At 31.5% G+C, this 72,089-nt stretch overlaps 1 protein-coding gene and 1 long non-coding RNA gene across 2 annotated transcripts; one reads left to right on the top strand and one right to left on the bottom strand.

Annotated features, from left to right (window-relative positions):
• The first annotated feature begins 40,495 nt into the window (after positions 1 to 40,495).
• LOC111885907 (uncharacterized) lies at positions 40,496 to 41,481 on the top strand. Its single transcript, XR_002848266.3, has 2 exons — positions 40,496 to 40,724; positions 40,874 to 41,481. It is a non-coding gene; the product is annotated as an uncharacterized LOC111885907 (long non-coding RNA).
• A 6,579-nt stretch (positions 41,482 to 48,060) lies between these two features.
• LOC111885899 (dehydrin ERD14) lies at positions 48,061 to 49,248 on the bottom strand. Its single transcript, XM_023882140.3, has 2 exons — positions 48,871 to 49,248; positions 48,061 to 48,742 (listed from the first exon to the last, which is right to left on the bottom strand). Exons 1-2 carry the CDS (start codon positions 49,135 to 49,137, stop codon positions 48,347 to 48,349), a joined length of 663 nt encoding a protein of 220 aa, XP_023737908.1. The 5' UTR covers positions 49,138 to 49,248; the 3' UTR covers positions 48,061 to 48,346.
• Positions 49,249 to 72,089: the final 22,841 nt, after the last annotated feature.

The following is a 72,089-nucleotide window of genomic DNA, read 5'->3' as shown; positions in this document are numbered from 1 at the left end:
GTTTTGTTATAATTATGTATTGTTTTAATGATTCTGACTTTTTTTCATTTTAATATTTGGTTTACGTGCCCAACGCTTTATAGCTTTTTTACATTTTTATTAAACATGTTGATTTTTATTATGTTTTCCTATTTTTGTTAGAATATTCATTTTAAAGAGTCTATACCTGTTAGTCATCACTTTGTTTATTTGGTTGGGAGAACTACAAGATGGCGAGGGTAATCAGTTTCTGAATTGAGCTTAACAAACCAAAACATGATGACTATAACGGCTAAGACTTTGTTTTCTTTATTTTGCAGTTAGTCTTTTATAATTTTAAAATCTTTTGTTTTTCGATTTTGAGATTTTTTTAATATTTGGTTTGTTAGCCCAAGGCTTAAATTCTTTTTTTTTTTTAAGTTTTATTATTTGGATTAATATTTACATTTTAACAAGTTTAAACCCGTTTGTCATTAGTTTGTTCTTTTGGTTGCCAAAATATAAGAGGGTGGGGGCAATAAGTTCCAGCGTTGAGCTTAACAAACAAGAACATGATGATTCTAACGGTTAAAACTTTGTATCTTATAATTATTTATTCTTATATTGATTCTGAACTTCTTGTGTTTTAATATTTGGTTTGCATGACCGACGCTTTATAGCTTTTTTTCATTTTGATTAAACATGTTGATTTTTACCATGTTTTCCTATTTTTGTTAGAATTTTCATTTTAAAGAGTCTATACCTATTAGTCATCACTTTGTTTAATTGGTTGGGAGAACTACAAGATGGCGAGGGTAATCAGTTTCAGAATTGAGCTTAACAAACCAAAACATGATGACTATAACGGCTAAGACTTTGTTTTCTTTATTTTGCAGTTAGTCTTTTATAATTTTAAAATCTTTTGTTTTTCGATTTTGAGAGTTTTTTAATATTTGGTTTGTTAGCAATATTTACATTTTAACAAGTCTAAACCCGTTTGTCATTAGTTTATTCTTTTGGTTGCCAAAATGTAAGAGGGCGGGGGTAATAATTTCCAGAATTGAGCTTAACAAACAAGAACATGATGATTCTAACGGTTAAGACTTTGTATCTTATAATTATTTTTTCTTATATTGATTCTGAGCTTTTTGTGTTTTAATATTTGGTTTGCATGACCGACGCTTTATAGCTTTTTTTCATTTTGATTAAACATGTTGATTTTTACCATGTTTTCCTATTTTTGTTAGAATTTTCATTTTAAAGAGTCTAAAACTGTTAGTCTTCACTTTGTTTTTTTAGTTGCGAAAATACAAGAGGGCGAGGTTGACCAGATTCAAAATTGAGCTTAAGAAACAAAAACATGATGACCATAACATCTAAGGCTTTGTTTTCTTTATTTTGTACTTAGTTTCTTATACTTTTGAAATATTTTACTTTTCCATTTTGAGATGTTTTTTAATATTTGGTTTGTTAGCCCCAAGCTTAAATGTTTTTTTAACATGTCTAAACCCGTTAGTCATTAGTTTGTTCTTTTGGTTGCTAAAATATAATAGGGTTAGGGTAATAAGTTCCAGAAGTGAACTTAACAAGCAAGAACATGATGATTCTAACGGTTAAGACTTTGTTTCGTTATAATTATGTATTATTTTAATGATTCTGAGCTTTTTTTGTTTTAATATTTGGTTTACCTGCCCAACGCTTTATACCTTTTTTTCATTTTAATTAAACATGTTGATTTTTAGCATGGTTTCCTATTTTTTTTAGAATTTTCATTTTAAAGAGTCTAAACCTGTTAGTCATCACTTTGTTTTTTTGGTTGCGAAAAATATAAGAGGGCGAGGGTTATCAGATTCTGAACTGAGCTTAACAAACAAAAACATGATGACTATAACGGCTAAGACTTTGTTTTTTTTATTTTGTAGTTGGTCTTTTATAATTTTAAAATCTTTTGTTTTTCGATTTTTCGATTTTTGTTTTTTTTAAATATTATTATTTTGATTAATATTTTAATTTTAACAAGTCTAAACATGTTAATCATTAGTTTGTTCTTTTGGTTGCTAAAATATAAGCGGGTGGGGGTAATAAGTTCTAGAATTGAGCTTAACAAACATGAACATGATGATTCTAACGCTTTATAGCTTTTTTTCATTTTGATTAAACATGTTGATTTTTACCATGTTTCTCTATTTTTGTTAGAATTTTAATTTTAAAGAGTCTAAACCTATTAGTCATCACTTTGTTTTTTTGGTTGGGAAAAATACAAGAGGGCGAGGGTAATCAGATTCAAAATTGAGCTTAACAAACAAAAAACATGATGACTATAACGGCGAAGACTTTGTTTTCTTTATTTTGTAAATAGTTTTTTATAATTTCCAATTTTTCGGTTTTTTGATTTTGAGATTCTTTAATATTTGGTTAGTTAGCCCTAGGCTTCAATGCATTTTTTTTTGTAAGTTTTATTATTTTGATTAATATTTTCATTTTAATAAGTCTAAACCCGTTAGTCATTAGATTGTTCTTTTGGTTTCTAAAATATAAGACGGTGGGGGTAATAAATTCCAAAATTGAGCTTAACTAGCAAGAACATGATGACTCTAATGGTTAAGGTTTTGTTTCTTATAATTATGTATAAAAATATTGATTCTGATCTTTTTTTTTTAATATTTGGTTTACATGCCAAATGCTTTATAGCTTTTTTTTTTTCATTTTGATTAAACATGTTGATTTTTACCATGTTTTCCTATTTTTGTTAGTTTTTTCATTTTAAAGAGTCTAAACCTGTTCGTCATCGCTTTGTTTTTTTGGTTGCAAAAATACAAGAGGGCGAAGGTAATCAGTTTTAGAATCGAGCTTAACAAACAAAAACATGATGATTACAACGGCTAAGACTTTGTTTTCTTTATTTTATAGTTAGTCTTTTATAATTTTGAATTTTTATGTTTTCGATTTTGAGATTTTTTTAATATTTGGTTTGTTAGCCCAAAGCTTAAATGCTTTTTATTAAAGTTATTATTTTGATTAATATTTTCATTTTAACAAGTCTAAACCCGTTAGTCATTAGTTTGTTCTTTTGGTTGCTAAAATATAAGACAGTGGGGTAATAATTTCCAAAATTGAGCTTAAAAGGCAAGAACATGATGATTCTAACGGTTAAAATTTCGTTTCATATTATTATGTATTATTTTAATGATTTTGAGCTTTTTTGTTTTAATATTTGGTTTACATGCCCAACGCTTTCTAGCTTTTTTTTATTTTGTTTAATCTTGTTGATTTTTACCATGTTTTTCTATTTTTGTTAGAATTTTCATTTTAAAGAGTCTAAACCTGTTAGTCATCACTTTGTTTAATTGGTTGGGAAAACTACAAGAAGGCGAGGGTAATCAGTTTCAGAATTGAGCTTAACAAACAAAAACATGATGACTATAACGGCGAAGACTTTGTTTTCTTTATTTTGTAAATAGGTTTTTATAATTTTGAATTTTTCTGTTTTTCGATTTTGAGATTCTTTAATATTTGGTTAGTTAGCCCTAGGCTTCAATGCAATTTTTTTTGTAAGTTTTATTATTTTGATTAATATTTTCATTTTAATAAGTCTAAACCCGTTAGTCATTAGTTTGTTCTTTTGGTTGCTAAAATATAAGACGGTGGGGGTAATAAGTTCCAGAATTGACCTTAACAAGCAAGAACATGATGATTCTATCGGTTAAGACTTTGTTTTGTTATAATTATGTATTGTTTTAATGATTCTGACTTTTTTTCATTTTAATATTTGGTTTACGTGCCCAACGCTTTATAGCTTTTTTACATTTTTATTAAACATGTTGATTTTTATTATGTTTTCCTATTTTTGTTAGAATATTCATTTTAAAGAGTCTATACCTGTTAGTCATCACTTTGTTTATTTGGTTGGGAGAACTACAAGATGGCGAGGGTAATCAGTTTCTGAATTGAGCTTAACAAACCAAAACATGATGACTATAACGGCTAAGACTTTGTTTTCTTTATTTTGCAGTTAGTCTTTTATAATTTTAAAATCTTTTGTTTTTCGATTTTGAGAGTTTTTTAATATTTGGTTTGTTAGCAATATTTACATTTTAACAAGTCTAAACCCGTTTGTCATTAGTTTATTCTTTTGGTTGCCAAAATGTAAGAGGGCGGGGGTAATAATTTCCAGAATTGAGCTTAACAAACAAGAACATGATGATTCTAACGGTTAAGACTTTGTATCTTATAATTATTTTTTCTTATATTGATTCTGAGCTTTTTGTGTTTTAATATTTGGTTTGCATGACCGACGCTTTATAGCTTTTTTTCATTTTGATTAAACATGTTGATTTTTACCATGTTTTCCTATTTTTGTTAGAATTTTCATTTTAAAGAGTCTAAAACTGTTAGTCTTCACTTTGTTTTTTTAGTTGCGAAAATACAAGAGGGCGAGGTTGACCAGATTCAAAATTGAGCTTAAGAAACAAAAACATGATGACCATAACATCTAAGGCTTTGTTTTCTTTATTTTGTACTTAGTTTCTTATACTTTTGAAATATTTTACTTTTCCATTTTGAGATGTTTTTTAATATTTGGTTTGTTAGCCCCAAGCTTAAATGTTTTTTTAACATGTCTAAACCCGTTAGTCATTAGTTTGTTCTTTTGGTTGCTAAAATATAATAGGGTTAGGGTAATAAGTTCCAGAAGTGAACTTAACAAGCAAGAACATGATGATTCTAACGGTTAAGACTTTGTTTCGTTATAATTATGTATTATTTTAATGATTCTGAGCTTTTTTTGTTTTAATATTTGGTTTACCTGCCCAACGCTTTATACCTTTTTTTCATTTTAATTAAACATGTTGATTTTTAGCATGGTTTCCTATTTTTTTTAGAATTTTCATTTTAAAGAGTCTAAACCTGTTAGTCATCACTTTGTTTTTTTGGTTGCGAAAAATATAAGAGGGCGAGGGTTATCAGATTCTGAACTGAGCTTAACAAACAAAAACATGATGACTATAACGGCTAAGACTTTGTTTTTTTTATTTTGTAGTTGGTCTTTTATAATTTTAAAATCTTTTGTTTTTCGATTTTTCGATTTTTGTTTTTTTTAAATATTATTATTTTGATTAATATTTTAATTTTAACAAGTCTAAACATGTTAATCATTAGTTTGTTCTTTTGGTTGCTAAAATATAAGCGGGTGGGGGTAATAAGTTCTAGAATTGAGCTTAACAAACATGAACATGATGATTCTAACGCTTTATAGCTTTTTTTCATTTTGATTAAACATGTTGATTTTTACCATGTTTCTCTATTTTTGTTAGAATTTTAATTTTAAAGAGTCTAAACCTATTAGTCATCACTTTGTTTTTTTGGTTGGGAAAAATACAAGAGGGCGAGGGTAATCAGATTCAAAATTGAGCTTAACAAACAAAAAACATGATGACTATAACGGCGAAGACTTTGTTTTCTTTATTTTGTAAATAGTTTTTTATAATTTCCAATTTTTCGGTTTTTTGATTTTGAGATTCTTTAATATTTGGTTAGTTAGCCCTAGGCTTCAATGCATTTTTTTTTGTAAGTTTTATTATTTTGATTAATATTTTCATTTTAATAAGTCTAAACCCGTTAGTCATTAGATTGTTCTTTTGGTTTCTAAAATATAAGACGGTGGGGGTAATAAATTCCAAAATTGAGCTTAACTAGCAAGAACATGATGACTCTAATGGTTAAGGTTTTGTTTCTTATAATTATGTATAAAAATATTGATTCTGATCTTTTTTTTTTAATATTTGGTTTACATGCCAAATGCTTTATAGCTTTTTTTTTTTCATTTTGATTAAACATGTTGATTTTTACCATGTTTTCCTATTTTTGTTAGTTTTTTCATTTTAAAGAGTCTAAACCTGTTCGTCATCGCTTTGTTTTTTTGGTTGCAAAAATACAAGAGGGCGAAGGTAATCAGTTTTAGAATCGAGCTTAACAAACAAAAACATGATGATTACAACGGCTAAGACTTTGTTTTCTTTATTTTATAGTTAGTCTTTTATAATTTTGAATTTTTATGTTTTCGATTTTGAGATTTTTTTAATATTTGGTTTGTTAGCCCAAAGCTTAAATGCTTTTTTTTAAAGTTATTATTTTGATTAATATTTTCATTTTAACAAGTCTAAACTCGTTAGTCATTAGTTTGTTCTTTTGGTTGCTAAAATATAAGACAGTGGGGTAATAATTTCCAAAATTGAGCTTAAAAGGCAAGAACATGATGATTCTAACGGTTAAAACTTCGTTTCATATTATTATGTATTATTTTAATGATTTTGAGCTTTTTTGTTTTAATATTTGGTTTACATGCCCAACGCTTTCTAGCTTTTTTTTATTTTGTTTAATCTTGTTGATTTTTACCATGTTTTTCTATTTTTGTTAGAATTTTCATTTTAAAGAGTCTAAACCTGTTAGTCATCACTTTGTTTAATTGGTTGGGAAAACTACAAGAAGGCGAGGGTAATCAGTTTCAGAATTGAGCTTAACAAACAAAAACATGATGACTATAACGGCGAAGACTTTGTTTTCTTTATTTTGTAAATAGGTTTTTATAATTTTGAATTTTTCTGTTTTTCGATTTTGAGATTCTTTAATATTTGGTTAGTTAGCCCTAGGCTTCAATGCAATTTTTTTTGTAAGTTTTATTATTTTGATTAATATTTTCATTTTAATAAGTCTAAACCCGTTAGTCATTAGTTTGTTCTTTTGGTTGCTAAAATATAAGACGGTGGGGGTAATAAGTTCCAGAATTGACCTTAACAAGCAAGAACATGATGATTCTATCGGTTAAGACTTTGTTTTGTTATAATTATGTATTGTTTTAATGATTCTGACTTTTTTTCATTTTAATATTTGGTTTACGTGCCCAACGCTTTATAGCTTTTTTACATTTTTATTAAACATGTTGATTTTTATTATGTTTTCCTATTTTTGTTAGAATATTCATTTTAAAGAGTCTATACCTGTTAGTCATCACTTTGTTTATTTGGTTGGGAGAACTACAAGATGGCGAGGGTAATCAGTTTCTGAATTGAGCTTAACAAACCAAAACATGATGACTATAACGGCTAAGACTTTGTTTTCTTTATTTTGCAGTTAGTCTTTTATAATTTTAAAATCTTTTGTTTTTCGATTTTGAGATTTTTTTAATATTTGGTTTGTTAGCCCAAGGCTTAAATTCTTTTTTTTTTTTAAGTTTTATTATTTGGATTAATATTTACATTTTAACAAGTTTAAACCCGTTTGTCATTAGTTTGTTCTTTTGGTTGCCAAAATATAAGAGGGTGGGGGCAATAAGTTCCAGCGTTGAGCTTAACAAACAAGAACATGATGATTCTAACGGTTAAAACTTTGTATCTTATAATTATTTATTCTTATATTGATTCTGAACTTCTTGTGTTTTAATATTTGGTTTGCATGACCGACGCTTTATAGCTTTTTTTCATTTTGATTAAACATGTTGATTTTTACCATGTTTTCCTATTTTTGTTAGAATTTTCATTTTAAAGAGTCTATACCTATTAGTCATCACTTTGTTTAATTGGTTGGGAGAACTACAAGATGGCGAGGGTAATCAGTTTCAGAATTGAGCTTAACAAACCAAAACATGATGACTATAACGGCTAAGACTTTGTTTTCTTTATTTTGCAGTTAGTCTTTTATAATTTTAAAATCTTTTGTTTTTCGATTTTGAGAGTTTTTTAATATTTGGTTTGTTAGCAATATTTACATTTTAACAAGTCTAAACCCGTTTGTCATTAGTTTATTCTTTTGGTTGCCAAAATGTAAGAGGGCGGGGGTAATAATTTCCAGAATTGAGCTTAACAAACAAGAACATGATGATTCTAACGGTTAAGACTTTGTATCTTATAATTATTTTTTCTTATATTGATTCTGAGCTTTTTGTGTTTTAATATTTGGTTTGCATGACCGACGCTTTATAGCTTTTTTTCATTTTGATTAAACATGTTGATTTTTACCATGTTTCTCTATTTTTGTTAGAATTTTAATTTTAAAGAGTCTAAACCTATTAGTCATCACTTTGTTTTTTTGGTTGGGAAAAATACAAGAGGGCGAGGGTAATCAGATTCAAAATTGAGCTTAACAAACAAAAAACATGATGACTATAACGGCGAAGACTTTGTTTTCTTTATTTTGTAAATAGTTTTTTATAATTTCCAATTTTTCGGTTTTTTGATTTTGAGATTCTTTAATATTTGGTTAGTTAGCCCTAGGCTTCAATGCATTTTTTTTTGTAAGTTTTATTATTTTGATTAATATTTTCATTTTAATAAGTCTAAACCCGTTAGTCATTAGATTGTTCTTTTGGTTTCTAAAATATAAGACGGTGGGGGTAATAAATTCCAAAATTGAGCTTAACTAGCAAGAACATGATGACTCTAATGGTTAAGGTTTTGTTTCTTATAATTATGTATAAAAATATTGATTCTGATCTTTTTTTTTTAATATTTGGTTTACATGCCAAATGCTTTATAGCTTTTTTTTTTCATTTTGATTAAACATGTTGATTTTTACCATGTTTTCCTATTTTTGTTAGTTTTTTCATTTTAAAGAGTCTAAACCTGTTCGTCATCGCTTTGTTTTTTTGGTTGCAAAAATACAAGAGGGCGAAGGTAATCAGTTTTAGAATCGAGCTTAACAAACAAAAACATGATGATTACAACGGCTAAGACTTTGTTTTCTTTATTTTATAGTTAGTCTTTTATAATTTTGAATTTATATGTTTTCGATTTTGAGATTTTTTTAATATTTGGTTTGTTAGCCCAAAGCTTAAATGCTTTTTTTTAAAGTTATTATTTTGATTAATATTTTTGATTTTAACAAGTCTAAACCCGTTAGTCATTAGTTTGTTCTTTTGGTTGCTAAAATATAAGATAGTGGGGTAATAATTTCCAAAATTGAGCTTAAAAGGCAAGAACATGATGATTCTAACGGTTAAAACTTCGTTTCATATTATTATGTATTATTTTAATGATTTTGAGCTTTTTTGTTTTAATATTTGGTTTACATGCCCAACGCTTTCTAGCTTTTTTTTATTTTGTTTAATCTTGTTGATTTTTACCATGTTTTTCTATTTTTGTTAGAATTTTCATTTTAAAGAGTCTAAACCTGTTAGTCATCACTTTGTTTAATTGGTTGGGAAAACTACAAGAAGGCGAGGGTAATCAGTTTCAGAATTGAGCTTAACAAACAAAAACATGATGACTATAACGGCGAAGACTTTGTTTTCTTTATTTTGTAAATAGGTTTTTATAATTTTGAATTTTTCTGTTTTTCGATTTTGAGATTCTTTAATATTTGGTTAGTTAGCCCTAGGCTTCAATGCAATTTTTTTTGTAAGTTTTATTATTTTGATTAATATTTTCATTTTAATAAGTCTAAACCCGTTAGTCATTAGTTTGTTCTTTTGGTTGCTAAAATATAAGACGGTGGGGGTAATAAGTTCCAGAATTGACCTTAACAAGCAAGAACATGATGATTCTATCGGTTAAGACTTTGTTTTGTTATAATTATGTATTGTTTTAATGATTCTGACTTTTTTTCATTTTAATATTTGGTTTACGTGCCCAACGCTTTATAGCTTTTTTACATTTTTATTAAACATGTTGATTTTTATTATGTTTTCCTATTTTTGTTAGAATATTCATTTTAAAGAGTCTATACCTGTTAGTCATCACTTTGTTTATTTGGTTGGGAGAACTACAAGATGGCGAGGGTAATCAGTTTCTGAATTGAGCTTAACAAACCAAAACATGATGACTATAACGGCTAAGACTTTGTTTTCTTTATTTTGCAGTTAGTCTTTTATAATTTTAAAATCTTTTGTTTTTCGATTTTGAGAGTTTTTTAATATTTGGTTTGTTAGCAATATTTACATTTTAACAAGTCTAAACCCGTTTGTCATTAGTTTATTCTTTTGGTTGCCAAAATGTAAGAGGGCGGGGGTAATAATTTCCAGAATTGAGCTTAACAAACAAGAACATGATGATTCTAACGGTTAAGACTTTGTATCTTATAATTATTTTTTCTTATATTGATTCTGAGCTTTTTGTGTTTTAATATTTGGTTTGCATGACCGACGCTTTATAGCTTTTTTTCATTTTGATTAAACATGTTGATTTTTACCATGTTTTCCTATTTTTGTTAGAATTTTCATTTTAAAGAGTCTAAAACTGTTAGTCTTCACTTTGTTTTTTTAGTTGCGAAAATACAAGAGGGCGAGGTTGACCAGATTCAAAATTGAGCTTAAGAAACAAAAACATGATGACCATAACATCTAAGGCTTTGTTTTCTTTATTTTGTACTTAGTTTCTTATACTTTTGAAATATTTTACTTTTCCATTTTGAGATGTTTTTTAATATTTGGTTTGTTAGCCCCAAGCTTAAATGTTTTTTTAACATGTCTAAACCCGTTAGTCATTAGTTTGTTCTTTTGGTTGCTAAAATATAATAGGGTTAGGGTAATAAGTTCCAGAAGTGAACTTAACAAGCAAGAACATGATGATTCTAACGGTTAAGACTTTGTTTCGTTATAATTATGTATTATTTTAATGATTCTGAGCTTTTTTTGTTTTAATATTTGGTTTACCTGCCCAACGCTTTATACCTTTTTTTCATTTTAATTAAACATGTTGATTTTTAGCATGGTTTCCTATTTTTTTTTAGAATTTTCATTTTAAAGAGTCTAAACCTGTTAGTCATCACTTTGTTTTTTTGGTTGCGAAAAATATAAGAGGGCGAGGGTTATCAGATTCTGAACTGAGCTTAACAAACAAAAACATGATGACTATAACGGCTAAGACTTTGTTTTTTTTATTTTGTAGTTGGTCTTTTATAATTTTAAAATCTTTTGTTTTTCGATTTTTCGATTTTTGTTTTTTTTAAATATTATTATTTTGATTAATATTTTAATTTTAACAAGTCTAAACATGTTAATCATTAGTTTGTTCTTTTGGTTGCTAAAATATAAGCGGGTGGGGGTAATAAGTTCTAGAATTGAGCTTAACAAACATGAACATGATGATTCTAACGCTTTATAGCTTTTTTTCATTTTGATTAAACATGTTGATTTTTACCATGTTTCTCTATTTTTGTTAGAATTTTAATTTTAAAGAGTCTAAACCTATTAGTCATCACTTTGTTTTTTTGGTTGGGAAAAATACAAGAGGGCGAGGGTAATCAGATTCAAAATTGAGCTTAACAAACAAAAAACATGATGACTATAACGGCGAAGACTTTGTTTTCTTTATTTTGTAAATAGTTTTTTATAATTTCCAATTTTTCGGTTTTTTGATTTTGAGATTCTTTAATATTTGGTTAGTTAGCCCTAGGCTTCAATGCATTTTTTTTTGTAAGTTTTATTATTTTGATTAATATTTTCATTTTAATAAGTCTAAACCCGTTAGTCATTAGATTGTTCTTTTGGTATCTAAAATATAAGACGGTGGGGGTAATAAATTCCAAAATTGAGCTTAACTAGCAAGAACATGATGACTCTAATGGTTAAGGTTTTGTTTCTTATAATTATGTATAAAAATATTGATTCTGATCTTTTTTTTTTAATATTTGGTTTACATGCCAAATGCTTTATAGCTTTTTTTTTTCATTTTGATTAAACATGTTGATTTTTACCATGTTTTCCTATTTTTGTTAGTTTTTTCATTTTAAAGAGTCTAAACCTGTTCGTCATCGCTTTGTTTTTTTGGTTGCAAAAATACAAGAGGGCGAAGGTAATCAGTTTTAGAATCGAGCTTAACAAACAAAAACATGATGATTACAACGGCTAAGACTTTGTTTTCTTTATTTTATAGTTAGTCTTTTATAATTTTGAATTTTTATGTTTTCGATTTTGAGATTTTTTTAATATTTGGTTTGTTAGCCCAAAGCTTAAATGCTTTTTTTTAAAGTTATTATTTTGATTAATATTTTCATTTTAACAAGTCTAAACCCGTTAGTCATTAGTTTGTTTCTTTTGGTTGCTAAAATATAAGACAGTGGGGTAATAATTTCCAAAATTGAGCTTAAAAGGCAAGAACATGATGATTCTAACGGTTAAAACTTCGTTTCATATTATTATGTATTATTTTAATGATTTTGAGCTTTTTTGTTTTAATATTTGGTTTACATGCCCAACGCTTTCTAGCTTTTTTTTATTTTGTTTAATCTTGTTGATTTTTACCATGTTTTTCTATTTTTGTTAGAATTTTCATTTTAAAGAGTCTAAACCTGTTAGTCATCACTTTGTTTAATTGGTTGGGAAAACTACAAGAAGGCGAGGGTAATCAGTTTCAGAATTGAGCTTAACAAACAAAAACATGATGACTATAACGGCGAAGACTTTGTTTTCTTTATTTTGTAAATAGGTTTTTATAATTTTGAATTTTTCTGTTTTTCGATTTTGAGATTCTTTAATATTTGGTTAGTTAGCCCTAGGCTTCAATGCAATTTTTTTTGTAAGTTTTATTATTTTGATTAATATTTTCATTTTAATAAGTCTAAACCCGTTAGTCATTAGTTTGTTCTTTTGGTTGCTAAAATATAAGACGGTGGGGGTAATAAGTTCCAGAATTGACCTTAACAAGCAAGAACATGATGATTCTATCGGTTAAGACTTTGTTTTGTTATAATTATGTATTGTTTTAATGATTCTGACTTTTTTTCATTTTAATATTTGGTTTACGTGCCCAACGCTTTATAGCTTTTTTACATTTTTATTAAACATGTTGATTTTTATTATGTTTTCCTATTTTTGTTAGAATATTCATTTTAAAGAGTCTATACCTGTTAGTCATCACTTTGTTTATTTGGTTGGGAGAACTACAAGATGGCGAGGGTAATCAGTTTCTGAATTGAGCTTAACAAACCAAAACATGATGACTATAACGGCTAAGACTTTGTTTTCTTTATTTTGCAGTTAGTCTTTTATAATTTTAAAATCTTTTGTTTTTCGATTTTGAGATTTTTTTAATATTTGGTTTGTTAGCCCAAGGCTTAAATTCTTTTTTTTTTTTAAGTTTTATTATTTGGATTAATATTTACATTTTAACAAGTTTAAACCCGTTTGTCATTAGTTTGTTCTTTTGGTTGCCAAAATATAAGAGGGTGGGGGCAATAAGTTCCAGCGTTGAGCTTAACAAACAAGAACATGATGATTCTAACGGTTAAAACTTTGTATCTTATAATTATTTATTCTTATATTGATTCTGAACTTCTTGTGTTTTAATATTTGGTTTGCATGACCGACGCTTTATAGCTTTTTTTCATTTTGATTAAACATGTTGATATTTACCATGTTTTCCTATTTTTGTTAGAATTTTCATTTTAAAGAGTCTATACCTATTAGTCATCACTTTGTTTAATTGGTTGGGAGAACTACAAGATGGCGAGGGTAATCAGTTTCAGAATTGAGCTTAACAAACCAAAACATGATGACTATAACGGCTAAGACTTTGTTTTCTTTATTTTGCAGTTAGTCTTTTATAATTTTAAAATCTTTTGTTTTTCGATTTTGAGAGTTTTTTAATATTTGGTTTGTTAGCAATATTTACATTTTAACAAGTCTAAACCCGTTTGTCATTAGTTTATTCTTTTGGTTGCCAAAATGTAAGAGGGCGGGGGTAATAATTTCCAGAATTGAGCTTAACAAACAAGAACATGATGATTCTAACGGTTAAGACTTTGTATCTTATAATTATTTTTTCTTATATTGATTCTGAGCTTTTTGTGTTTTAATATTTGGTTTGCATGACCGACGCTTTATAGCTTTTTTTCATTTTGATTAAACATGTTGATTTTTACCATGTTTCTCTATTTTTGTTAGAATTTTAATTTTAAAGAGTCTAAACCTATTAGTCATCACTTTGTTTTTTTGGTTGGGAAAAATACAAGAGGGCGAGGGTAATCAGATTCAAAATTGAGCTTAACAAACAAAAAACATGATGACTATAACGGCGAAGACTTTGTTTTCTTTATTTTGTAAATAGTTTTTTATAATTTCCAATTTTTCGGTTTTTTGATTTTGAGATTCTTTAATATTTGGTTAGTTAGCCCTAGGCTTCAATGCATTTTTTTTTGTAAGTTTTATTATTTTGATTAATATTTTCATTTTAATAAGTCTAAACCCGTTAGTCATTAGATTGTTCTTTTGGTTTCTAAAATATAAGACGGTGGGGGTAATAAATTCCAAAATTGAGCTTAACTAGCAAGAACATGATGACTCTAATGGTTAAGGTTTTGTTTCTTATAATTATGTATAAAAATATTGATTCTGATCTTTTTTTTTTAATATTTGGTTTACATGCCAAATGCTTTATAGCTTTTTTTTTCATTTTGATTAAACATGTTGATTTTTACCATGTTTTCCTATTTTTGTTAGTTTTTTCATTTTAAAGAGTCTAAACCTGTTCGTCATCGCTTTGTTTTTTTGGTTGCAAAAATACAAGAGGGCGAAGGTAATCAGTTTTAGAATCGAGCTTAACAAACAAAAACATGATGATTACAACGGCTAAGACTTTGTTTTCTTTATTTTATAGTTAGTCTTTTATAATTTTGAATTTATATGTTTTCGATTTTGAGATTTTTTTAATATTTGGTTTGTTAGCCCAAAGCTTAAATGCTTTTTTTTAAAGTTATTATTTTGATTAATATTTTTGATTTTAACAAGTCTAAACCCGTTAGTCATTAGTTTGTTCTTTTGGTTGCTAAAATATAAGATAGTGGGGTAATAATTTCCAAAATTGAGCTTAAAAGGCAAGAACATGATGATTCTAACGGTTAAAACTTCGTTTCATATTATTATGTATTATTTTAATGATTTTGAGCTTTTTTGTTTTAATATTTGGTTTACATGCCCAACGCTTTCTAGCTTTTTTTTATTTTGTTTAATCTTGTTGATTTTTACCATGTTTTTCTATTTTTGTTAGAATTTTCATTTTAAAGAGTCTAAACCTGTTAGTCATCACTTTGTTTAATTGGTTGGGAAAACTACAAGAAGGCGAGGGTAATCAGTTTCAGAATTGAGCTTAACAAACAAAAACATGATGACTATAACGGCGAAGACTTTGTTTTCTTTATTTTGTAAATAGGTTTTTATAATTTTGAATTTTTCTGTTTTTCGATTTTGAGATTCTTTAATATTTGGTTAGTTAGCCCTAGGCTTCAATGCAATTTTTTTTGTAAGTTTTATTATTTTGATTAATATTTTCATTTTAATAAGTCTAAACCCGTTAGTCATTAGTTTGTTCTTTTGGTTGCTAAAATATAAGACGGTGGGGGTAATAAGTTCCAGAATTGACCTTAACAAGCAAGAACATGATGATTCTATCGGTTAAGACTTTGTTTTGTTATAATTATGTATTGTTTTAATGATTCTGACTTTTTTTCATTTTAATATTTGGTTTACGTGCCCAACGCTTTATAGCTTTTTTACATTTTTATTAAACATGTTGATTTTTATTATGTTTTCCTATTTTTGTTAGAATATTCATTTTAAAGAGTCTATACCTGTTAGTCATCACTTTGTTTATTTGGTTGGGAGAACTACAAGATGGCGAGGGTAATCAGTTTCTGAATTGAGCTTAACAAACCAAAACATGATGACTATAACGGCTAAGACTTTGTTTTCTTTATTTTGCAGTTAGTCTTTTATAATTTTAAAATCTTTTGTTTTTCGATTTTAAGAGTTTTTTAATATTTGGTTTGTTAGCAATATTTACATTTTAACAAGTCTAAACCCGTTTGTCATTAGTTTATTCTTTTGGTTGCCAAAATGTAAGAGGGCGGGGGTAATAATTTCCAGAATTGAGCTTAACAAACAAGAACATGATGATTCTAACGGTTAAGACTTTGTATCTTATAATTATTTTTTCTTATATTGATTCTGAGCTTTTTGTGTTTTAATATTTGGTTTGCATGACCGACGCTTTATAGCTTTTTTTCATTTTGATTAAACATGTTGATTTTTACCATGTTTTCCTATTTTTGTTAGAATTTTCATTTTAAAGAGTCTAAAACTGTTAGTCTTCACTTTGTTTTTTTAGTTGCGAAAATACAAGAGGGCGAGGTTGACCAGATTCAAAATTGAGCTTAAGAAACAAAAACATGATGACCATAACATCTAAGGCTTTGTTTTCTTTATTTTGTACTTAGTTTCTTATACTTTTGAAATATTTTACTTTTCCATTTTGAGATGTTTTTTAATATTTGGTTTGTTAGCCCCAAGCTTAAATGTTTTTTTAACATGTCTAAACCCGTTAGTCATTAGTTTGTTCTTTTGGTTGCTAAAATATAATAGGGTTAGGGTAATAAGTTCCAGAAGTGAACTTAACAAGCAAGAACATGATGATTCTAACGGTTAAGACTTTGTTTCGTTATAATTATGTATTATTTTAATGATTCTGAGCTTTTTTTGTTTTAATATTTGGTTTACCTGCCCAACGCTTTATACCTTTTTTTCATTTTAATTAAACATGTTGATTTTTAGCATGGTTTCCTATTTTTTTTAGAATTTTCATTTTAAAGAGTCTAAACCTGTTAGTCATCACTTTGTTTTTTTGGTTGCGAAAAATATAAGAGGGCGAGGGTTATCAGATTCTGAACTGAGCTTAACAAACAAAAACATGATGACTATAACGGCTAAGACTTTGTTTTTTTTATTTTGTAGTTGGTCTTTTATAATTTTAAAATCTTTTGTTTTTCGATTTTTCGATTTTTGTTTTTTTTAAATATTATTATTTTGATTAATATTTTAATTTTAACAAGTCTAAACATGTTAATCATTAGTTTGTTCTTTTGGTTGCTAAAATATAAGCGGGTGGGGGTAATAAGTTCTAGAATTGAGCTTAACAAACATGAACATGATGATTCTAACGCTTTATAGCTTTTTTTCATTTTGATTAAACATGTTGATTTTTACCATGTTTCTCTATTTTTGTTAGAATTTTAATTTTAAAGAGTCTAAACCTATTAGTCATCACTTTGTTTTTTTGGTTGGGAAAAATACAAGAGGGCGAGGGTAATCAGATTCAAAATTGAGCTTAACAAACAAAAAACATGATGACTATAACGGCGAAGACTTTGTTTTCTTTATTTTGTAAATAGTTTTTTATAATTTCCAATTTTTCGGTTTTTTGATTTTGAGATTCTTTAATATTTGGTTAGTTAGCCCTAGGCTTCAATGCATTTTTTTTTGTAAGTTTTATTATTTTGATTAATATTTTCATTTTAATAAGTCTAAACCCGTTAGTCATTAGATTGTTCTTTTGGTTTCTAAAATATAAGACGGTGGGGGTAATAAATTCCAAAATTGAGCTTAACTAGCAAGAACATGATGACTCTAATGGTTAAGGTTTTGTTTCTTATAATTATGTATAAAAATATTGATTCTGATCTTTTTTTTTTAATATTTGGTTTACATGCCAAATGCTTTATAGCTTTTTTTTTTTCATTTTGATTAAACATGTTGATTTTTACCATGTTTTCCTATTTTTGTTAGTTTTTTCATTTTAAAGAGTCTAAACCTGTTCGTCATCGCTTTGTTTTTTTGGTTGCAAAAATACAAGAGGGCGAAGGTAATCAGTTTTAGAATCGAGCTTAACAAACAAAAACATGATGATTACAACGGCTAAGACTTTGTTTTCTTTATTTTATAGTTAGTCTTTTATAATTTTGAATTTTTATGTTTTCGATTTTGAGATTTTTTTAATATTTGGTTTGTTAGCCCAAAGCTTAAATGCTTTTTTTTAAAGTTATTATTTTGATTAATATTTTCATTTTAACAAGTCTAAACCCGTTAGTCATTAGTTTGTTCTTTTGGTTGCTAAAATATAAGACAGTGGGGTAATAATTTCCAAAATTGAGCTTAAAAGGCAAGAACATGATGATTCTAACGGTTAAAACTTCGTTTCATATTATTATGTATTATTTTAATGATTTTGAGCTTTTTTTGTTTTAATATTTGGTTTACATGCCCAACGCTTTCTAGCTTTTTTTTATTTTGTTTAATCTTGTTGATTTTTACCATGTTTTTCTATTTTTGTTAGAATTTTCATTTTAAAGAGTCTAAACCTGTTAGTCATCACTTTGTTTAATTGGTTGGGAAAACTACAAGAAGGCGAGGGTAATCAGTTTCAGAATTGAGCTTAACAAACAAAAACATGATGACTATAACGGCGAAGACTTTGTTTTCTTTATTTTGTAAATAGGTTTTTATAATTTTGAATTTTTCTGTTTTTCGATTTTGAGATTCTTTAATATTTGGTTAGTTAGCCCTAGGCTTCAATGCAATTTTTTTTGTAAGTTTTATTATTTTGATTAATATTTTCATTTTAATAAGTCTAAACCCGTTAGTCATTAGTTTGTTCTTTTGGTTGCTAAAATATAAGACGGTGGGGGTAATAAGTTCCAGAATTGACCTTAACAAGCAAGAACATGATGATTCTATCGGTTAAGACTTTGTTTTGTTATAATTATGTATTGTTTTAATGATTCTGACTTTTTTTCATTTTAATATTTGGTTTACGTGCCCAACGCTTTATAGCTTTTTTACATTTTTATTAAACATGTTGATTTTTATTATGTTTTCCTATTTTTGTTAGAATATTCATTTTAAAGAGTCTATACCTGTTAGTCATCACTTTGTTTATTTGGTTGGGAGAACTACAAGATGGCGAGGGTAATCAGTTTCTGAATTGAGCTTAACAAACCAAAACATGATGACTATAACGGCTAAGACTTTGTTTTCTTTATTTTGCAGTTAGTCTTTTATAATTTTAAAATCTTTTGTTTTTCGATTTTGAGATTTTTTTAATATTTGGTTTGTTAGCCCAAGGCTTAAATTCTTTTTTTTTTTTAAGTTTTATTATTTGGATTAGTATTTACATTTTAACAAGTTTAAACCCGTTTGTCATTAGTTTGTTCTTTTGGTTGCCAAAATATAAGAGGGTGGGGGCAATAAGTTCCAGCGTTGAGCTTAACAAACAAGAACATGATGATTCTAACGGTTAAAACTTTGTATCTTATAATTATTTATTCTTATATTGATTCTGAACTTCTTGTGTTTTAATATTTGGTTTGCATGACCGACGCTTTATAGCTTTTTTTCATTTTGATTAAACATGTTGATTTTTACCATGTTTTCCTATTTTTGTTAGAATTTTCATTTTAAAGAGTCTATACCTATTAGTCATCACTTTGTTTAATTGGTTGGGAGAACTACAAGATGGCGAGGGTAATCAGTTTCAGAATTGAGCTTAACAAACCAAAACATGATGACTATAACGGCTAAGACTTTGTTTTCTTTATTTTGCAGTTAGTCTTTTATAATTTTAAAATCTTTTGTTTTTCGATTTTGAGATTTTTTTTAATATTTGGTTTGTTAGCAATATTTACATTTTAACAAGTCTAAACCCGTTTGTCATTAGTTTATTCTTTTGGTTTCCAAAATGTAAGAGGGCGGGGGTAATAATTTCCAGAATTGAGCTTAACAAACAAGAACATGATGATTCTAACGGTTAAGACTTTGTATCTTATAATTATTTTTTCTTATATTGATTCTGAGCTTTTTGTGTTTTAATATTTGGTTTGCATGACCGACGCTTTATAGTTTTTTTTCATTTTGATTAAACATGTTGATTTTTACCATGTTTTCCTATTTTTGTTAGAATTTTCATTTTAAAGAGTCTAAAACTGTTAGTCTTCACTTTGTTTTTTTAGTTGCGAAAATACAAGAGGGCGAGGTTGACCAGATTCAAAATTGAGCTTAAGAAACAAAAACATGATGACCATAACATCTAAGACTTTGTTTTCTTTATTTTGTACTTAGTTTCTTATACTTTTGAAATATTTTACTTTTCCATTTTGAGATGTTTTTTAATATTTGGTTTGTTAGCCCCAAGCTTAAATGTTTTTTTAACATGTCTAAACCCGTTAGTCATTAGTTTGTTCTTTTGGTTGCTAAAATATAATAGGGTTAGGGTAATAAGTTCCAGAAGTGAACTTAACAAGCAAGAACATGATGATTCTAACGGTTAAGACTTTGTTTCGTTATAATTATGTATTATTTTAATGATTCTGAGCTTTTTTTGTTTTAATATTTGGTTTACCTGCCCAACGCTTTATACCTTTTTTTCATTTTAATTAAACATGTTGATTTTTAGCATGGTTTCCTATTTTTTTTAGAATTTTCATTTTAAAGAGTCTAAACCTGTTAGTCATCACTTTGTTTTTTTGGTTGCGAAAAATATAAGAGGGCGAGGGTTATCAGATTCTGAACTGAGCTTAACAAACAAAAACATGATGACTATAACGGCTAAGACTTTGTTTTTTTTATTTTGTAGTTGGTCTTTTATAATTTTAAAATCTTTTGTTTTTCGATTTTTCGATTTTTGTTTTTTTTAAATATTATTATTTTGATTAATATTTTAATTTTAACAAGTCTAAACATGTTAATCATTAGTTTGTTCTTTTGGTTGCTAAAATATAAGCGGGTGGGGGTAATAAGTTCTAGAATTGAGCTTAACAAACATGAACATGATGATTCTAACGCTTTATAGCTTTTTTTCATTTTGATTAAACATGTTGATTTTTACCATGTTTCTCTATTTTTGTTAGAATTTTAATTTTAAAGAGTCTAAACCTATTAGTCATCACTTTGTTTTTTTGGTTGGGAAAAATACAAGAGGGCGAGGGTAATCAGATTCAAAATTGAGCTTAACAAACAAAAAACATGATGACTATAACGGCGAAGACTTTGTTTTCTTTATTTTGTAAATAGTTTTTTATAATTTCCAATTTTTCGGTTTTTTGATTTTGAGATTCTTTAATATTTGGTTAGTTAGCCCTAGGCTTCAATGCATTTTTTTTTTGTAAGTTTTATTATTTTGATTAATATTTTCATTTTAATAAGTCTAAACCCGTTAGTCATTAGATTGTTCTTTTGGTTTCTAAAATATAAGACGGTGGGGGTAATAAATTCCAAAATTGAGCTTAACTAGCAAGAACATGATGACTCTAATGGTTAAGGTTTTGTTTCTTATAATTATGTATAAAAATATTGATTCTGATCTTTTTTTTTTAATATTTGGTTTACATGCCAAATGCTTTATAGCTTTTTTTTTTTCATTTTGATTAAACATGTTGATTTTTACCATGTTTTCCTATTTTTGTTAGTTTTTTCATTTTAAAGAGTCTAAACCTGTTCGTCATCGCTTTGTTTTTTTGGTTGCAAAAATACAAGAGGGCGAAGGTAATCAGTTTTAGAATCGAGCTTAACAAACAAAAACATGATGATTACAACGGCTAAGACTTTGTTTTCTTTATTTTGTAGTTAGTCTTTTATAATTTTGAATTTTTATGTTTTCGATTTTGAGATTTTTTTAATATTTGGTTTGTTAGCCCAAAGCTTAAATGCTTTTTTTTAAAGTTATTATTTTGATTAATATTTTCATTTTAACAAGTTTAAACCCGTTAGTCATTAGTTTGTTCTTTTGGTTGCTAAAATATAAGACAGTGGGGTAATAATTTCCAAAATTGAGCTTAAAAGGCAAGAACATGATGATTCTAACGGTTAAAACTTCGTTTCATATTATTATGTATTATTTTAATGATTTTGAGCTTTTTTTGTTTTAATATTTGGTTTACATGCCCAACGCTTTCTAGCTTTTTTTTATTTTGATTAATCTTGTTGATTTTTACCATGTTTTTCTATTTTTGTTAGAATTTTCATTTTAAAGAGTCTAAACCTATTAGTCATCACTTTGTTTAATTGGTTGGGAAAACTACAAGAAGGCGAGGGTAATCAGTTTCAGAATTGAGCTTAACAAACAAAAACATGATGACTATAACGGCGAAGACTTTGTTTTCTTTATTTTGTAAATAGGTTTTTATAATTTTGAATTTTTCTGTTTTTCGATTTTGAGATTCTTTAATATTTGGTTAGTTAGCCCTAGGCTTCAATGCAATTTTTTTTGTAAGTTTTATTATTTTGATTAATATTTTCATTTTAATAAGTCTAAACCCGTTAGTCATTAGTTTGTTCTTTTGGTTGCTAAAATATAAGACGGTGGGGGTAATAAGTTCCAGAATTGACCTTAACAAGCAAGAACATGATGATTCTATCGGTTAAGACTTTGTTTTGTTATAATTATGTATTGTTTTAATGATTCTGACTTTTTTTCATTTTAATATTTGGTTTACGTGCCCAACGCTTTATAACTTTTTTACATTTTTATTAAACATGTTGATTTTTATTATGTTTTCCTATTTTTGTTAGAATTTTCATTTTAAAGAGTCTATACCTGTTAGTCATCACTTTGTTTATTTGGTTGGGAGAACTACAAGATGGCGAGGGTAATCAGTTTCTGAATTGAGCTTAACAAACCAAAACATGATGACTATAACGGCTAAGACTTTGTTTTCTTTATTTTGCAGTTAGTCTTTTATAATTTTAAAATCTTTTGTTTTTCGATTTTGAGATTTTTTTAATATTTGGTTTGTTAGCCCAAGGCTTAAATTCTTTTTTTTTTTAAGTTTTATTATTTGGATTAATATTTACATTTTAACAAGTTTAAACCCGTTTGTCATTAGTTTGTTCTTTTGGTTGCCAAAATATAAGAGGGTGGGGGCAATAAGTTCCAGCGTTGAGCTTAACAAACAAGAACATGATGATTCTAACGGTTAAAACTTTGTATCTTATAATTATTTATTCTTATATTGATTCTGAACTTCTTGTGTTTTAATATTTGGTTTGCATGACCGACGCTTTATAGCTTTTTTTCATTTTGATTAAACATGTTGATTTTTACCATGTTTTCCTATTTTTGTTAGAATTTTCATTTTAAAGAGTCTATACCTATTAGTCATCACTTTGTTTAATTGGTTGGGAGAACTACAAGATGGCGAGGGTAATCAGTTTCAGAATTGAGCTTAACAAACCAAAACATGATGACTATAACGGCTAAGACTTTGTTTTCTTTATTTTGCAGTTAGTCTTTTATAATTTTAAAATCTTTTGTTTTTCGATTTTGAGATTTTTTTAATATTTGGTTTGTTAGCAATATTTACATTTTAACAAGTCTAAACCCGTTTGTCATTAGTTTATTCTTTTGGTTGCCAAAATGTAAGAGGGCGGGGGTAATAATTTCCAGAATTGAGCTTAACAAACAAGAACATGATGATTCTAACGGTTAAGACTTTGTATCTTATAATTATTTTTTCTTATATTGATTCTGAGCTTTTTGTGTTTTAATATTTGGTTTGCATGACCGACGCTTTATAGCTTTTTTTCATTTTGATTAAACATGTTGATTTTTACCATGTTTTCCTATTTTTGTTAGAATTTTCATTTTAAAAAGTCTAAAACTGTTAGTCTTCACTTTGTTTTTTTAGTTGCGAAAATACAAGAGGGCGAGGTTGACCAGATTCAAAATTGAGCTTAAGAAACAAAAACATGATGACCATAACATCTAAGGCTTTGTTTTCTTTATTTTGTACTTAGTTTCTTATACTTTTGAAATATTTTACTTTTCCATTTTGAGATGTTTTTTAATATTTGGTTTGTTAGCCCCAAGCTTAAATGTTTTTTTTAACATGTCTAAACCCGTTAGTCATTAGTTTGTTCTTTTGGTTGCTAAAATATAATAGGGTTAGGGTAATAAGTTCCAGAAGTGAACTTAACAAGCAAGAACATGATGATTCTAACGGTTAAGACTTTGTTTCGTTATAATTATGTATTATTTTAATGATTCTGAGCTTTTTTTGTTTTAATATTTGGTTTACCTGCCCAACGCTTTATACCTTTTTTTCTTTTTAATTAAACATGTTGATTTTTAGCATGGTTTCCTATTTTTTTTTAGAATTTTCATTTTAAAGAGTCTAAACCTGTTACTCATCACTTTGTTTTTTTGGTTGCGAAAAATATAAGAGGGCGAGGGTTATCAGATTCTGAACTGAGCTTAACAAACAAAAACATGATGACTATAACGGCTAAGACTTTGTTTTTTTTATTTTGTAGTTGGTCTTTTATAATTTTAAAATCTTTTGTTTTTCGATTATTCGATTTTTGTTTTTTTTAAATATTATTATTTTGATTAATATTTTAATTTTAACAAGTCTAAACATGTTAATCATTAGTTTGTTCTTTTGGTTGCTAAAATATAAGCGGGTGGGGGTAATAAGTTCTAGAATTGAGCTTAACAAACATGAACATGATGATTCTAACGCTTTATAGCTTTTTTTCATTTTGATTAAACATGTTGATTTTTACCATGTTTCTCTATTTTTGTTAGAATTTTAATTTTAAAGAGTCTAAACCTATTAGTCATCACTTTGTTTTTTTGGTTGGGAAAAATACAAGAGGGCGAGGGTAATCAGATTCAAAATTGAGCTTAACAAACAAAAAACATGATGACTATAACGGCGAAGACTTTGTTTTCTTTATTTTGTAAATAGTTTTTTATAATTTCCAATTTTTCGGTTTTTTGATTTTGAGATTCTTTAATATTTGGTTAGTTAGCCCTAGGCTTCAATGCATTTTTTTTGTAAGTTTTATTATTTTGATTAATATTTTCATTTTAATAAGTCTAAACCCGTTAGTCATTAGTTTGTTCTTTTGGTTTCTAAAATATAAGACGGTGGGGGTAATAAGTTCCAGAATTGAGCTTAACTAGCAAGAACATGATGACTCTAAGGGTTAAGATTTTGTTTCTTATAATTATGTATAAAAAATATTGATTCCGAGCTTTTTTTTTTAATATTTGGTTTACATGCCAAATGCTTTATAGCTTTTTTTTTCATTTTGATTAAACATGTTGATTTTTACCATCTTTTCCTATTTTTGTTAGTTTTTTCATTTTAAGGAGTCTAAACCTGTTCGTCATCGCTTTGTTTTTTTGGTTGCAAAAATACAAGAGGGCGAAGGTAATCAGTTTTAGAATCGAGCTTAACAAACAAAAACATGATGATTACAACGGCTAAGACTTTGTTTTCTTTATTTTGTAGTTAGTCTTTTATAATTTTGAATTTTTATGTTTTCGATTTTGAGATTTTTTTAATATTTGGTTTGTTAGCCCAAAGCTTAAATGCTTTTTTTTAAAGTTATTATTTTGATTAATATTTTCATTTTAACAAGTCTAAACCCGTTAGTCATTAGTTTGTTCTTTTGGTTGCTAAAATATAAGACAGTGGGGTAATAATTTCCAAAATTGAGCTTAAAAGGCAAGAACATGATGATTCTAACGGTTAAAACTTCGTTTCATATTATTATGTATTATTTTAATGATTTTGAGCTTTTTTTGTTTTAATATTTGGTTTACATGCCCAACGCTTTCTAGCTTTTTTTTATTTTGATTAATCTTGTTGATTTTTACCATGTTTTTCTATTTTTGTTAGAATTTTCATTTTAAAGAGTCTAAACCTGTTAGTCATCACTTTGTTTAATTGGTTGGGAAAACTACAAGAAGGCGAGGGTAATCAGTTTCAGAATTGAGCTTAACAAACAAAAACATGATGACTATAACGGCGAAGACTTTGTTTTCTTTATTTTGTAAATAGGTTTTTATAATTTTGAATTTTTCTGTTTTTCGATTTTGAGATTCTTTAATATTTGGTTAGTTAGCCCTAGGCTTCAATGCAATTTTTTTTGTAAGTTTTATTATTTTGATTAATATTTTCATTTTAATAAGTCTAAACCCGTTAGTCATTAGTTTGTTCTTTTGGTTGCTAAAATATAAGACGGTGGGGGTAATAAGTTCCAGAATTGACCTTAACAAGCAAGAACATGATGATTCTATCGGTTAAGACTTTGTTTTGTTATAATTATGTATTGTTTTAATGATTCTGACTTTTTTTCATTTTAATATTTGGTTTACGTGCCCAACGCTTTATAGCTTTTTTACATTTTTATTAAACATGTTGATTTTTATTATGTTTTCCTATTTTTGTTAGAATTTTCATTTTAAAGAGTCTATACCTGTTAGTCATCACTTTGTTTATTTGGTTGGGAGAACTACAAGATGGCGAGGGTAATCAGTTTCTGAATTGAGCTTAACAAACCAAAACATGATGACTATAACGGCTAAGACTTTGTTTTCTTTATTTTGCAGTTAGTCTTTTATAATTTTAAAATCTTTTGTTTTTCGATTTTGAGATTTTTTTAATATTTGGTTTGTTAGCCCAAGGCTTAAATTCTTTTTTTTTTTTAAGTTTTATTATTTGGATTAATATTTACATTTTAACAAGTTTAAACCCGTTTGTCATTAGTTTGTTCTTTTGGTTGCCAAAATATAAGAGGGTGGGGGCAATAAGTTCCAGCGTTGAGCTTAACAAACAAGAACATGATGATTCTAACGGTTAAAACTTTGTATCTTATAATTATTTATTCTTATATTGATTCTGAACTTCTTGTGTTTTAATATTTGGTTTGCATGACCGACGCTTTATAGCTTTTTTTCATTTTGATTAAACATGTTGATTTTTACCATGTTTTCCTATTTTTGTTAGAATTTTCATTTTAAAGAGTCTATACCTATTAGTCATCACTTTGTTTAATTGGTTGGGAGAACTACAAGATGGCGAGGGTAATCAGTTTCAGAATTGAGCTTAACAAACCAAAACATGATGACTATAACGGCTAAGACTTTGTTTTCTTTATTTTGCAGTTAGTCTTTTATAATTTTAAAATCTTTTGTTTTTCGATTTTGAGATTTTTTTAATATTTGGTTTGTTAGCAATATTTACATTTTAACAAGTCTAAACCCGTTTGTCATTAGTTTATTCTTTTGGTTGCCAAAATGTAAGAGGGCGGGGGTAATAATTTCCAGAATTGAGCTTAACAAACAAGAACATGATGATTCTAACGGTTAAGACTTTGTATCTTATAATTATTTTTTCTTATATTGATTCTGAGCTTTTTGTGTTTTAATATTTGGTTTGCATGACCGACGCTTTATTGCTTTTTTTCATTTTGATTAAACATGTTGATTTTTACCATGTTTTCCTATTTTTGTTAGAATTTTCATTTTAAAGAGTCTAAAACTGTTAGTCTTCACTTTGTTTTTTTAGTTGCGAAAATACAAGAGGGCGAGGTTGACCAAATTCAAAATTGAGCTTAAGAAACAAAAACATGATGACCATAACATCTAAGGCTTTGTTTTCTTTATTTTGTACTTAGTTTCTTATACTTTTGAAATATTTTACTTTTCCATTTTGAGATGTTTTTTAATATTTGGTTTGTTAGCCCCAAGCTTAAATGTTTTTTTAACATGTCTAAACCCGTTAGTCATTAGTTTGTTCTTTTGGTTGCTAAAATATAATAGGGTTAGGGTAATAAGTTCCAGAAGTGAACTTAACAAGCAAGAACATGATGATTCTAACGGTTAAGACTTTGTTTCGTTATAATTATGTATTATTTTAATGATTCTGAGCTTTTTTTGTTTTAATATTTGGTTTACCTGCCCAACGCTTTATACCTTTTTTTCATTTTAATTAAACATGTTGATTTTTAGCATGGTTTCCTATTTTTTTTAGAATTTTCATTTTAAAGAGTCTAAACCTGTTAGTCATCACTTTGTTTTTTTGGTTGCGAAAAATATAAGAGGGCGAGGGTTATCAGATTCTGAACTGAGCTTAACAAACAAAAACATGATGACTATAACGGCTAAGACTTTGTTTTTTTTATTTTGTAGTTGGTCTTTTATAATTTTAAAATCTTTTGTTTTTCGATTTTTCGATTTTTGTTTTTTTTAAATATTATTATTTTGATTAATATTTTAATTTTAACAAGTCTAAACATGTTAATCATTAGTTTGTTCTTTTGGTTGCTAAAATATAAGCGGGTGGGGGTAATAAGTTCTAGAATTGAGCTTAACAAACATGAACATGATGATTCTAACGCTTTATAGCTTTTTTTCATTTTGATTAAACATGTTGATTTTTACCATGTTTCTCTATTTTTGTTAGAATTTTAATTTTAAAGAGTCTAAACCTATTAGTCATCACTTTGTTTTTTTGGTTGGGAAAAATACAAGAGGGCGAGGGTAATCAGATTCAAAATTGAGCTTAACAAACAAAAAACATGATGACTATAACGGCGAAGACTTTGTTTTCTTTATTTTGTAAATAGTTTTTTATAATTTCCAATTTTTCGGTTTTTTGATTTTGAGATTCTTTAATATTTGGTTAGTTAGCCCTAGGCTTCAATGCATTTTTTTTTGAAAGTTTTATTATTTTGATTAATATTTTCATTTTAATAAGTCTAAACCCGTTAGTCATTAGATTGTTCTTTTGGTTTCTAAAATATAAGACGGTGGGGGTAATAAATTCCAAAATTGAGCTTAACTAGCAAGAACATGATGATTCTAATGGTTAAGGTTTTGTTTCTTATAATTATGTATAAAAATATTGATTCTGATCTTTTTTTTTTAATATTTGGTTTACATGCCAAATGCTTTATAGCTTTTTTTTTCATTTTGATTAAACATGTTGATTTTTACCATCTTTTCCTATTTTTGTTAGTTTTTTCATTTTAAGGAGTCTAAACCTGTTCGTCATCGCTTTGTTTTTTTGGTTGCAAAAATACAAGAGGGCGAAGGTAATCAGTTTTAGAATCGAGCTTAACAAACAAAAACATGATGATTACAACGGCTAAGACTTTGTTTTCTTTATTTTGTAGTTAGTCTTTTATAATTTTGAATTTTTATGTTTTCGATTTTGAGATTTTTTTAATATTTGGTTTGTTAGCCCAAAGCTTAAATGCTTTTTTTTAAAGTTATTATTTTGATTAATATTTTCATTTTAACAAGTCTAAACCCGTTAGTCATTAGTTTGTTCTTTTGGTTGCTAAAATATAAGACAGTGGGGTAATAATTTCCAAAATTGAGCTTAAAAGGCAAGAACATGATGATTCTAACGGTTAAAACTTCGTTTCATATTATTATGTATTATTTTAATGATTTTGAGATTTTTTTGTTTTAATATTTGGTTTACATGCCCAACGCTTTCTAGCTTTTTTTTATTTTGATTAATCTTGTTGATTTTTACCATGTTTTTCTATTTTTGTTAGAATTTTCATTTTAAAGAGTCTAAACCTGTTAGTCATCACTTTGTTTAATTGGTTGGGAAAACTACAAGAAGGCGAGGGTAATCAGTTTCAGAATTGAGCTTAACAAACAAAAACATGATGACTATAACGGCGAAGACTTTGTTTTCTTTATTTTGTAAATAGGTTTTTATAATTTTGAATTTTTCTGTTTTTCGATTTTAAGATTCTTTAATATTTGGTTAGTTAGCCCTAGGCTTCAATGCAATTTTTTTTGTAAGTTTTATTATTTTGATTAATATTTTCATTTTAATAAGTCTAAACCCGTTAGTCATTAGTTTGTTCTTTTGGTTGCTAAAATATAAGACGGTGGGGGTAATAAGTTCCAGAATTGACCTTAACAAGCAAGAACATGATGATTCTATCGGTTAAGACTTTGTTTTGTTATAATTATGTATTGTTTTAATGATTCTGACTTTTTTATTCATTTTAATATTTGGTTTACGTGCCCAACGCTTTATAGCTTTTTTACATTTTTATTAAACATGTTGATTTTTATTATGTTTTCCTATTTTTGTTAGAATTTTCATTTTAAAGAGTCTATACCTGTTAGTCATCACTTTGTTTATTTGGTTGGGAGAACTACAAGATGGCGAGGGTAATCAGTTTCTGAATTGAGCTTAACAAACCAAAACATGATGACTATAACGGCTAAGACTTTGTTTTCTTTATTTTGCAGTTAGTCTTTTATAATTTTAAAATCTTTTGTTTTTCGATTTTGAGATTTTTTTAATATTTGGTTTGTTAGCCCAAGGCTTAAATGATTTTTTTTTTAAGTTTTATTATTTGGATTAATATTTACATTTTAACAAGTCTAAACCCGTTTGTTATTAGTTTATTCTTTTGGTTGCCAAAATGTAAGAGGGCGGGGGTAATAATTTCCAGAATTGAGCTTAACAAACAAGAACATGATGATTCTAACGGTTAAGACTTTGTATCTTATAATTATTTTTTCTTATATTGATTCTGAGCTTTTTGTGTTTTAGTATTTGGTTTGCATGACCGACGCTTTATAACTTTTTTTCATTTTGATTAAACATGTTGATTTTTACCATGTTTTCCTATTTTTGTTAGAATTTTCATTTTAAAGAGTCTAAAACTGTTAGTCTTCACTTTGTTTTTTTAGTTGCGAAAATACAAGAGGGCGAGGTTGACCAGATTCAAAATTGAGCTTAAGAAACAAAAACATGATGACCATAACATCTAAGGCTTTGTTTTCTTTATTTTGTACTTAGTTTCTTATACTTTTGAAATATTTTACTTTTCCATTTTGAGATGTTTTTTAATATTTGGTTTGTTAGCCCCAAGCTTAAATGTTTTTTTAACATGTCTAAACCCGTTAGTCATTAGTTTGTTCTTTTGGTTGCTAAAATATAATAGGGTTAGGGTAATAAGTTCCAGAAGTGAACTTAACAAGCAAGAACATGATGATTCTAACGGTTAAGACTTTGTTTCGTTATAATTATGTATTATTTTAATGATTCTGAGCTTTTTTTGTTTTAATATTTGGTTTACCTGCCCAACGCTTTATACCTTTTTTTCATTTTAATTAAACATGTTGATTTTTAGCATGGTTTCCTATTTTTTTTAGAATTTTCATTTTAAAGAGTCTAAACCTGTTAGTCATCACTTTGTTTTTTTGGTTGCGAAAAATATAAGAGGGCGAGGGTTATCAGATTCTGAACTGAGCTTAACAAACAAAAACATGATGACTATAACGGCTAAGACTTTGTTTTTTTTATTTTGTAGTTGGTCTTTTATAATTTTAAAATCTTTTGTTTTTCGATTTTTCGATTTTTGTTTTTTTTAAATATTATTATTTTGATTAATATTTTAATTTTAACAAGTCTAAACATGTTAATCATTAGTTTGTTCTTTTGGTTGCTAAAATATAAGCGGGTGGGGGTAATAAGTTCTAGAATTGAGCTTAACAAACATGAACATGATGATTCTAACGCTTTATAGCTTTTTTTCATTTTGATTAAACATGTTGATTTTTACCATGTTTCTCTATTTTTGTTAGAATTTTAATTTTAAAGAGTCTAAACCTATTAGTCATCACTTTGTTTTTTTGGTTGGGAAAAATACAAGAGGGCGAGGGTAATCAGATTCAAAATTGAGCTTAACAAACAAAAAACATGATGACTATAACGGCGAAGACTTTGTTTTCTTTATTTTGTAAATAGTTTTTTATAATTTCCAATTTTTCGGTTTTTTGATTTTGAGATTCTTTAATATTTGGTTAGTTAGCCCTAGGCTTCAATGCATTTTTTTTGTAAGTTTTATTATTTTGATTAATATTTTCATTTTAATAAGTCTAAACCCGTTAGTCATTAGTTTGTTCTTTTGGTTTCTAAAATATAAGACGGTGGGGGTAATAAGTTCCAGAATTGAGCTTAACTAGCAAGAACATGATGACTCTAAGGGTTAAGATTTTGTTTCTAATAATTATGTATAAAAAATATTGATTCCGAGCTTTTTTTTTAATATTTGGTTTACATGCCAAATGCTTTATAGCTTTTTTTCATTTTGATTAAACATGTTGATTTTTACCATGTTTTCCTATTTTTTTTAGTTTTTTCATTTTAAAGAGTCTAAGCCTGTTAGTCATCGCTTTGTTTTTTGGGTTGCGAAAATACAAGAGGGCGAAGGTAATCAGATTTAGAATCGAGCTCAACAAACAAAAACATGATGATTATAACGGCTAAGACTTTGTTTTCTTTATTTTGTAGTTAGTCTTTTATAATTTTGAATTTTTATATTTTTTGATTTTTCGATTTTTTTAATATTTGGTTTGTTAGCCCAAGCTTAAATGCTTTTTTTTTTTAAGTTTTATTATTTTGATTAATATTTACATTTTAACAAGTCTAAACTCGTTTGTCATTAGTTTGTTCTTTTAATAAGTTCCAGAATTGAGATTAACAAACAAGAACATGATGATTCTAACAGTTAAGACTTTGTTTCTTATAATTATTTATTCTTATATTGATTCTGAGCTTTTTGTGTTTTAATATTTGGTTTGCATGACCGACGCTTTATAGCTATTTTTCATTTTGATTAAACATGTTGATTTTTACCATGTTTTCCTATTTTTGTTAGAATTTTCATTTTAAAGAGTCTAAAACTGTTAGTCATCACTTTGTTTTATTAGTTTCGAAAATACAAGAGGACGACGAGGGTAGCCAGATTCAAAATTTAACTTAAGGAACAAAAACATGATGACCATAACGTCTAAGGCTTTGTTTTCTTTATTTTGTAGTTAGTTTGTTATAATTTTCAAATCTTTTGCTTTTCCATTTTGAGATTTTTTTTAATATTTGGTTTGTTATCCCCAGGCTTAAATGTTTTTTTTAACATGTCTAAACCCGTTAGTCATTAGTTTGTTCTTTTGTTTGCTAAAATATAATAGGGTGGGGGTAATAAGTTCGAGAATTGAGCTTAACAAGCGAGAACATGATGATTCTAACGGTTAAGACTTTGTTTTGTTATAATTATGTATTATTTTAATGATTCTGAGTTTTTTTTGTTTTAATATTTGGTTTACCTGCCCAACGCTTTATACCTTTTTTTCATTTTGATTAAACATGTTGATTTTTACCATGTTTTCCTATTTTTGTTAGAATTTTCATTTTAAAGAGTCTAAACCTGTTAGTCATCACTTTGTTTTTTTGGTTGCGAAAATTATAATAGGGCGAGGGTAATCAGATTCTGAACTGAGCTTAACAAACAAAAACATGATGACTATAACGGCTAAGACTTTGTTTTTTTTATTTTGTAGTTGGTCTTTTTTAATTTTAAAATCTTTTGTTTTTCGATTTTTCGATTTTTGTTTTTTTTTTTAAGTATTATTATTTTGATTAATATTTTCATTTTAACAAGTCTAAACATGTTAATCATTAGTTCGTTCTTTTGGTTGCTAAAATATAAGAGGGTGGGGGTAATAAGTTCTAGAATTGAACTTAACAAACAAGAACATGATGATTCTAACGCTTTATAGCTTTTTTATATTTATTAAACATGTTGATTTTTACCATGTTTTTCTTTTTTTGTTAGAAAATAAACAAAATATACAGTTGAATACCAACACTGCAACAACCGATGAAATAAAAGAATTGACAACTCAAACATCAACCCCCGAAACTCCTAAGTTCCCATGACTATCGTCAGGTAACTGCCAAGCTAGGGGTATAGCGTCAAACTAGGGTTAGGATTTCAAGGGAGGATGTTGAACGGGTGGAGGCTAAGAATGGAATGGGTTTGGGAAAGTTAAGGAGCTTAAATAGGGCTCAAACCATGAAAATGGGGTTTGGGTTTTAATCGTGTACTCCCAGTGTACCAAGGATGCCTAGTACGCCCAATGTACGCGTCTAACCCAAAATCGTCGTAACTTCAAACAATCATAACTTCTTCGTTCCAACTCTGTTTTCAACGTTCTTTATATCCACGAAAAGGTGTTGAAGAGCCCCACAATATTATCTAGATATCTTTAACTAACAACTTCTCGTAAAAAAATCCATATTTCATGCAAGAACCCGATCTATGACTTTTCCCTTTCTACCCTTCGGCCCAAAACACAAATCAAGGGTAAAATATCTTAACTATCATTACCTCCTTCCACAAGGACTAAACTTTGCCTCCTTGAGGCCCATAGCCTTACACAATCGACTTCCGACCCATGATTCAGAAATGACAGGAAACAGGATGTTACGATTCTCCCCCACTTAAATTAGATTTCGTCCTCGAGATCAGCTTTCGCTTCCGTTTCACGATGGAACCCCTAAACGAAAACCCACAAATTTGATAAGATCTAAACCTCATCTTGCCAATTGTCGTCATGCTAATCCTGAACATAAGTTCAACATAGCAACGAGAACCAACTTGTCACATACCAAACTACGCCACGCTCCTACTCGGCTTCGAGAACCATCCTTAGCTATCTACTGAAAACATTCAGGCTTACCCCTGATCTACTAATAGAAAACAGCACTCGGGCTTACCCACGATCCACTAACCGATGACAACACTCAGGCTTACCCCTTGATCTACTAACCGATGAAAACACTCGGTCTTACCCCCGATCCACTAACCGATGACAACAATTGATCCCAACAAGACTTAACTGACCATACCAGGTCTTCGGGTTGTGATCAGACCTCCAAGCCCCAATCAAACAAGAACATACAAGGAAGTCGTCATGACATCCCTCAACCTGGGCTCCTAACATCCTAGAATCTAAAGCACAAGCATATCCTATAAATGCTATCACAACTAAAATTAATACGACTCGAAGGGAAATCCAACAGTTGACGATGATCTTGATGTGAAACTAAAAGATTCAACAGTTATGCAGAAGTCTTGAGCTTGGAGAAATTCGACTGAGAACTAAACATTCGCAAAAGGTCTTCTTGCTGTGAGATTCCACTCTCCCTCACTTGAAATATGCTAGAATCTAAAAAATTCACAATCCTTTGATACCCAGACCCACTTGAACTCTACTATTTGATCCTAACCACTGATATCCACATATACCGGAGAATCTGAACCCACACAACATTCACAAATTCCAACACGCATACAATCGAGGACAAAGATACTTAATCCATTCATAATAAGAATTTAATTAGAATAGAGCTAATCAGGCAATTCTATTCGATTGATCATCCAAGGTTACAATTAAACTTCGAAACATAAATAGAATATACAGATGAATACCAACACTGCAACAACCGATGAAATAGAAAAACTGACAACTCAAACATCAACCCCCGAAACTCCTAAGGTCCCATGACTATCGTCGGGTAACTGCCAAGCTAGGGGTATAGGGTCCAGCACTTTACTAAAAACGAGAAAGGGACAATGAGCTTTGATGTGGCCATCCTGGCCGCAATGGAAACAAACCCACACACTCCACCTGCAATCTCTACCAAAATGACGCTCCTCGCCACACCTGTGACATGGAAAAGATCTGCACCTCCCTTTAGTTGATCCCGAACTTCGGCCGGCAGACTTTAACCGCTTTGCTATAGGCTGGGACTAAATCGAAGCCTGACGTTCCTCCCTCGTCTAGGTCTCTATCTCAATCTCTCACCTCCTCGCAGCATCTTGAAGCTCAATGAGGGTATTGTATCACTGGGTAGACATAAACTGTCGAATATCCGTCTTGAGCATGCTCAACTATCAAGTCATCTGAGCCTGCTCTGAAGTAGTAAACTCATGACAAAACAAATCCCTGTAAGTGAACATCTTAGTGATCTCCATCACCAAATCGGTCGTCTGTCTCAGATCCAAGTACTCCTATCGCTCCCACTTCACAAGAGGAATATACTCCGCTCAAAACATGTCCAGAAACTGCTCCCAAGTCACTGTGGCTTAATCAGCCTATGAAAATCCCGGGATCACAAACTCCCACCAATCCTTCTCTCCCCAACAAAGAAGATTCAACGCAAACTTCACCTCTTGCCCCTAGGACATGAACACGTGAAGAAACATCCCTCTATGTCATAAATACACCTTGAAACCATGATCGGGTCCCTGTTGCTTCTGAACTATGGAGGCTTCATATAGCTGAACTCTCGGTATTGCATCACCTCGATTCTCTGAGATCTTGTAATGGTGACTGATGTGGTTGTGGAAGCACCTATCTGCGTGATGGCAGCATAGCGTCAGTCAAACTTATCGATCAACACGGTCTTGACCGACCCAAACAACTCTGGAATTGCCTCCATGAATGCCTCGACCACTTTGGCAACAAGGATCCCAATGATCTCCTCCTCACCCAGACCATCTCTCTTAGTGCCACCAGTTCTTCTGATCTTAAACCTTCAAAAGCCACCATATTTAAAAATATACCAAAGAAAGATCAGACATCAAAACACAGTGCTCAACACCCCATGCCACACTCCTATTAGTTCCTTAGTAACCTCAAGATTCCTCTTGAACCTTATACGGATCCTGTGCTTTCAGTAGTATGAGCCCATACTACCTTCCACACCTATCTATAATTAATTCAAAATTCATCCCAAGGTCCTAAGTTACTGCACCAGACCACTCCTAGGTGTGCTAACACCCACTTCTCTTACGAGCCCACAACTAACTTCCTAGACACTCTTCTTAGGATTATCCTCTTTCCCGCACCACCATTTGCTTTTGTGCATGCTTGTTGTACTCAATATGAGATCAGTCGAATAATCGACTCTACCCTAAGTTCACAACCAAACAAGGAAAAGGAAGTAAGGCTAAGTCGACCATTCTAAGGCTATTCAATCCCGATCATATACAACTAATAAGGATACTAACAATCACAAAATCAAGTAACATACAACAAGCAATTCCTTATATCATAAAGTAATAACAAACTCAGACAAATCTATCCAACAGTTTCTAAAAGAACCTAATCCACTAGCATGCTTTTCTAACAATCCATATACCAGCAAAATCAAAACTCAGCAAACATAACAAGTATGGATATTTTAAGAACCACTTTCCTGTTCGGGCTCTGGCTGACTGTACACACTGCATCTTCCTGTAAATCCAAAGGTAACGCAAGGTCCATGTTCCTGATCCCAAGCCAATAATCAAAAAAGAACATGACAAGAGACCGAGCCTATGTTCCTAACCCAACCTTTTATTATAAATTATTTTTTTTAAATGTTTTGTGAAAACTCTCGGATCCTAGTTTGAGACTAGATTCACACAAGTGTTCCTCCAATTCGCTCAAATAAGAACTTTGAGAACAACTTGTAACGTCCCATTTTTACAACCATTTTTTTTCATTTTATTAAAGTAAAGCTTCCCAATTATACATCCATTATGAAGAAAATCTTTTATTCCTAAGACATTTATTGAAAATCAAAGTAATATTAAAGATCAGAATCTTCATTGTTGTTGATGAATATGTACAGTCACGCCTTCGCCTTCTCATAAAGACCGATGATACCTAAAAGTAAACACATAGATTAGTTTTTATATAACTTAACGAATTTTACAAAGTTCAAAGCCGAGGGGTGAAAATCACATTTTACAAAGTCGAGATGTGATAACTGTAGGACAATCAGATTATGTTTACTATGGGGTAAACATGAAAGTTTAAAAAATAAAGGGGGTGAAAGTGACATATGTATACCTTTCGAAGGGACATTTTAAAAAGTAGAAATTAGAAAATGAATAAAAGAAAATGATATTTTAAAAGTTTCAATTAAGAAGACAAAAACATATTTTAAAAAGTAGAATGATTGAAAACGTTATTTTCAGGCCCGGATCAAACGGTGGGCAACCCGGACGGTCGTTCAGGGTATATATATATATATATATATATATATATATATATATATATATATATATATATATATATATATATATATATATATATATATATATATATATATATATATATAGAGAGAGAGAGAGAGAGAGAGAGAGAGAGAAAATCAACTTATCTAAAAATGGTAGGAAAAATATTTTTTTTAAATTAGTTGTTTTTGTAATGTTATGCTCATATATTTCTTTTTTAATATTAATAATGAATTTTATAACGATTTATCTATGTTCTTTTTAGGGGCTCATTTTCTCTTTTTGCCCTGGACCCATTAGGACCGATTATTTTCTAATGGTCCAGGGTGAAACTGAAAAATATAGGAGGATACTAAGAGGGGTGAAGCAAAGGTGGTGATAACTTCCTTGGTACTTAGAATATATATATATATATATATATATATATATATATATATATATATATATATATATATATATATATATATATATATATATATATATATATATATATATATATATATATATATATATATTTCTTTTTTTTTTTTTCTCGGTGGATGAGTTTAATGAGGAAAATTGTTAAAATTATCCTTTTTAATCCCTTATAAATCTTTCATTTTTTTCCCTAAAAGAACTTCAAAAACACGTTTATCTCTCCTAATTATTTGATTTCTTTTCATAGTTTAAAAAAAATGCTTGGGTTTTCTTTGCATATTGGATTGTGCCCAGCCGCCCCAGTGCTCTTGCCTTCTTATTTAAGAGTTAAGACCCAAAATGATGCTGTTAAAATAAGAGATAAGACCCAAAATGATGATTTTTCTTAGTGGTAAAATTGTCATGATTTAAACAAAAATATTTATACTTGGATATTTATTAAAAATCTAAAATATTCATTCCATACACATTAGAGGTGCACACAAAAACCGGATCCTCGAAATGAGACCGATCCGATCCGAAAACCGGTTTCGGTCAAACCGGTTTTGCCCAAACCGGATAGGATTAAACCGGTGACCGGATTCAAACCGCTTTGACTTTTCGGACTCGAAATCGGATTTACCCCCGGATCACAAACCGGATTCTATAAATACTGGTTCCTAAACCGTCGAAAAATATGGTAAAACCTAAAAAAATCCGGATCAAATCGGATTCGAATTGTTGACCAAATTCGGATCAGATTTTGACCGGATCCGGATCGGGTTGTTTACCGGATCGGATCGGATCCTAGGTTTGTGCATCTATATTCTCTAGTATTACACATATCAAGGATAATCACTAAAATCAAGAATGAAAGAAAATATAAAAAACAGAATGAATATCTTTTTAGGGGTATCATAAAATAGTCACTAATTTTGTAAAATGAATTTTGTCAAATTACTTTAATTTATAAAATTATTTTATAATCTGTGGCGTAATGTTTCAAAGTTTGTTGTGTTTTTGATAATTTTTATTGTAAAATTCTTGTTATACGAAATTTATTTATTTTTTCAAAAAAAAAGAAAAAAAGTTTATTACTTTTTACGGTATTCTTTTTTGTGGAAAGGGTTTATAGTGATGATTATTCATAAAACAATTATGGTTTCGTATTTTCCCAGTAATCAATTCTAAATTTCTAATATATATGTTTGGGTACAAGATTGTTTTTCCAAAAAATCTAACTTTTATGAAAAAAAATAATAAATAAAGACTCCAATATATATAGAGTTATTTATATGACCATATTGCACTAATTGGGATATATATAGTAGCATTCCCTCTAAGAGGCGGGATTAGCAATGGAGTTTCGATGAGGATGGATAAGGAGATATTAAGCATCGTGGATGCAAACACACACTCTAATATAGAGATGGTAAAAATCGATCCAACCTGCCAACCCAAACAAAACCCAAAATTAATGGGTTGGGTTGAGATTTTCAACCCATTTAACATAAATTGGTCGACCCAATCCATTTAATTAAATAGGTTGGGTTGGATAAAAATTATCAACCCGTTTTCAACCCGTCAACCTATTTAAATTTAAATTTAATATATATATATATATATATATATATATATATATATATATATATATATATATATATATATATATATATATATATATATATAGAGAGAGAGAGAGAGAGAGAGAGTCAAGATCAAATAAAACAACGTGCGTTTAATCTTTTTTAGATGTAATAAAACAACTATAGCAATGAACTTATAATGTTTTAACCACAACAACAATGTACTTCTATTTTACGATGTATATCAAAGTTATCAAATTGACCTCTTTAACAAATTCATCTTCATCAACTGAAAAATGATGTTCATAACATAGCAGGCGCAATCAATCATCCCCAAACTCAAACTATATATATATATATATATATATATATATATATATATATATATATATATATATATATATATATATATATATATATATATATATAGGAAAAGTACACAAACGTAAAGACATACTTACTTAACAAAAAAAGATAATGACATAAAAACCTTTAAGTTTGATAGGAATATGTAGGTTTAATAAATATAATTTTAAGTGGTAGTAAAACATAGTTGACAATATAATGCATCTCAAAAATAAATCATAGCTAAATAATAACAACGTACTTTTAATCTTTTTTCACCCATAATAAAACAAATATAGCAATGTACTTATAATATTTTATCCGCAACAACAATGTAATTCAATTTTGTATATCAGAGTTATCAAATTTACCTTTTTAACAAATTCATCGTCATCAACTGAAAAATGATGTTCATAACATAGCAGGCGCAATCAATCATCCCCAAACTCAAACTATATATATATATATATATATATATATATATATATATATATATATATATATATATATATATATATATATATATATATATATCAAATGAGAACACCTAAAAGGTTGAGAACGCGAGAAGAGATCTAGACCATTTAAATATTCAAATCTAAGACTATTCTCAGACGGATTATTTACGTAAATTCTGAAATTTATTTGTATTAAAGTGTAACTTTGAGTCGGATTATTTACGTAAATTCTGAAATTTATTTGTATTAAAGTGTAACTTTGAAATGGTTAAAAGGATATAACAGTAATTGAAAGTTTATTTAATTTGTATAACTTCCCATCACAGTGATATCTTTCCTTTTAATTTGCCTCATCGCCTCCCTCATCTATACACCACCAGAGCACCATGTGCTCTATGATCATCTAAAAAAGCGAAATAGATGAGAGAGTACACGAGTGAGATCGAGAAGGAGGGTGATGTAGTGGTGTTGGAGATCTGTTGGCGGCGATATAGGTGATGCTACGGCGGTATTAGGACTGCACACCGATTGTGACCCGGTGGTCTGAAGGTGTGATTATTATTCTTTTTTATATTTTTTTCTTCTAGTTCATGTTTCGAAAAAAGATCGATAGTGCTAATGGTACGTTTTTGATTATGTATACATGAGATTTGATTTTCATATGCCAATTTTGTTGAAACGATTCTGTTTGAATGAAGATTAAATTGGTTCTGTGGAAATGGAGAACGATGAAGAGATTGATGAGGAAGAGGTGATTTGCAGAATATATTTGGTATTTATTTGAATCCCAAAAATTTCGTATAACATATCTCATGTGAGATCTTCATCTTTATCGACACACCGCCAGAAATTGAGAATCAGTATCTCTGATTAATTTGGATCCTAGTAATTCCATATATTGTATATCTTGATACCATCATCATAAGTGTCGCTCACAACCAGAAGGGAGTTGAATTAGCATCTCGACGTTATAGCTGGAAGACATTTATCTTGTTTTAGAAACATAGTTTACTGGGTTATATAAAATCATGGATTCAGGTTGCAGGTGAAGCAGTTGAAGTGGAAAATTGATAATGAAGAACATCAAGGATAATAACTTTAATTCATCTACAAATTTTAATTTTCATCCGGTACATCATGAGGATTTGGTCGATTTTATCCCCATATTTCATCTTCTTCTTCCTTGCTAATTTTTCCCTAATTTTCGAGGTTTTCCCTTGTAACTAGAAAGTGGAATGTTTATGCTTGGAATGTTTGAGTCCCTAGTTTTTGAGTAATAATAAATGATTAAATGTGTAGTTTTCTAGTTTTTTTGCCCTAATTTTTTAGTGACTATAAATGATTCGGTTGTTAGTTTTCCGTAATACACTTACATAACCTTAAATGATTATGTAAATAGTTTTCAAGTTTCTTTCTGTAATTTTCGATTTAACTTCATACACTTACTTAAATCATAAATGATTAAGTATGTATACATTTATACAACTTCCATTACCATCACATAACGGGTTACATAAACATAAAGCTTGATATTTTTGAGTTTTCCCCAAGTGACTTTTCTGTAATCATAATTGATTACGCCTGTAAACAACATAAAGGTATTATGACAGCTGGATTTGCGAGGTAGCATATTTGGATATTTGAAAAATCAAAGTCGGTATTGGTTGGGACTTTTTAAGCATTGTTACAGCCATTACCAATATAAGAAATATATTTACCTTTTTTATGAGTAAATTGCTGAAAACAACAATGAAATTTACATTTATACCAAATTAGGCAACATAAACATGAACATCTTCGCATTAATTTATTTTCTTAGTTTCAAATTTATCTGCAGTTTGATTTTTTAATGGAAAATTGTGAACATTTGAAACCTTTTAGTTGGAAGTGTTTTGGAACTGTAAGATATTGATTGCTATTATGATCAAAGCTTCTGACCATATTAAGAATTGGGGATTCAACTTGTAATTGGCCTAATAGTTATATAATTTAGTTATTCTTCACTTATGATTATTAAAACAACAGCCGTATATTCAATCATGATTCCTTTTTCAACTGTGTTATTATATAAAATATATTAATCACCATTTTAATCATTTATTAATAAATAAATGGGAACTATCAATCATTCTTTTATTTCTATATATCTATCAAATTACTGTAAAATATATTTTTTTTTCTGGTGAAATATGTAATATCCAATTACAAATTTATTGCTAATTCGTTTATGATTAATATCACGATGAAAGAAACACTAAAAACGCTAGCTAGTTATGATTGGAAGCAAGCATTATGTTAGAAATAAACGCCTTCGTGATTGTTGGCTGTGAAAATTTCAAATTTTGATTAGATACACAGACAATTTAATGTTGTAAGGTTCAGCTACTAAATTGTAATCTTTACCTACTACATAACATCCATGTAAAAATCAAAACAATTACAAAAATACTTTATAATTATAAATGAATAGCTAATAAAAAAAACCCAACTAATGTAATAAGAAATATACCACCCACATTATTCTTATCAGTAATGTGTGTACATTCATGTTTATTCTTAAAAATCTTAAACATTTGCATCTAAACCAATTATTATAACTTACATTCCTTCTACATTATTTTTTCATTCATGATCATAAATAAGAAGTTGGTTTTCCATCAAAATACCCATCAATTTTAATAACTCATTCACATTGGGTATTCATTTGTTATTAAACATGTTAATCGATTTTATAGATAATAAACCATTTGGCTGATAAATTTTTGTATTACGACTATTTGCCGATGATTATTGGTTGATTAAATTAACATAATGAATGATAAATGCTGATGAAAACTGTAAATACTTAAGCACGGATACCATTTGATTGATCATCCCATTCATCAATTGTAAAAGAATTAAGAAATTGAAATTAAGGATTACTTTGTCTATCGTTCGTTTTCGTATTTGCACGGCTACTATTCGATTGCGATTAAGAAGTCTACTTCAGAAAGAAAACACTATTTACTTTCAACATTAATCAATTGGAAATGGTGATTTCTTCTTTGAAAAGTGAAATCGATAAAGAAAATGGTGTGTGGAATCGTGATATCTATAATCATGGAAACTGGGATTATATCCCATGATTATAGCAACAATTTAATTATCCCGTGCTAATTCATAATTAACTAGATTGTAAAAAAATTTCCCATGATTTTCGGAATTAATTATTTACTTTCCAATTGTCCATATTTAATTAAATTGAAAAATACCTTTAATACCCTTATAAAACAATTGGCCTACGACTGTTCTCGCGTTCTCAACCTTTTAAGTGTTCTCATTTGATCATTTCCATATATATATATATATATATATATATATATATATATATATATATATATATATATATATATATATATATATATATATATATATATATATATATATATAGGAAAAGTACACAAACGTAAAGACATACTTACTTAACAAAAAAAGATAATGACATAAAAACCTTTAAGTTTGATAGGAATATGTAGGTTTAATAAATGTAATTTTAAGTGGTAGTAAAACATAGTTGACAATATAATGCATCTCAAAAATAAATCATAGCTAAAAAATAACAACGTATTTTTAATCTTTTTTCACCCATAATAAAACAAATATAGCAATGTACTTATAATATTTTATCCGCAACAACAATGTAATTCAATTTTGTATATCAGAGTTATCAAATTTACCTTTTTAACAAATTCATCGTCATCAACTAAAAAATGATGTTCATAACAAGGACAATCTATCACCCTAAACTAAAACTAGACAAAAGAAAAAAGATAGGAAAAAAATAAACATAGAGTGATAAAGACATGTTTACATAACAAAAAGGGGTAATGATATAAAAGCCTTTAAGTTTGATAGAAAATGTACAGATTTACCTTTTTTGTGGATTTTAGCTTCACTAAAATTAGATGGTTGCAACTTTTTTTTTTTCAATTTTACCATTTTGTATATTTTTGGTTCATTAAATCCCTTATGTTTGGCAGAAATATATTTTTAATTAACTACATGTAATACATGTATTTTCAAGTGATAGTAAAACATAGTTGAAAATATAATGTATCTCAAAAATTAATCATAGCTAAAAAATACCAACGTGCTTTTAATCTTTTTCACACATAATAAAAAATATATATAGCAATGAACTTATAATATTTTGGACGTGTTTGACACGGAGTTTCTGGAAGCGTTTGAAAGCTTCTAGCTTTTACCTTGTGATAAAATGCTCTAGTTTAAACAAAAAGCTTCGTTTGGCAGTACAAGTGTTTAACTTTTAATTTTAACAAAACGTTTTAATTCTAAAAGCTACTTCATGCAGTGTTTAACAAAACGCTCTTGAGCTTTTGAAATCAATTTCCATAATTATCCTTAAAAATATTTATATATTTATTTATTTTTAATCAATTGTCCTTTTATGTAATTTTATATATTTTAAAAGCTTCCAGCTATTTTTGCCAAACATTCATATAATAAATAAAAGTTACAGTTTCCCGCTACCAACTACCTATTACACGCTACCAGCTAACTGCTACTCGCTTCCAGCTAACAACTACTTTTGTCAAACACGCAATTTACCCACAACAACAGTGTAATTCAATTTTGTATATTAGATTTATCAAATTGACCTCTTTAACAAATTTATTTTCATCAATAAAAAAATGAACACAAGGGCAATCCATCACCCTAAACTCAAACTAGAAAGAAAAAAAAAACAAAACAAGAAGATTGGAAAAAATACAAACATAAAGACATGTTTACATAACAAAAGAGATAATGATATAAAAGCCCTTAAGTTTGATATAAATATGCAGATTTATCTTTTTGTGGATTTTAGCTTTACTAAAATTGGATGTTTGCAACTTCTTTATTTTAAATTTTACCTTTTTGTATATTTCTGGTTCATTAAAGCCCTTATGTATAACAAAAGTGTCCGGTTTTATCATTTTTTTCGATTTATAAAAGCCCTTAAGTTTGGTTTTCTAATTTATTAAAGACGTTAAGTATGACATAAATGTTCAATTTTATATAGGGAATTCTAATTGCAACCTAAATTGCCTAAAAGTCAAAATAGGCAAGACTCTTTTTTTCACAAAAACCGAAGCTTTTTCAATTGTGGACGTCTAAAATCAAAATTGATTATTCTATTTACGTGCTTACTTGCCCCTTAAAGTATATCAAACTTTTAATTTAAACCTTTATATTTTATAGTTTCTATGATTAAACTTTACCATTACTATATTGATTTTATTTATTAAAAGTTTAACAATTAACAATTTTGTATTATCCAAATGATTTATATTTAATTAAAAATAAAATACTTTGTAGAATCTAACAAAGTTTTGATTAATATATCATTTAATAGTTCTATTTTTAAATTCAAAAGTTATTCGCCAAAATGTAAAATAAACAAAACCAACACATACCCAACTAAGTTATATTATTATAATATAATGAATATTTTCTTCCGCACCATGTCAAATCTGAAAACATGACGATGTACCAAATCACATATTCATCTTAATTTTGGAGACTAAGTTGACTGTCAGAGTGTAGTTCCGAGACACCCTCATAGAGCACGACCGACAATTAGTTTTTAATACATTTTTGAAGTTAATTGTTGTTTTTCGTTTTTGTTTTATTCGTTTTTTAACTTTTAAACTGAATAGTAGTTTGATTTTTAACTTTTATAAAAACTTGGATTCTTTTAAATAAACTGTAGGTACCTAAACAACAACAATTTTAATTTATTTTTCACAAACTCATTAAAATAGTAAAATGAAAAAGTCATTCATTTGTTTTATTTTTGTAATTTGGATGAAAAAAATATTCCTTATATTTTATAACTTTATAAAAAGTAATATAAAATTTAAATAAAAAAACTTCAAAAACTTATTTTAAAAAATTTATGCATATAAAGTCACTAATATAACGAATACAAGTGTTCTTTTTGTTTTTATGATTTTTGGATTAAATGTTCAGATTTTTTTTCTTACAAGAAAAAATTATGACCGAAATACGAATGTTTTAATTTATTTAATTATAAGCTACTAAAAAAACTATATAAAACAAAGGATTGTAAATGAAATATTTTAAAATTAAAAAGGATTAATACAGAGAATTAAATACCATTAATAATGGGTTCAACATTATTGGAAATTTATTGCCATGTTTCAAGGATTTTTACGTTATTAATAATGGTTTATTATTTATAGTTTTGACCATGTCAGTGATTTTGACCTATAATGAAGTGTCATTAACAATACCCAGTTTTATAGGGTAAATCTAAAAATGGTAAAATTAAAGGAAAAAAATGTTACATACATCAGGTCTTAATGAACTTAAATCTGCACATTTTTTTTTTCAAAATTAAGAGCTTTTATATCATTATCCCAAAAAAATATTCAAATTATCTTTATCCAAGATGCCATAAGATTATTACAAAAAGGTTATGAATCACATACCACTTACCAATAGTGAATACTGATTTGCTTCTTTCACTTCCGATTACCAATTGCAATAATGATTACAAAAGTGAAACATCCCACATATATTGAAAAATAATAATAGCTAGTTGTGAGACTCATATCATATACGGGTTGATTAAAACAAAATGTTAAATACGAATGATGAAACGGGAAATTCCTTTGATTTTGAAATTTGAAATATATAAAAATTATGAGAAAAAAACATGCAAAAAAAATAAATTAAAATTATGTGTTTAGTTGTCAGACCCGTATACTAAAAGTGTTAATTATAACAAAATTTTAAATACAAAGGTTTAACTGTAAATTTATTTAAAATATAAATTAAAGTTTGAAATTGAAATTTGAAATTAATATAAGTTATTATGGTATGTTTAATTTATGAAACTAAATTAAGGATACATTGAAAAATAAAAAATCAAGTAAATGACAAGTGAAAAATAAATATTTCAAAATTATGACAAAATGACATATGATATAATGAATGAGAGAATGACACATGACAAAATTATTTTTATTTATTAAAGAAGATAATAATAATAAGTTAATAACTAACATACCAAAGTTGTAAGATTTGGGGGTTGGCAATTGAATATTCCGTTGAAACAAAAAATGAAACTCAAAAGAAATAATAAACTAATTGAAAGAAAATAAGGAAAGAGAATTACATTTTCTCGACGACTTTAACATCATTAAGATATTGTTAATATTTACTTTATAATAATCTTCAGAAGTTATTGATGATATTGATTTCGTTGAGCAACCATCTCAGTTAAGAAATTGATAACATAACCAGCATATAAAAGTAAAACAATATCACATGTTTATTAAAACCCTATTTCAAAGCATGCTGATTTGAAACCAAGAGACTGAAGACCTTAGACTTTTTTTGTTTCTTGAAAAATAAAGCTTCAGATAGTCGAACTTCAGTAAGGTGCCTTTTGATTTTTGAATTGCACACAAAAAAGAGACATTCACATTTGGGCTTGAAACAACTAAAATTAAAAATATCAATCTAAATGGGGCCTTATGACATTGGGGCCCGGTCCATAGCGTATAACTTTAACAAAAAAGACAAATAATATAATGTGATCAACTTATGTTCTATTATGTAATACAAAATGATAAAGATGCATATAATGTCGATTAATCATGCTAGGTTGCTTATGAGCAAACTAAAGAAGCCAATCTTGGCCGTTGATTAAACTCATCTTGTAGTCAATTAATAGAAGCTATGACTTTTATAACCTAGGAAACTTTCAAATATTCTGAAGATATTGAATCAAAGATAAAGTATAACCATATAATCCAACTTAATCAAATAACTGAAGTGTACAAACGAACAAGATTATATATGATACAACTCATCATAATTAACAATATATAAACTTTATATATCTCAAATCAAATATGATACAAATCATCATAATTAACAATATATATATAAACTTTATATCTCAAATCAAATAAACACCACCAAACTATAAATTTCAAACAAATTACATGAAAAATCAAAAACCACTTATTCAAAGATACCAAAAACCAAAAGCCAAAAGCAAGAAAACATTATAGACCCACCACCCACTCTTAATAATAGATATCAAAGCAAGCCAACCCATAAACCCATTTCGCTTTTGCTTTTGTAAACTATAATGTTTAATCACACTCCTTCACCTTTTCTTTTTCCTTTTCTTCTTCACTCTTTGAGTGATACCCGGGGATTTTCTCTTTTATTTTCTCAAAAATACCCTTCTTCTCCTTCTGTTCACCTTCATCGGCGTGTGTCACCACCGCCGGCGGTGGTGGTGGTGGAGTAGCAGCAAGCTCCTCCTCCTTCTTATGGCCGCCGGGAAGTTTCTCCTTGATCTTTTCCATGAAACCCTTCTTCTCCTCCGGCTCAGGTGGTCCATGCTGGAGTGGAGCTACATCGTATTTCTCAATCGGTACAGTAGTTTCATCTTCTTGTTTCGTGAGCTTCTCCTTGATCTTCTCCTTCAATGGCTTCTTCTTCTTCTTCTTCTCTCCATTTTCATCGCACTCTTCGTCACTCGACTGTTAACAAATATCACCAAAGGAAACATACTTTTAGTATGGAAATAAACATATCGTAATGAATCAGAGATCATGTCATTAAGTAAACGATTTGATTCAAAGGTTAGAAATGGAGACAGAAAACTTACGCTACTGGAACTGCTATCGGATCTGTGAAGTTTCTCGAGCAAGCTTTCTTTCTTCTCCTCCGGTTCCGGGTGAGAGACTTGAACTTTCTGCTCAAACTCCGATGAGATCGCGGCCTCTTCGCATTTCTTCTCTTCGTCTTTCTTTCCAAACATATCAAACAGTCCACGATCGGACTTCTCGACGGTTTCAGGCTCCGCCACCACGGTGGATGTTTCGACGCACTCTTCGGTTTTGGGGGCGCTGTGGTAGACTCCTTCGTCAGACATGATGAAAGTTGAATCGGGATTAAGAATAAAAACTGAGTATTTGATTGATTGGTTGTTGTTGTTGTTGGATGAGATTAGAGAGATGAGATGATAGTGTGATTGTATGAGTTGTGAGGGGGTTGAATTTATAGGGACGTGAGACACGTAGTGGACGCGATTAAGTTACAAGTAAGCTTAGAGGATTCTTGAAATGTCGGTTTAATCTGTTAACTTTTCGTTATTTAAATATGTGTTTTTTTATTTATGAATAAAATAAACTTGATGATAATTAGATATTCGTTGTTTATTGGATTATTTATTTATTTTATCTTCTTTGGTGACAAGTGGTTAACTATTTCATTATATGTCGATACTAATTTTTTAACAAATAATATAGAGAGTTCGAATTCAATGACTCATCAACAAAATTATTAATTTCATGTAATCAATATTATGTTGCAAGTGTTAAGTTTAAACTAAAAACTTTAAAAAAATAAATTTTGCAATTCCTTTCAATCGTTATAAATAAATTTATATTTTATTTTGTGATCTGTTTTAGAAAAAAAATTATAATAATGATATGTTTTGATTATTTTCGTTAACTTTTACATTTGGAAAAGTTTTAATCAGTTAGTTAATCTTTTTTTTTTTTTTTTTTATGCTTATTTTTAATTCTGTTTAATGTTTCTTATAGTATCTTTTTGTTTTTATCTTTATTGCATTGTTAGAAATTTGTAAAACGATTCTTAAATTGTTGTACATGGTAAGAGAGATAAGGATGAAATTTGATCCCATTTTTGTACATATCAATTACCTAATTAGCACCAATTCTATTAGGTAGAATATCACTTAACTATTATAAATAATGATACTAAAGCATATATATATATATATATATATATATATATATATATATATATATATATATATATATATATATATATATATATATATATATATATATATATATATATATATATAGAACACACACAAAAAAAATAATTAATTCAATATATATTAAACTTGAATCTATGACTTCTTATTTACAAGTTTTTTATCAACATTTTTTTTATATAGCGGAGAAAGTTTAATTAAAGATTAGCAAGATCATGATCTTATCTTTAATCGCTCTATGTTTTGTAAGATCATATGACCGATTATCTTATTCTCGTAAAGCTTTTTACCAATTACAATGAAAGCAAAACATTGTGTATAAAAAACTTAATTTGTCAACAATTATAAAATCATGGAATAAAAAATAATAATCCATCAAGTTGTTAGGTTATATGTGACTTGGTGCAAAATATATATATATATATATATATATATATATATATATATATATATATATATATATATATATATATATATATATATAATCTTGATTTTTTCATCCATTTATAGATTATCCTAGCAATCAAAAATTGATTTCTAGCAAATGCTAAAACATTCTTGACTCCGAAAATCAAGAATCAATTATATGTAATTTTTTTAATAAGGAAATCAAGAATCTCATATGTACTTTTTTTTATATTATTGATATGACTTCACTCTTAACTATTGGGCTGATGAATATTATGTCAATATGATATATCGGTAGACTATGAGTCATTTAATCGATTTTACATATGATCGTCATGCCATAAAACTTCGATTTTACATATGATCGTCATGCCATAAAACTTTTTGATATAAAAAAGCAAGATTTATTTCGTATTCATAAAATTCCATTCACTTTATAATCTACGTAGGAAACAACCTATGTTTCGATCTCACAATTACCAAAATTAAATAATTTTTGACAAATATCGAAAATAAAGTTGCAACATGGCTTAATCATGAAGCGATGCCGTAAGGAAGGAGTCGACAAGGGCAAAGCATAAAAGAAGGAGAGAGAGACACGCTGTAATGCATTAGTGTACTTATCCACTCACGTCACGCCACGGAGGATGAGAACGTGGATGGATGCATTTCGTGTGGGTCCCATCGTTTATGTCGATACTGGTCATCGTCGGTTGTCAAGGACTAAACAAAGCTTATGGAACATCCACGTGGCATTTTATAATAGGTACATTGAGTTGCCGACTTTTGTGAATATTTATACGACGTCGTGCTTTGTGTTTTGTGGTAGTACTCAAGTTCACGGAATACGTCACACTTGTCCCTTTTTATCAATTCGGTAGGAGGGCCCTCTCTATAGGGATATGGTCGGTTTGACGACTTCGAGGTGTCTCTTAAAAAAAGGAAAAACTCATGGCCTCACGTGTCTGGTGGGTCTCTATCACGTGACACTATCACACTACCTCCAAAACCCAAATAATATGTTAAGGACTACCATTTGACATCAAATACATATATTGTTAATAAAACATGTCGATAAATTAATCTAGAGGTAAATAAACAATAATTAAAGGGATACTCACCGAGACTAAAATGAAAAAAAATTATACTATGATACATCCAACACTCTGTGGTGTAAACCGTAAAGTTGTGTGTGCTACTCATAATCTTTTGAGGAAAGTGATTTTTTCTCTTGGTAAGAAGACTTTGGATGAGATTTGGTATAATATTGTGTAGTTATGTACAAACTTAGAGGTTCTTGATATCCTACTTTCTTTTAGAGGTTCTTGATATCCTACTTTCTTTTATTTTCTAATTTTGTATCAGCTTGGGTGATAATACATTGTTTTGGTATGACAATTGGTCCGGTATCGGTACTTTCGTTGATCTATTTATGTCACTGCTCGAATTAGATAAACGAAAATCCTATTTTTTCTGAGAGGTTGTCGATTACGGGTCCTAATTGGGCTTGTAATTTTTTTTTATCTAAATCAGGTGGAAGCCGACGAGCTCAATAGACTTTATGGGCTTATCTCTTTTGTTCATTAATTTATCTGGAAGTCCAGACATATGGAAATCCAAGTTATCTAGAGATGGAGTTTTTTCACGTGAATGATTTGAGAACGCTTATCAACTCGAAGGTTACTCGTGCCGTCAGCAATGAAACGACCCAAAAATTTCATTTTTCAATATAACCAAAAACCATAATCTGAGTGTCATATCATAAAAACCATACGTGATGTATCCCAAACATAATAAAAACAACACTGTGCGGGAACTGTATCATAACCATGTCATATAAAAATCAAAAACTAAATCAACTCCCAGGATAAAAGCTGAAGCTGTGGTGTGTGCGATGCCATCATCCCGAGCTCTTCCCTCTGCTAGCGGAAGTACCTGAAACCAAAACTAAAACTGTAAGCATGAAGCTTAGTGAGCTCCCCCAAACTACCACATACCATGCAATACATATAAAGCACATACTGGGCCTTGCCCACTGCATCAGACCGAAGTCTGGAACTAGCTGCATCGGATCGAAGTCCGGAACTGACTGGGACCTTGTCCCCTGCATCGGACCAGAGTCCGGAACTAACTGCATCGGACCGAAGTCCGGAACTAACTGCATCGGACCGAAGTCCGGAACTGATCGATCATGGCATAGCATAGAACATAACAACTATTATAATCACATATACTGCATACTGCATCGGACCGAAGTCCGGAACACATAACACAAATATGTTTGAATCACAAAGACATCAAGCACTCTAGCTACTGCATCAGACCAAAGTCCGGAACTATTGATAATTAAACGGGCCGGCATTGTGGCCGTAGACCCGTTCCTACTGAAGGGAAACTCACCTCGTGAACTGGCTGCTGAGTGAATAGCTCTGAGGGCTAACTGCTGCTGCTCCGGTATCTCCCCGGCTACAAGTCCATAAACACACTCAATCAAATACTAAACACTGCATTGGGTAAAATGACTCTTTTACCCTTGGTCAAAGTCAACTCTCAGACCAAGTCAACTCTCGGTCAAAGTCAACCCACAGTTGACCTGACTCGCCGAGTTGGGCCGCCAACTCGCCGAGTCCCTATTCTCACTCCTCGACCCTACTCGCTGCTACTCGTCGAGTATGGCATCGACTCGACGAGTACTCATTCGATCCAAGAACTCAGACAATCTTCATCCGACTCGCCGAGTCATATGAACAACTCGACGAGTTGTTCTTGAGCTTAAGAAGATTGCCTTGGACTCGCCGAGTTGTATGAACAACTCGCCGAGTCCCTCCATTACTGAGTCTACCCTCAAACTCGCTGAGTCCACTCCACTACTCACTGGTCCCACTCGACACCGCTCAAAAGGAAGAAATCGGGGACTCGCGACTCGACTCACCGAGTCGTTCTTCCGACTCGCCGAGTCACCGCCGTGCAACTATTCTACACTCGATTATGCTTGAATCCAAAACATACAAATGGTAGATCTGAGTCCAATAAGCTGATTTACCACGTAAAGTTTCCAACTTTACGTGTACAAACACATGAACAAGGAAATAAAGGCTAAAAGATGCTTAAAGGGGGTAGATCTAGGGTTAATATGAAAAATAGCTCCATAAAGGCAATAGATCTGGGCTCTACAACTCCTAAATGAACAGATCTAAGGTTATCTCGGCATAAGAGAGCTTCCATATCAACATAAAGCTTTGAGAAAGGCATTAACAAGATCTAGAAAGGGTTTTAAGGCATAAAAGAGAAGGAAAACTGAAGAATACCTCAAAGAGCTCTTGCTTTCCCTTGAATCTCTGCTCTACAATCCTTCTCCTTGCTCCTTTCTTCTTCTCCTTCTTCAAGCCTTCACAATAGCACACAAAATCACTTAGAATCACTCAAGAACGAATTAGGGTTTTCTCACAGCTTTTGAGGGTGAAGGAGGCGAGATTGGGGGCTATAAGGTGGCTTAAATAGTGGGCAACCTGGGGATTTAGGGTTTCTCCCAGACGGACAGACTCGTCGAGTCCAGAATATGGACTCGCCGAGTCGCCAGCTAACACGTGCCCGAAATCCCGACCCTACTCGGCGAGTCAGGCTATGAACTCGCCGAGTCCCTCTTTCAAAACTTCAAAATAAATACCAAGGAATTATCATACCGGAGACGGGTCGTTACAAGCAATCCCATGGTGTGGGTTCATCTGGTTCCTTCTAAAGTGGGGTGTTTTGTGTGGTGTGCTTGTTTAGATCGCATTCCAACTACGGTGGCTCTTGCTAAGAGGCGAATGAATGTTTCGATCACCTCTTGTCACTCGTGCAACAATTGTGAGGATGATATTGATCACGTTTTAGTGATATGCTTTGGACCAGATTCTTAATTGATGCAATATTCAGGCGCGTAATAGTTTCCTCGATTCCGATTCCTTGAGTAGCCATAAGAAGAAGACCATATTTGTAAAGAATATAAATACCTGAAAAGTCATTGTAGACATTATCATCACCGTTTACCGTAATTAAGAACTTTGGAAATAAATCTTATTTTCAGCACCAACTTCTTCTTCAACTGTCTCACATTCATCTTCAATGTCATAGGCATGTTCTGTATCTTATTTTCAACACCAACTTCTTCGACCCGCTAAACACAGTGTGGAAACTCACCTTTAGTTGCTGAAACACTCAAATGAATCTCTGCCTGTTGGTCCTGAAAATCCTCGCGCTATCATCATCAAAATAACATCCAATTATTAATCGGATCTCGACCCATAACCAAGAATCTAACCTACTTAGCCCATAACCAGGGTAAAAAGACCATTTTACTCTTTTTCTTACGTGGCCCAAAAGCCAAGGCCCAACCTAACTACTCAAAAGACCCAAATCCTAAATGGAAACCCAAAGCCCAATTATGGCCCAATCTTCCAAATTATACCCAAATCCATCATGGGCCTAAATCCAAGGAAGCCCAAAATACTAGTCAAAAGCCCAAATCAGAAGTCTAATGGTCTAACAAGGCCCAAACTTAGAAATCCCAAACCGAGAAGGCCAATCCCAAATGCCCAACTGTTGAGTATGCGGGGCATACATAGCTCGTACGCCCAACGTACTCCTCTGATTAGTTCTCTTCATTGGGCACTTAATCAGTTAAGAACTTTTGTCAAATTCTCAGTTCTGGTTCTTATAGGTGACTTATCACGTAGAGTTGGCAACTTTACACTCATGCACGGCTTAATGGGACTCAAAGCTCAAAAAGAAGCTTAATAAAGATCTTAATACATGTATGGACCGATATCCTCCATAAAGTTTGCATTTTTATGAACATGGGGCCTAAATGGAGCTAAGATCTAGCTTCCATTTCTTCTGGAGTAGATCAAAAGCTCAACTTTAACTCAAAAGACTAAAAAATGCAATAATTGATGGGTTTTATACATAACAAACAATCATATGTGTGCATGCAACCCTAATTGAAGGATCTATGTTTTCTCTATTACACATACAAGCTTTGAACAAAAATCTAGAAACCCAAGGCATGTATTATTTTCGAAATCAACATAAACTAGGGTTTAGATACATACCTTGATTTGTTATGTAATAATAACAAAGAATCCTTGAAGATCTTGAACTCTTTAGAGCAAGTGCCTCAAATGTGACACCTCTAATGGCTTACAAACACTTTATGCAAAAGCATGAGAGGAGAGGGGAGGATGAGGCACAAGATTTCAGCTCTACTAGGGTTTGGAAGGATGGTCCCGAAATTCTAAGGGGCGAGACTCTTTATATAGTTGTTGTTGCTTAGTCCCAAAGCTAGGGTTTGCTGGAGGAAACCATAATTTCCAGCTTAGAGCCTAAGCAACACATGGACTCCTAATCAAAGAGCCTTGGACAAAAACTTATAGGGCCTCCCTATATTTTTCGTCCACTCCTTTCCAAGGGTCCAATAGCCCAATTTCAGAACTATCAATAAATTGCAAAACATCCCCTACACTTTCAATCAGTTCCTTTAATCCCATAATTAATTCCAAATTAATTTCTAATTAAATACTAATTAATATTACGATTTCTAATTAATATATTATTCTTATAATATATTAATAAATAATTTTATGCACCAATTTCTTATTCCAAATAATAAATTCAACCTCTTTCTCCAAAATTCATCATGTAAAGTTGCTAGAGTGAAGGCAACCCAAAAGAACTATGCTACTATCAATTCAAGTATATATCAATTATAGTTATGAGCTTAGACACCTAATCCAACAATCCCCCACTTGGATAAGTCTAATAACTATAACTGCAAGTACAACTTTAAAATTGACCAGCACATTGTAGCTCTCAAAAGCCGTTGTCGAACTCTGACCTAGTCAGTTACGTGTCCTAAGATAAAGGATCATATAATCCTCCGTTCTATAAGATATCATGTGGAAAAATGACATGGAATAGAATCATTCTCATTATCCAACAGCTTGTTTCCTGATTTCTGATTTATAATGACAAAGAACTTAATTGAACACATCAATTTAGTCCTGACTGGGCCCGGCACAAAGTCAACACCAAATCATCGAGAGGCCCAAGATATTGCTTTTTCCCCTTAAGGCAAAAGGAACAAATAAACTTTGACTTATATGCTTGTACTATTTACTCATCAAATCGTACACAACAATACGTTTTATAACATCAAGTTATTGATGCATTTACGCATTATCAATGTAGTACCAACTCGTAAACAACAACTCATATATCTCGGTTTAAATATTATACGATATTATCGTCTCATAATTACCCGTGATAAATTCCAAGAAGTAATTCTATGAGCGTGAGTTTAATCCAATACTTAAATCCCCATTTCAAAAGTACTTATAAATGTTGCAGCAATCCATTGCTATGTCTAAACACTTAGACAATCTACAAGCCAATTCATGACAGTCTTAATTCACTACTTACTTCCAAAGTATGATCGACTGTGTATAATTTGAATAATCCAATTATCTGGGAAGTAAAACATGAAAAATGTGAAACATAATGATAAACAATTGACAAAACATAGTACACAATACTTATAAACAAATCTCCATTTATTTAATCATCAAATGTCAATTACATTTATTTGTTACAAGTTTCTAAGTATCTATCTAATTACTAAAACTAATATCATCCTTCAAACCAATGTTCCTCGCATGTTGAACGCGCTTAATCTTACTCAGACCCTTTGTGAGGGGATCTGCAGGATTCTTTTCTGTTGATACCCTCTTAACGACGAGGAGTCCTTCTACCCAATGTCTGATGAAATGGTATTTTTTTTGTCAATATGTATAGATCTGCCATGATCCCTCAGTTCCTTGGTTAAGGCAACCGCTCCTTCATTATCACATAAAATCTTCATAGGCTCCTTTATGGTTGGTACTGCTCAAAGATCTCTGATGAAGTTTTTCAACCATATAGAATCTTTCGACACTTTGCTTACTGCAATGTACTCTGATTCACAGGTAGAATCAGCCACCGTCTCTTGCTTGTAACTTTTCCAAGTCACGACTCCTCCATTAAGGGTAAACACCTAGCCTGATTGAGAAAGGAAGTAGACTAGCTCTATCGTTCTGAAAGATGGCGTCACTATACCCTGTAACTCTTAATTCATCATTGCCGCCAAGCGCGAGGACCCAATTGTCACACCCCAAAACCAGAACAGCGGAAACATTCGGGGGTGGAGGACGTCATGTTTAGTATCACAAGACATGCATCATAGTAAGCAAAGTAATGAACAACAATTTCATTAGAAAGAAAGTGTTTACAAGGTATGTGTTCACAAAACATAGAATACATAAGCAAATAGCAAAACAAGACTTGAAGCTATACTGCTACATCTTCTGAATTCCCAGCACGAGTACATGTCTACTAGTTTCCCGAGAATACAAGTTATTTGAAAGAGTTGATCAACAATTAAGCGGGTGAGTTCATAAGATTTTAGTGATGTAAGTAAGTTGTAGAAAGTTGTTGAAAAATGTAGTTGAAATGTAGTAAGTTATAAGTTCTGTTTTTAGAAAAGTTCGTCTGTTCCTCCATAAAATCCTATATTTCCTACTTTGATGAAAGATACATGAAAATGATTCTACAATCCTTTATATGAGTACTAAATGGATACAAATTATATAAAATTCAGAGTAAACAAACAATCAATTGTGCGCATCTGCCCTAAGTCCACAACCAAACAAGGAACAGGAAGTAAGACGGATAGCACACATTCCATTGTTTGTTAGGTCCTCGTTGTATATAACCTTGGTGTATTCACTTGTTACTCATGGAGTTAATTGTAATAGTTCCTTTATATTTAATGAAAAGATCCTTTAAGAAAACCCGTATTTCTTATAATAAAATAGTGACCACAGGGACTACTTCTATAACTACTTAGTTTATACTGGCTATATATAATCTAATATCGAATAAATAGTTAATTGGTTGAATCTGTCCTAAGCCCATAACCAAACAAGGAACATGAAATAAGGCGGAAAGCACATATCCAACTACCTGTTGGGTATTAATGATATATGAACATGATGTATAAACTAAGGTATTATAGAGTCAATCACCTAAAGTCCTTTAAGTTTACATGGGTCTAATAAAATCGATTAAACCCTTTACTGGTAAGTTTCTAGTTTTGTATACCAAAAGTTCGGTTTTGAAAAGTATGTTTTGTACTAGAAAACTGTGTATTAAATTAGTGTCCTATGACTTGACCCATACCTGGTACCCCTTATGATGACTTAATGTATAGGGAACACACACACACACACACACACACACATATATATATATATATATATATATATATATATATAACTAAGATTGAATGGATAATAGGCTGGGTGAATCTGCTCTAAACCCACAACCAAATAAGGAACAAGAAATGAAGCGGAAAGCACACATCCTATTACCTATCGGATCCTATTAATATATATCATTTGATATATACATTAAGGAATCATAAGGTTAGCATTATGGTCCCTTTTAATGAATGTACTAGACCTGACTGTTCTGTTTGTCGTTTGTAAAATGTAAGTAATGTAGTATTGTATATAGTAACTACTGTTGTACTAATTGCCTTAAATTCATTATTAAGGTATAATGTGATGTCTAGATCCCATACTAAACGTTCTCCATGTCAAAAGATTATGGGAACCAAATGCAACCTCTGCAATCAATTGCAAGTCGTGAACATCCACATTAAAATTATATGATAATGTATACCCAATATAACTATCACCTTTTGTTTAGAACAATGAGTTAGGTATTCATTGGTATAATTATATCATGTAGTTGTTCCATGCTATAGCACCTTAGTATGATCGTTCTGTTATAGTATCTTAGTATCTTCTCGTTATAGTATCTTAGTATTTTCTCATTATAGTATGAACTGAACCTCTAAACTATACTCATTATAGTTTACTAGTATTCTACTTGAACTGATATTGAAAAGACTCATTTTACTACCAAGTTATGCTTGTACTTTAATGTAACGCCCGTAGATCCGGACTCGTCAATTTAGAGGCAATAGGGGTCGAAAACGACTTTTCGACAAAAGTTTATTTATAATAAATAGTCTTAATTAAGTTGTAGAATATGTCACGAGGTTTTCGTACATATAAAGACCGCCGAAATCCGAGTTATAACGAAGAAGTTATGACCCGTCAAAGTTTCGCGACGGAACCGGCACGACACCAGGAAGTGTAAATAGTGAATTTACGATAGAGCAAGATTTAGCCTTAGAAATATAAACAAAAGTCTTATAATATGTTAAACTAAGAACATCGATAAAAAGAACGCCCAAATCTAACTTCGTATGAGGAAGTTATGATTTTTCGAAGTTTCAGATTAGTAGCGTACAGCCCGAAATTCGATTAATAGACTGAGCGGTTTTAGCCGACATGACCTAAAAGAGAATCGAAGATCTCGTTAAGAGTAGCATAACGAGAAAAATATGGGCGAAAATGGACGTCGGATGAAGAAGTTATGAATTTTTAACGGACCAATCCTGTCGCGGCCTGTTAATAATATAAAATTTAAAATAAAGTCAAAATTAGCCGACGGAGTCTAAACGAAAGTTGTAGAGTACATTCCCACCTTCACATGGATATAAAGAACGTTGAAAACGGAGCTCGTATGCCAAAGTTATGATTTTTAGAAGTTGGAAGGTGAATTTACGAGACCTGTTGCGAGATTGCTGACGTGGCACGATCCCAACCGTTGCTTGCTGCTCAAGGCCTCGCTTCGGATGATGACACCTGGTGCAAGGGTTACGCCCAGCGTAACCGAGGAACGCCTCGCGTACAAGGTACGCCCTGCGTGCGAAGAAGGAACGCCCCGCGTAGTCGATCTGCTTGGTCCGAAGAGTAGCCACGTCGCCCTATCCGAAGCTCGCCATCTGGCATCCTTATCCGAGGAGTACGCGCCGCGTAGCCAAGGATTACACCCAGCGTAGTCCGAGGCCTCGCAGCTATAAAAAGGGGGCGAGGGTCTCTGGATTTTTCACACATTTTCACATTAATACTCTTTCTCTCTCTAAGACCCCAAACCACCCCTAAACCCTATGTAAATCCCATAGCGCCCGAAGGAAGCGCCGAGGCTCCCGGAGTCCCGAGAATAAGTGTCTTTCGGTTTCGAAACGCTGCTCCAAATAAAGTTCCGGTTTTCATTAAAATCCGCTGTAAGTGAGCTACGCTTACGCAATTTTTAATATAGCTTTCAAATAATTATAGGAATGTTATTAGGTCTTTAAAACAATTATTTGGGCTATTATTATGAGTTATATTGAGTGTTATTAACTCTTATATAATAATAATAATAGTCAGACTAATTAATTTGTCGCGGTTATCGTTAGACTAAACCCTAGTGGTATTGGTACTAGGTTTTATCGAAGGAAAATTGTTTTGAGAGTATCGAAGCGCTGTCTGAGTGCTGAGTCACCACCTTTCAGGTGAGTGCATAGTTACTTTCAGCTTACACATAGATATGAAGTATTTTATATAAATTACGTGCTATGTGTGCATATTATTTGAATACTTGCTATCTATGCTGGATGAACGATTTTATACACGTTTTAAATGATTTAAATTTTATGTGTATTTTATATCTACGAAAATGTTGGGGTAAGACATGGGTAGATGTAATAGATGAAATATGAGTTGGATGATGATTTGAGATGTGAAATAGACCGTGAGGTGAGGGTGAGAGGTGGACGATGTGAGAAGCCTTTTTCCCAAATGATGGCCCCGTCATTCAGCAGAGTATGGATGACAACCACGGACTATTCTAGACAGTCCAGTGGAACACTAGCAGACTCGCAACCTGTAGGTGTTGTGAACGATGTGTTCACCAGTGTACTCTAAAAACCCATTGACATGTATTGCGAGTGGACTCTCGCAAACGATACTGTTAATAAATGAGATAACCCTAGCAGCTGTGCTCGAAGGACAATACTGGCAGTTGCGCCTCATATAGAATGTCACAATTCTGGCAGCTGCCCCTAAGTGATAGAACTAGCAGCTGTGCTTGACAGCCGTGTCATTGACAACAATGGACTTCGTACCTATTCCTTAGGAATGAATGAACAAGAAATATCTGATTCTTAGGGTAGATCCTTAAGAATAAAGAAGATAATGGGAATGGGTAATTGGGTTAACTGTTTGATGATTAAACATAATAATTATATTATTGTGGGTTGATAACCCTATGTACTCACCAGGTTTCCCAACCTGACCCACTCAGTTTATTTATATCACAGGTGTCGATATGAAGTGACATTACACTGAGAGATTAAAGAGATGTACATCACTAGTGTAAATAAATGTAAGTTCCGTTTATGCTTATGTTCCTATCTTAACGATGACATCCCAAATGTTTTAAAATGAATAAAATACATTTCTTCGAAAATGTTTTGATAACGTATTTATCGTATTTTTCTGGGAACAAATTCCGCAACATTTTTATGAAACGAAGTACTCTAATTTTTATAAAGCATAAACAAAATCGGTCTTTTTTGACCGTGAAAATGGGGATGTCACATTTAATAACGGAGTTTTGTTCAACTATAAAGCAACATAACTTTAAAATAGTTTTTGAAATGTTTTGATCACTTATAGAAGACATAAGCAACATTTTGAAAGACATTTATAACAAAAAATTACACAATTATCATTGTGTTCAACTTGTATCCCCCCCCCCCCTTAAAAGCATTTAAAACAGTTAAAAGATTCATTACGGGGTATGAACTCACCTGATGTGGGTGATTCAAACGGGTATGCGTGTTGATGTGTGTAAAATGCACTTGTTTTATCCCTACTTTTAATTAATAAATTTAACACACAAAGGCAGTGAACCTGTCTTTTAGTGGTATAGATTAGTAAGTAAGGTGTCGAACTCAGGGAACGGGAAATTAAACTAATAACTAATTTTAACTAAAACAACTAATAAAAGTAAAAGGGGTTTCTTCTAGTTTTGCAAGGCTAGAAACTTAGGCACACTAAATTAACTAAATAACTAAAGCAACAACTATTCACCAAGTTTGATAAAGATGTTTCTATTTAGGTTCAACCAATTCACTCCTATGGTTATTTGTATTTATGATAGATTAATTGCTATTGGTTACCAATTATAATGGTTAGGTTCATGTTCATTACTCCTAACCCTTAGACAATTAACTAATTTAAGCGGTGATCAAGTGTTTAAACTAATTAATTCCCTAGATTAATGGTTTGGATTAAATAAGATTTGTAATGGTCAATTAAGTTATTAATTCAATTAACCTCTTGTTTGATGGTTTCTCAAACAAGCTCACACATTAATCTTCCTATTGTCTTATTAATCTTAGTTTCATAATCATTACTTCTAAGCATATGGTTTAGTATTCACATAGACATATGAGGTTAACAACTAAGAGATGTTCATGCAGCCTAATTGTCTTCCAATTAACAGAAAATAGTAGTGATTAATGCATAAGGTTCTTTAACAAACTTAATTTAATAAATCACCAATAAACAATCAAACAAAAACTAATAATTAAACCATAGGAGTTCCTTGGTATTCCCCAAACAGAAACAAAACGAATTTAGTTCATAGTTGCAGTAGAAACAATCATAAAAACAAGGTTTTCTAGATCAAACATATTCAATACTTAAATCTAAGTGGTAGGATTAACCTAATTGCTTGAATTCTTCAAAAGATTGAAGCATAGGGTTCCTCAGCATCTTCTAGGGTTCTTAATCGCAGCTTGACCTTCAAAAATCGCCAGGAATTTCGTCCCATTCGATAAAGATTCGGTTTTTATAGATATCTCAAAACAGGGTGTACTCGGAGAGTAGCAGGACCAACTCGCCGAGTAGGTGCATAGTTATCCGTCTTGAATCAGGAATCGTAGCTATCTTCTAGAACATCCTCGTGTACTTGCCGAGTAGTGTCGTCTACTCGCCGAGTAGGTGGTCTTTTGTCTCTTATTTTCATTCTTTGATCTTCAATTGCTTCTCCTTGCTTCCCTTTTACTTCCAAGCATATCTTCTGGACTGAAAACAAAATTCAAAACATTTTAAGTACCTTTTGTCCACATTATTCATATAATTAATTAAAAATGATTAAGAATATGTACTAAATAATTAACTAATTATGCACATATCAAAATACCCAACACTTGACTTTTGCTTGCCCCCAAGCAAAACTAAATTTTAAACATATTAGAATCATATATAACAACTCCAATCTAACCCAACCATTATGCCAAGACCGCAACGCATGCATTTGTGTCTAAATTTTTTCCTAAAAACCTCCCATACTCCAAATACTCACAATCCTCATAAACACTTGCCCACTCATCCCGAACTATGCTCATTTTATGCAACCCTCCGAATCCATCCGCAGAAAACCTCTTACCCTCAAGGTATTTTTAATTGAGCAACCCAAGCATACATAATCTAGAATTACAACTTTTTGATACCACTATGGAGCTCTTTTGAATTCATCTCTTCTTTGATATTTGACCTTTGATTTCTTTGAATTTACCACCTTTATTATTTGATTTTTGGTATCTTCAACTTCTTTGGATTTTCTTGGAATTTTGATCTTTAGATCTTCACTTTATTTGCTCCAAAATTCTTACAACTTTTCTAGTAATTCTCTCTTTTTTTACCATGTATTCCTCACTTTTTTCACTCAAATCCCTACATGCTTAAGCAGGGGCGCTCAATCTCAACCTTTATTGGCTAATGATAACAATTTTCCTGGATACATTTCAGGTTTAGGCTGCTAAACATATTGCATCCCTCAGGCTGAGCAAGGTCGTGTTTTTGTCTCATGATTTCACTGAAATAAGGAAGCCACAAATGCACTAGAACATATATAGGCTCAACTAAACATTTGGATTTTCATGCAATTATCAACATAATTCTAACATGGAATCCTAATTTTTCTTTTACCAAAATTTCCTAAATTAAATCCCTAAGTCATATTTTTGGTATGCAACATTTTTTTTTTTAAAATTAGCCTAAATTAAGATTCTAAATTTTCTAATATGTGACTAACCCCCTACCCCACACTTATTTTATGCAATGCCCTCATTGCATATTATGCAAAATAAAAATGCAAATATAGAGAGAATTGGAACAAACTCCCGTGGGGTAGCAGTCGATAGGTTGCCACTCTCCTCTTCAGCTCCTTCTTCAATTTACTTTAGCCATGGGAACAGCTCATCCATGGCACGGGTGTCATGCGTCTCGTGTGGTTGACAGCTCGAAAATTCCACGGAACAAGGTCGTTAGAAAGTTTCCAGTAGTAATCCCTCACAAAGAGTGTATGAATGTTGCAGTGAAAATGTTCAAAGCAATTCTGAAATTCCAAAAGTAGCAGGCTACTCGGCGAGTAGGATCGTGGACTCGGCGAGTAGGCCTTGATGCAAAATAAGATCGTGTAATATCGCATGGACTCGCCGAGTAGAGTTTGTGCACTCGGCGAGTATTGAGTGTTTTTCCAAAATTGTTCTAGTCGCTGCCTCTCTCGACTTTGGTGTTGAAATCAGAAATGTAAATTGACCCTCACTCGAATTCCTTCAGCAGCAACACTCCCTATGACCCTCGACCCTTACGGACTCAATCCTAAGGACAAGACTCCATAATTGCTTAAAAATCTCTCATTCCTTTCTTGACCCTCACTAGTTAGTATGCTTCCCTATCTTCAATCCCTGAAAAAAAAAACTAACAGTGACACTAATAATCCAACCACCATAAAACAAAATCCAAAGTGTTTAACAATTGTCTTAGAACAAAACATCATAAGCAAAAAAAAACAAATTCTTCAATCTTCATCATCCATTCCAGCTCCTCCTGCTCCACTTCCTCCCTCTCCATCTCTTCTTCGCATCCTCTCATCCCAATTCATGATATAGGGATAGCCGGGTCCAGGTCTCGGGGCAATTTGCATTTGTTGAAAGAGGTACTCGAAAGATTGATTAGTGTAGTTTACCCCTCGCCCAATATCATCCAAGTAGCATCGGTACTTTATTTGGTTCCAACCATCATTATCCTCCACCGGAATAACCGGTGGATCCTCCCGCACCCGTTCGCTCCTTTGTCGGACCCGCCTTCCCGGCTCCTCGGGGACCGCCGGCTCATCTTCATGTGGAATAGTGAAGGAATCACCAAACTTTTCAACTATCCGTGCCCTCCTATAAAGTGCAGTGTTGAATGGTGGAGAGTGGATAACCGTGAGCGCCCTAGCCTGCAGTACATCAAGTATCCCATACGACTTGGCCAGTCGAGTAATAAACATGCCTCCATTTATCTTTGAATTGATCTTCTCTTTGACCGCCCCCTCAGCAAGAAATTTGGCAATGCAGTAAGGAAGGTTGCAAAAAACGTCTGGAGTGATGATGCTCCACAAGTAGAAGATGTCAAGGGTGGGGACTTTGTCCCCATCCTTCCGCATGTTTATCGTACTAGCCACAAACCGGTGAATGAGTCGGTGGATCGGAGAACGAATGTGACCTTCTTGCGCGGTGGAGGGAATGTAGACTCGGTTGGCAATTGTGTTCCACCATGTAGACGCCACCACCTCCTCGGGAAGTTCTTTGCAACAATTTTCCAAGAAGGCTTCAAAATAGTCTGTCATCACCATGTCTTGGTCATAAACACCCAACCTCCATGAGAACTCCACCATGCTGCATTGTTGCAGCTCCCCGCCCAAAGAGAAAGAGATTGTGTTAGGATTATAGAACTCACTACCACCTCGAAATGAGATGGTAGCAAAGAATTCCCAGCACAACTCAGCGTAAACCGGCTCTTGGATTTTAAATAACTGCAACCAACCATCACAAGTGATGTTGGCATGTCCCAAATTGCAATCCTTTACCAAGTACGGGGTGAGTTCTTCTTCCAAACCAACATTTCCCATCCATCCCCAATCCACTGCATTTGGAAGGTGAATTTCCTTCTGCCTAAGTGCATCCAGTCTGTTTAGAGCTCTTGTTTTTGATGATTTGGACGTAATTTGTTGAAAAGATAGCCATGGCATATCACCATGGCTTCCCCCTCGTGAAGATTGACCCCTTCTTGCCATGCTACCTGTATACACATATCAAGAACACAGCAACAAACAACACCCAGTAATTAAAAACAAAAAAATATTGGGTCTGCCTGTGACCTACTCGCCGAGTACACGACTCTACTCGGCGAGTAGGATGAACTGCGGGACTGGGAATGGCTCGGACCTGTGTATAGCAGTTAATAATCCAATTTTCCTACAGGTTTTTGTTGTAATAGATTATCTAACCACAAATCATAAAGAAATTCGTCCTAATATCGCGTAATTCATGGCTAATTTGAAACCCTAGAATTGGAGGAAACCCCCAAATCCGAAATCAAGTCAAATCGGGGAAAATCCGTGATAAAGATCAAACCTTTAAGGAGTTTATAGTGTAAATATGTTACCTTTTTGGTTGAACGATGAGAAACGAGTAGAAATTCGGAGAAAGTTGGACGAACTCGCGAAAAATCGCCTGGCTGCTCGAGGGTTGCTGTGCACGGCGAGTGTGAGGGGTAATGGGTGAAAAACCCACTTTTTACAGACTTATTATTCACCCGTGTAAATAGGCTACTCGCCGAGTAGAACGGGCCTACTCGCCGAGTACATATGCAGTTACACTTTTTTCGGGTTACTCGGGTAGGTACTCGCCGAGTATACGGCCCTACTCGGCGAGTAAACCTTACAGTTGAAAATTTTTGTGACAAATTTAAAAAATTTATGTATTTTCTCCTTTTTTTTTAAAAAAAAAACCTCCACCCCACACTCTAAGCATAGCTTGTCCTCAAGCAGCTATGTTCTCAAAATAAATGAAGAAAAGAAAGAAAAACTAAAGTAAAAGAAAAGGAAAGAAAAGGCAAACTTGAAACTCGGGTTGCCTCCCGAGAAGCGCTTCTTTTTAGGGAGTCATTAGCTGGACTCCTCCCCTTCTACGTGGCTGCATTCTTTTCCAGCAACAGCAATTCTTCCATTCCTTCATTACGGGGGACTCCTTCTTCATATGTTTTAACCCTATGACAATTGACCTTGAAAGGCGTGCCATCTCTTGATAATAGCTCTATAGCACCATGTGGAAACACCGTCTTCACTATGAAAGGCCCATCCCACCTGGACTTGAGTTTTCCCCAGAAAAGCTTGAGTCTTGAGTTGAAGAGCAACACTTTTTGACCTTCATGAATTTGTTTATCTTTGATCCTCTTGTCATGCCACATCTTAGTCTTTTCTTTATAGAGCCATGAGCTGAAGTATGCATCATTCCTTAGTTCTTCACGAGCATTCATTTGCATTAACCGGTTGCTCTTTAGTTCATCCATGTTGAAGTTACAACTCTTTAATGCCCAAAACGCCTTGTGTTCTAGCTCCACCGGTAAATGGCATTGCTTCCCATAAACTAACCTATATGGTGTGGTACCAATAGGTGTTTTGAAAGCTGTACGAAAGGCCCAAAGTGCATCATCTAGCTTATCCGACCATTCCTTGCGATTGCTCCCCACCGATTTCTCCAAGATTCGCTTTAAGGCTCGATTTGTTACTTCGGTTTGTCCACTAGTTTGTGGATGGTATGATGTGGAAAACTTATGGGTGACTCCATATTTCTTTAACACTTTTTCCAATTGATCATTGGCAAAATGTGTGCCTCGGTCACTAATAAGGGCTTTCGGGACTCCAAACTGTGAAAATAGTTTCTTTAAAAACCGTACTACCACCCGTCCGTCATTTGTTGGTAATGCTTGTGCTTCCGCCCACTTAGATACGTAGTCCACCGCCACTAGTATGTATTTGTTTCCTTTAGACATGGGAAATGGTCCCATGAAGTCAATTCCCCACACATCGAACACCTCGCATACTTGGATACTATGTTGTGGCATTTCATTTCGAGATGAAATGTTTCCCACCCTTTGACAAGCATCACATTCTTTGACAAATTGGGTTGCATCTTTAAAAATTGTTGGCCAATAAAACCCAATGTCAAAGATCTTCTTCGTCGTGTAGTGTGCTCCATGACGTCCTCCCGTGGGCCCGTTATGACAATGCTCTAGTATTTTCCGGCTTTCCTTCCCGAATACGCATCTTCTTATGATTCCATCCGCACAGCTTCGGAAGAGGTATGGGTCATCCCAAAAGTAATATTTTATTTCAGCAAAGAATTTCTTCTTTTGTTGGCTGCTAAAGTCTTTCGGGATGTATTTTGTAGCTAAATAATTCGCTATGTCCACGAACCATGGCTCTTCTCCCACTGTCACCATGATGTACTCATCTGGGAAGTCGTCTCCTACTATATCTTCTTGCAATTGCGGGTTCTCAAGCCTTGACAAGTGGTCGGCTGCCACATTCTCCATTCCCTTCTTGTCTCGTATCTCTATGTCAAATTCTTGAAGAAGCAACACCCATCGTATTAGTCTTGGCTTGGCATCCTGTTTGGAAAACAAATACTTGATAGCCGAGTGGTCAGTAAAAACAGTAGTTTTAGATAAAACCAAATAAGGGCGGAATTTGTCAAAGGCATACACCACAACTAGTAATTCTTTTTCCGTGGTGGTGTAATTTTCTTGGGCTGGGTTTAGGGTCTTGCTAGCATAATATATGGGTTCAAAGTGCTTATCAACCCTTTGACCAAGGACAGCTCCTAATGCATAGTCACTAGCATCACACATAATCTCAAAAGGTAAGTTCCAATTTGGTGCAATAATGATCGGGGCATTAGTTAGTTTTTCCTTTAAAAATTCAAATGCCTCTAAACACTCTTTAGTGAAATTAAATGGTGCATCTTTTAGTAGTAGTTGTGTTAGAGGTCTAGTTATTTTGGAAAAATCTTTTATGAAATGCCGGTAAAAACCCGCGTGTCCTAGAAAACTCCTAATGCCCTTCACATTGGTTGGTGGGGGTAATTTGGCAATAGTGTCTATCTTTGCCCTATCCACTTCAATTCCCATTTTGGAAATCTTGTGGCCCAACACTATACCCTCCTTGACCATAAAATGGCATTTCTCCCAATTAAGTACCAAGTCGGTTTTTTCACACCTAGCAAGCATTAAGTCAAGATTAGTGAGACAATCATGGAAAGATGATCCAAAAACGGAAAAGGCGTCCATAAAAACTTCCATGAATTTTTCCACCATATCGTGGAATATAGCTGTCATGCACCTTTGAAAAGTCGCGGGTGCATTGCATAACCCAAAAGGCATGCGTCTATAAGCAAAAGTCTCACTTGGGCAAGTGAATGTGGTCTTTTCTTGGTCCATTGGGTCTATGGGTATTTGAAAATACCCCGAAAATCCATCTAGAAAACAATAATAGCTATGGTCCGATAATCTTTCTAGCATTTGATCAATAAAAGGTAAGGGAAAATGGTCTTTACGAGTGGCATCGTTTAGCTTTCGATAATCGATGCACACTCTCCAACCGGTTACCGTTCGTGTCGGAATTAGCTCATTCTTTTCATTGGTTATGACAGTCATCCCTCCTTTCTTGGGCACCACTTGGACCGGACTCACCCATGGACTGTCGGAAATGGAATATATAATTCCCGCATCTAAGAGCTTGACCACTTCCTTCTTGACTACTTCTTGCATATTCGGGTTCAGTCTTCTTTGGTGTTGTACAACCGGCTTTGCTCCGTCTTCCAGGTTGATCTTGTGGGAGCAATAGGATGGACTTATTCCCTTGATGTCGGTGATGCTCCATGCTATGGCCCGTTTCCGCCTCTTCAATACTTGCACAAGTTCTTCTTTTTTAGAATTGGTCAGGTCAGAAGCTATAATTACTGGCTTTTGGTTGCCTTCCTCGAGAAACGCATATTCCAAATGATCTGGTAAAGTTTTCAGCTTTGATTTTTGGCTCTGACTGTTGGACTCGCCGAGTACAGGTAGGGTACTCGGCGAGTCTGTGGCTGCATTTACGATTTCTGCCTTTTCTTCAGATATACTCGGCGAGTAGGTCGGCCCTACTCGGCGAGTAGGGCTGTCATATTGCTTCATTAGTTCTTCATACTCCGCTTCTTCCAACAGTCTTTCAATTTCTAGTAAATCTTTTTCTGGATCAAATGCTTCATCTAAAGCTGCAAACTTGCTGGAATCTTCAGGTATGTCTTCCTCTAATAGTTCATCAAGCATGTCGATTGAGAATGCCGTGTCGTCACTGCTCCTAGAATACTTCATAGCTTGGTCCACCCCGAATGTTACTGAATCGTCCCCGACCCGCAAGGTGAGCTTTGAGTCTCTCATGTCTACTATAGCGCTGGCCGTGTTGAGGAAGGGCCTTCCAAGGATGATTGGTACTTGTGGATCCGCCTCCATGTCTAGAATGATGAAATCAGCAGGAAAGACAAATTTATCCACCTTGACTAGTATGTCTTCACATATGCCTCTTGGAAAGGTGACTGTTTTGTTTGCCAAGTGTATTGCCATGCGAATTGGCCTTGGTTCCGGGAGATCTAGCTTCTTAAAGAACGAATATGGCATTAGATTCACACTTGCTCCCGAATCGGCTAAGGCATGAATGATAGTCAAGTTGCCAAATTGGCAAGGTAAGGTCAAGCTACCCGGGTCGCCTTTCTACTTAGGTGGCCTATTTAGCATAGCAGCTGAGCAGTTTTCATTGAGTACCACCTTCTTCACTTCTTCCATCTTCTTTCTATTGGTGAGGAGTTCCTTAAGGAACTTTGCATATTTGGGCATTTGCATGAAGGCTTCAATGAATGGTATGTTGATTTGAAGAGTCTTGATGTGATCTAGAAACTTCTGATACTCCCCTTCCTGCTTCTCCTTCTTAGCTCGGGTTAGATATGGCATGGGAGGCTGATAAAGTTTTTCAGGAACCTGTGCGGTGGGTTTTTGAGATGTACTCGCCGAGTCCATACGTGGTACTCGGCGAGTAGGACTGTCAGAGTGCAATTCTTGGTTTTCTGCTTGCTTTTCTGGCTCCTCCTTCTGTGATTTCTTAGATGACTCAGTCTAAATAGGTGCCAGGGGAGTGATTATCTTCCCACTTCTTGTTGTGACAATGTTTATTTGCACGCCTCGTGGGTTATTTTCAGTTTTGCTAGGGAGTTCGCCCGGTGATCTTTGGTTGATTTGTTGAGCAAGTTGCCCAAGCTGTGTCTCTATATTGTGAATAGATGCTTGCTGGTTCCTTAGCATGGTCCTTGTTTCTTGAATTGCAGCATCATGGTCACTGTGTCTTTTTTCTGAAGCAGCTACAAATTTTGTGAGCATTTCTTCCAAGCTTGGCTTCCTTTCTTGCACCGGCTCCTCTTTTTGGTAGAACCCTCTCCCCTTTTGCCTAAACCTTTCCTCCTTGGCTTTCTTGTACTCTTCATAAGGGAGCCAATCTTTCTTTTGTTTTCTCCAGTCTTCATCATATCGGTCTCCACTTGAGTAACACACTTGCACCTTCTTGTTGCCATTTTCATCTAAATCACAGTCTCTAGTGAGGTGAGGCCCATTGCAGTTTTCACAACCCACCCGAATAGCATGGATTGTTTGATCCATCTTATCCATCCTCTTATCCATGGTTTTTAGCATAGCTATGACCGCGGATAAGTCTTCAGTAGCTGCATAGGCAGCTCCCCTAGTGACATCATGCCTAGGGTTGTGGTATTCTCT

This window comes from Lactuca sativa, chromosome 8 (genome assembly GCF_002870075.4).
Source record: "Lactuca sativa cultivar Salinas chromosome 8, Lsat_Salinas_v11, whole genome shotgun sequence".
Lineage (NCBI taxonomy): Eukaryota > Viridiplantae > Streptophyta > Magnoliopsida > Asterales > Asteraceae > Lactuca > Lactuca sativa.
This window is presented reverse-complemented; position numbering and strand designations above follow the sequence as displayed.

Coding starts and splice junctions, on each gene's coding strand:
- LOC111885899 (XM_023882140.3), bottom strand. CDS start 49,137: ATGTCTGACGAAGGAGTCTACCACAGCGCCCCCAAAACCGAAGAGTGC. Junction 48,743..48,870: donor CCGATAGCAGTTCCAGTAGC/GTAAGTTTTCTG, acceptor ATTTGTTAACAG/TCGAGTGACGAAGAGTGCGA.